Source organism: Dendrobates tinctorius, unplaced genomic scaffold (genome assembly GCF_039654945.1).
Source record: "Dendrobates tinctorius isolate UK_male_01 unplaced genomic scaffold, ASM3965494v1 ptg000036l, whole genome shotgun sequence".
In the NCBI taxonomy this organism is placed as follows: Eukaryota; Metazoa; Chordata; class Amphibia; order Anura; family Dendrobatidae; genus Dendrobates; species Dendrobates tinctorius.
Window position 1 is genome coordinate 26,361,258 of NW_027361704.1, and position 72,089 is coordinate 26,433,346.

The window sequence follows — 72,089 nt, forward strand, 5'->3', positions numbered from 1 at the left end:
TCCTTGCTGCCTAAAGCTATGCTTAGTCCTCTGTTCCTTATTATTCTGAAGTACTTGCCCGTATGGCAGGCAGCTTGAGCCTTTTTACAGGTGTCGCTCTGGGCTCTTTTTATGGCGGCTCCAGGTTCTGGTCTGCTGCTGTGCCTTCGAGTGTTTGCTGGGCCAGGAGACCTGCAATCCCCTGCACTCCGGAATTAGCTGCAGACTCCGGCGTCCAGCTTCTAGCGCTGTACTCTGGGGTGAGCTTGGTCACAGCTCCACTCCCCAGGTTCTCCTCCAACTTTCTTCTCTTCACTCAGACTCTGTCCTCTCAGTCCCAGACACTGACTGACTGACCCCTCCTCCAGGCCACAACTAATAGAGAAGCTCCCCTAAAACTGGGTTTAGAGCTCCCCCTTCTGGTTTGAAGACAGGAAAAGATTTAGATGTAAGTGTTATCTGGTCAGGGTACTCCTCCTTGCTTCCAGGCATGTCATCACCCCCCCATGAGGGAGGAAATGTCACTGTGGCAACAGGACTTCTTGGGTGCCACATTTCTCTTATTCATGCTCGTCTGGACTATTGTGACTCTCTAATAATCGGTCTCCCTCTTACCAAACTATCCTTTCCCCAATCTGTCTTGTATGCTGCAGCCAGGATCATATTCCTCACCAATCGTTACACTGATGCCTCTACCTTGTGCCAGTCATTACACTGGTTACCCATCCACTCCAGAATTCAGTATAAACTTATTACCTTCACCCACAAAGCACTCCATGGCTCAGCACCACCCTACATCTCCTCCCTTGTCTCAGTCTACTACCCTACCCGTGCCCTCTGCTCTGCTAATGACCTGAGGTTAACATCCTCAATAACCCGAACCTCCCACTCCTGTCTCCAAGACTTTTCATGTGCTGCACCAATTCTTTGGAATGCACTAACCAGGTTAATACAATTAATCCCCAATACCCACAGTTTTAAGCATGCCTTAAAAAAGCATTTCTTCAGACAGGCCTACCACCTCAACACAATAATCTGACTGTTAGGGTTCTAGGTAGAAACCCGAGAGTGGACCCTCTGGGTCGTGGCTCCAGAGCCCCCGAGGGCGAGCGGACCAGGTGATGACCACCCCCTATACAGGGAGTGTTAGGGGCAGGCCCAAGGGAGATGGAACCACGACAGCCGGAACCAAAGGGACGACCCGGGGTGAATACAGGAGAGCAGATCAGAGTGTGGGAGGGTGTACGAGGGATTGAGTGGATCCAAGGCAGGAGGAAACAGGCTGAGGAACCGACACAGGGAAACACAGGAGGACGAAATAGAGGAACAGGAGAGGGAGGTAGGCAATAGCAGGGAGACACGGGAACAGGCTTCCAGACGGGGAACAAGACAGAGAGCAGAGCGCAGCACAGGGGTTGCGCGGGGACCTGATAGCCGAGGGTGACGCTGCACAAGGATTGCAGGTGCCACGGACTATGACAGACAGGCATTTTACCTGTCCCAACGCCAAGCAGAAATACCCGGTGGGCGCCACCATGATGGGGCGGGGCCAATGGGTCACGTGCCCCCAGGATGCACAGCGGCTGAGGAAGGGCGAGCGCGCATGCGTGGACCTCTGACACGCCGAGACCCTGCAAAGCTAGACAGGGGACGGCGCGAGAGCGGAGAGGGAGGGCGCCGGCGGAGGGAGGACCCCAGGTGAGCGCTGGGGGGTGCAACAGTATCCCCTCTCTTACTCCCCTCCTTCTTAAGGCAGGACAAAAATTTTCTCATGATATAAGGGGCATTGATGTTTTCTCAGGGTTCCCATGACCTCTCCTCAGGACCGAACCCTTTCCAATCAATAAGAAAAAAGGTCCTACCCCTGATGGTCTTCTTTGCTAAGATGTCCTTGACATCAAAGATGTCTTCAGCGGTGCAAGGTTGAGGGGCGTGGGAAGAAGCTGGGTGAAAGCGAATAAATACTGTAGGTTTGAGGAGCGAGACGTGGAAGGTATTGGGAATTCGCAGAGAGGCAGGTAGCTTGAGTTTATAGGCCACATCATTGATGCGACTCAAAACCTCAAAGGGACCAATATAACGCGGGCCCAACTTATAAGAGGGGATTTTAAGTCGGACGAAACGCGAGGATAGCCAGACCTTATCGCCCGGCTGATAAGGAGGGGCGTCAAGGCGTTTCTTGTCGGTGTACCTCTTCATCCAATCGCTAGCTCTCTCAAGGGCCCCTTTTGTCTCCTCCCAAATTTTAGAGAATTCTGAGGACAAGGAGTCCGCCGCTGGCGCACCCGAGGCAGGGGAAAGGGGAATGCCCGGGTGCTGTCCAAAAACCACAAAAAAGGGGTACTTGGAAGAGGATTCGTTGGGGTGATTGTTATGTGGGAATTCAGCCAAAGGAAGCAGCGAGACCCAGTTGCTCTGGTGTGCATCAGAAAAATGCCGAAGATAAGAGGTTAACACCTGATTGATTCGCTCCACTTGGCCGTTGGACTGCGGGTGGTAGGCAGAAGAGAAATCCAGGGCTACCTCCATTGAGCCGCAGAGGGCTCTCCAGAAACGAGAGGTGAATTGAACACCACGGTCAGACACGATGTGCTGGGGAAAACCATGAAGTCGGAAAATATGATGCAAGAAGATCTTTGCCAACTCGGGCGCCGAAGGCAGGCCAGGCAGAGGGATAAAATGGGCCATCTTGGAGAAATGATCCACCACTACCAAAATGACAGTGCAGCCGGAGGATGGAGGTAGATGCTTGACAAAATCCATGGCGATATGGCTCCAAGGGACCGAAGGTATAGGCAACGGATGTAAGAGACCAGAGGATAGCTGACTTGGGACTTTATTTTGGGCGCAGGAGGGACACGAAGCGGTGAACTCCAAGACGTCCTGTCAGAGCGATGGCCACCAATAATGGCGGGAGATGAGGGACAGAGTCTTCTTGGCTCCAGCATGCCCGGCGACTTTAGAGGAGTGTCCCCAACGCAGAACTCTTACTTTGTCATGGTCCAATACCAAGTTCTTGCCAGGTGGTGGATTAACCAAACTTAGAGGAGCTAAAGTGACGATCTTCGCTGGATCGAGGATGTGAGCAGGACTCTCCTCTTCATCAGTAGGGAGGAATGACCTCGATAGCGCATCTGCTTTGGTATTTTTATTACCCGGCCGAAAGTGGAGCTCGAAATCGAAGCGTCCAAAGAATAAGGACCCTCTGGCTTGCAGAGGATTGAGCCTTTGAGCAGACTGAACGTAGGCCAAATTCTTGTAGTCGGTAAATATGGTGAAGGGATGGACGGCTCCTTTGAGAAGGTAACGCCATTCCTCCAAAGCCAGTTTTATCGCAAGTAGTTCCTTGTCCCCAATGGAATAACTGCGCTCGGCCGGGGAAAAGGCTTTGGAGAAAAATCCACATGTGACAGTCCGACCAGTGGAGGTTTTTTGCAGGAGAACTGCTCCTGCTCCAACAGGTGATGCATCGACCTCGAGAATAAAGGGCATCCGGACGGTGTAGGACAGGCGCTGTAGAGAATTCCTTCTTCAGAGCTTGAAAGGCATCCTCTGCCTCAGGAGGCCAGAGGTGGGGTTTTGCCCCTTTGCGTACGAGAGCAGAGATAGGCTTGGTTAAGGTGGAGAAGTGAGGAATAAATTGCCTATAATAATTAGCAAAGCCGAGGAAGCGTTGAATGGCTTTGAGTCCAAGGGGACGAGGCCAGTCCAGGACAGCGGACACTTTCTCAGGATCCATCCTCAGACCAGACCTGGAGATGATGTACCCTAGAAACGGCAGGGACGGTTGCTCGAAGACGCATTTCTCCAACTTGGCAAACAGGTGGTTCTCCCTTAGAAGTAGTAACACTTGCCGTACATCCCGCCGATGGGTAGAGAGATCCGGGGAGAAGACCAGGATGTCGTCTAGATAAACCACGACACAGGAATAGAGGAGGTCTCGAAAAATATCGTTGACGAGTTCCTGGAATACTGCAGGTGCGTTACAGAGGCCAAAAGGCATAACCAGGTACTCGTAGTGACCGTCACGAGTATTGAACGCGGTCTTCCACTCATCCCCAGCGCGAATTCGGACCAAGTTATAGACTCCTCGTAGATCAAGTTTGGTAAATATTTGTGCTCCTCTAAGGCGATCAAAGAGTTCGGGGAAGAGGGGCAATGGGTACTTGTTCTTTATCATGATGCTGTTTAAACCTCTGTAGTCGATGCACGGGCGGAGCGACCCGTCCTTCTTCTTGACAAAAAAGAAGCCTGCGCCCGCAGGAGAGGAAGATTTCCATATGAAACCCTTGGCCAGGTTCTCCTGAACGTACTCCGACATGGCTTGCGTCTCTGCCGGCGAGAGCGGATAAATCCTACCCCTCGGGGGAATGGCTCCAGGGACGAGATCGATGGGGCAATCGTAGGGTCGGTGCGGCGGGAGGTTCTCGGCCTCCTTCTTGCTGAAGACGTCCGAAAAAGAGCTGTAAACGATGGGCAACCCGGGGACCAGGGGAAGGGAACGGGAAGCACCCGCGGGACGCACCGGCAGCAGACACCCTGCTCCACAGGACTCTCCCCAGCGCAGGATATGGCCCTTATGCCAGTCTAAGGTAGGCTCGTGGGCCCGTAACCAGGGAAGACCAAGAAGAATAGTGTGCGAGATGCCCGCTAGAACATAAAAGGCGATCTTGTCTTTGTGCAAGGCCCCTACCTGGAGTTCTACCTCATGGGTGACCAGAGTAACTGCCTCTTGAAGAGGTTTACCATCCACCGAAGCGAGGATCCGTGGAGTCTCTAAAGTCTTAACCGGAACAGAAAATTTGAGAACCTCCTTAAGCCTAATAAAATTTCCTGCTGAACCGAAATCTACATAGGCTGCCAAAGAAAAACGTTTACCACCAACGTGCAACAAAACGGACAGAGTGAGGGGTAGAGAGGTATCACATACACCTAGGGAGGCCTCTCTTACCTGACCTAGGCGGAGGAGTTTTCCGGACGTTTCGGGCAGGCATGGACCAGATGTGAGTCGCTGCCACAGTAGAAACAGAGACCCTGGGTGCGCCTCTCCTCCCGACGTTGTCCCGATAGTTTAAGCCGGTCTACCTGCATGGGTTCTGGCATAGAAGCTGAAGTGGATATCCCGGACCGAGGGCAGGGAGGTCCATGGATGGCTGGGGAAGAACGCGGAAGCCTCCTCTCACGAGCCCGTTCCTGGAATCGTAGATCAATACGTGTGGCCAGTGAAATCAGTTCCTCTAAGGCGGTGGGTGTATCACGTCCAGCCAATTCGTCTTTAATACGACCCGCGAGACCTCGCCAGAAGGCCCCTACCAATGCCTCGTTGTTCCATCCCAAATCAGAGGATAGGGTCCGAAACCGGATGGCATATTGACCCACGGTTTGGGACCCTTGGTGGAGGCTGAATAAAAATTCCGTGGTAGAGGCCAGACGGCCCGGCTCGTCGAATACTCGACGAAACGTCTCGAAAAAGGTACTTAACTGGGAGACCACAGGATCATCCCGCTCCCAGAGAGGGTTAACCCATGCCAAAGCGTCTCCCTCGAGATGGGAGACAATAAAAGCCACCGTGGACCTCTCCGTCGGATATTGCTGGGGCAGGAGTTCAAAGTGGAGACGGCACTGGTTCAGGAAACCCCGACACAGCTTGGGGTCCCCGTTGTAACGAGGTGGCCTAGCCAGGCGGGGTGGTGGGTGAGGAGCCAAAGCTGGGACGGGAGATGCGGCGGCCGCCTGCAGGGAGTGCAAGCGGTCGTCAATAGAGGCCATATAACTAAGAATATGGGTCTGGGAATCTCTCTGCTGTGCCAGCTCTTTTTGCAGTCCAGCCAATTGAGAAGCATTCCCAGGGTCGGAGGTCTGGAGCGCAGAGAGACGGGAATCCATGGACTTCATGAAAGCCATGATAGGGGTTTGATTCTCCCGCAAAAAGAGCAGCTCCTTTTGAGCCGCAGCGGCTCCGGCGGGGTCCATGGCCTGTTTGTTCTGTTAGGGTTCTAGGTAGAAACCCGACAGTGGACCCTCTGGGTCGTGGCTCCAGAGCCCCCCGAGGGAGAGCGGACCAGGTGATGACCACCCCCTATACAGGGAGTGTTAGGGGCAGGCCCAAGGGAGATGGAACCACGACAGCCGGAACCAAAGGGATGACCCGGGGTGAATACAGGAGAGCAGATCAGAGTGTGGGAGGGTGTACGAGGGATTGAGTGGATCCAAGGCAGGAGGAAACAGGCTGAGCAACCGGCACAGGGAAACACAGGAGGACGAAATAGAGGAACAGGAAAGGGAGGAAGGCAATAGCAGGGAGACACAGGAACAGGCTTCCAGACGGGGAACAAGACAGAGAGTAGAGCGCAGCACAGGGGTTGCGCGGGGACCTGATAGCCGAGGGTGACGCTGCATAAGGATTGCAGGCGCCACGGACTATGACAAACCTGTCCCGACGACAAGCAGAAATACCCGGTGGGCGCCGCCATGATGGCACAGCGGCTGAGGAAGGGCGAGCGCGCATGCGTGGACCTCTGACACGCCGAGACCCTGCAAAGCCAGAAAGGGGACGGCGCGAGAGCGGAGAGGGAGGGCGCCGGCAGGGGGAGGACCCCAGGTGAGCACTGGGGGGTGCAACACTGTGTTGCCCCTTCAAATTTTTGCCATAACCAGGTTCCTCATATCATGTTCTCACATGCTTTATGCATTTGGTAGCCCTCTGTGTCTGTACTGTTACATACTTAGGCTGATAACTGGTTCATGCAGCATTACATGAACACCCGATTTCTTACGTTATGGCTGGTCCGAACAATGAAAGCAATTGTTACCACCCACCTTTCATGTCTCCCCTATTTCCTCATAGATTGTAAGCTTGAGAGCAGGGCCATCATTCCTCTTGGTATCTGTTTTGATCTATGTGTTTATTGTTATGCTGTAATGTCTATTGTCTGTATAAGTCCTCTCTATAATGTAAAGCGCTGCAGAATATGTTGGCGCTATAGAAATAAAATTATTATTATTATTACTATTATGAGGGGGCATGTAACAATGCTCTGAGTATGAGGGGACATGTGAAATTGCGTTATGTATGGGGACATGTAACAATAAAATGTGTATGAGGGGGTATACACAGGCATCAACATGAACACCTTTTAACATTTTTTTTTATGTCTGAGCATGTACTGTGTGGGACAGTGTTATATCGCTTATCTATTTACTATACATTATATAGGATGGCACCAAAATGTATGAGGATTCTGTCATGTAATGAAAGGGAACCTGAGAACATGATAATACTCCAGTCCACAGGCTGCATGTTGTAGAGCAGGGAAGCTGAGTAGATTGATATACAGATTTGTGAGTGTAATCTGTGTCCTCATCATTTAGTCCTCTGCTCTCTCTGGCATGTTTGGCATTCTTTATATGAGTGTACACTACCGTTCAAAAGTTTGGGGTCACTTAGAAATTTCCTTATTTTTGAAAGAAAAACACAGTTTTTTCCAATGAAGCCAACATTAAATGATTCAGAAATACACTATACATTGTTAATGAGGTAAATGACTATTCTAGCTGCAAAAGTCTGGTTTGTAATGCAATATGTTCATAGGTGTATAGAGGCCCATTTCCAACAACCATCACTCCAGTGTTCTTATGGTACTTTGTGTTTGCTGTGTAAAAAGGCCAATGGATGGTTAGAATACCCTTGAAAACCCTCGTGCAAGTATGTTAGCACAGCTAAAATCAGTTTGGCTGATTAGAGAAGCTATAAACCTGACCTTCCTTTGAGCTAGTTGAGAATCTGGAGCATTTCATTTGTTGGTTCCATTAAACTCTCAAAATGGCCAGAAAAAAGAACTTTCATGTGAAACTCGACAGTCTATTCTTGTTCTTAGAAATGAAGGCTATTCCATGTGAGAAATTGCCAAGAAACTGAAGATTTCCTACAACAGTGTGTACTACTCCCTTCAGAGGAGAGCACAAACAGGCTCTAACCAGAGTAGAAAGAGAAGTGGGAGGCCCCCCTGCACAACTGAGCAACAAGACAAGTACATTAGAGTCTGTAGTTTGAGAAATCGACGCCTCACAGGTCCTCAACTGGCAGCTTCTTTAAATAGTATATGAAAACCGCCAGTGTCAATGTCTACAGTGAAGACGTGACTCCTGGATGCTGGACTTCAGGGCAGAGTGGCAAAGAAAAAGCAATATCTGAGACTGGCTAATAAGAGGAAAAGATTAATATGGGCAAAAGAACACAGACATTGGACAGAGGAAGATTGGAAAAAAAGTGTTATGGACAGACAAATCCAACGAATCCAAGTTTGAGGTGTTTGGATCACACAGAAGAAAATTTGAGATGCAGAACAACTGAAAAGATGCTGGAAGAGTGCCTGACGCCATCTGTCAAACATGGTGGAGGTAATATGATGACCTGGGGTTGCTTTGGTGCTGGTAAAGTGGGAGATTTGTACAAGGTAAAAGGGATTTTGAATAAGGAAGGCTATTACTCCATTTTGCAATGCCATACCATACCCTGTGGACAGCGCTTGATTGATGCCAATTTCATCCTACAAGAGGACAATGACCCAAAGCACACCTCCAAATTATGCAAGAACTATTTAGGGAAGAAGCAGGCAGCTGGTATTCTATCTGTAATGGAGTGGCCAGCGCAGTCACCAGATCTCAAACCCCATTGAGCTGTTGTGGGAGCAGCTTGACCGTATGGTACGCAAAAAGTGCCCATCAAGCCAAACCAACTTGTAGGAGGGGCTTCTGGAAGCATGGGGTGAAATTTCTCCAGATTGCCTCAGTAAAGTAACTGCTAGAATGCCAAAGGTCTGCAGTGCTGGAATTGCTGCAAAGGGAGCTTTCTTTGATGAAAGCAAAGTTTGAAGGAGAAAATTATTATTTCAAATAAAAATCTTTTTTTTTAACCTTGTCAATGTCTGGACTAGATTTTATATTCATTTGGCAACTCATTTGATTAATAAAAGTATTAGTTTTCATGGAAAACACAAAATTTTCTGGGTGACCCCAAACTTTTGAACGGTAGTGTACATACAGAGATGGCTGTCATTCAGGGACTGTGGGGAGAAGACAGGAGCAGCTCATTCCTATTCCTGTCTCAGTCTCTTAGAACACAATGTGTATGGCAACCTATGTGGTGTACATTGGCACCGCAGATCCCATGATCAGTGGGTATGTGCCAACGTTGAGCCCTGCAGACACTGATGTGCTTCGGCTGTCAATCAGCTGTTCTCCCCTGTAGCCAGGGCTCCTATGGGGGGCTCTTATGGGGGGCCTGGTTACAGTGATAAAAATGAGCAAAAGTGTAAAAAAAGACAAAAAATAATTCTCATAACATTGATCACTTGAAGAACAAAGAATGTAACAAATACATACATAAAATGTGCAAAAATAAAGAAAAATAATAAAAGGAAAGTCCTTGGTGATAACAAAAAAAACCCTGCTATCTTTTTTGTTATAAAATGCATTTTATGACTTATCAGGAATCCTCTCACTGTAACCCCCCTCACCCCACCAGAGGAGCGTCCAGCAGATCATGTCATATAACTCGTGATCCCGCAGACCGTGTCATGTGACCCGTGATCCCGCGGACCATGTCGTGTGACTCGTGATCCTGCGGACCATGTCGTGTGACTTGTGATCCAGCGGACCAATTCGTGTGACTCGTGATCCCGCAGACCATGTTGTGTGACACGTGATACTGCAGACCATGTCGTGTGACTCGTGGTCCCGCGGACCATGTCGTGTGACTCGTGATACCGCGGACCATGTCGTGTGACTCGTGATCCCGCAGACCATGTCGTGTGACTCGTGATCCCGCAGACCATGTCGTGTGACACGTGATACCGCGGACCATGTCGTGTGACTCGTGATCCCGCAGACGATGTTGTGTGACACGTGATACTGCAGACCATGTCGTGTGACACGTGATACCGCGGACCATGTCGTGTGACTTGTGATCCCGTGGACCATGTCGTGTGACTTGTGATCCCGCGGACCATGTCGTGTGACTCGTGTTACTGCAGACCATGTCATGTGACTTGTGATCCCGCGGACCATGTCGTGTGACTCGTGGTCCCGCGGACCATGTCGTGTGACTCGTGGTCCCGCGGACCATGTCGTGTGACTCGTGATCCCGTGGACCATGTTGTGTGACTCGTGATCCCGCGGACCATGTCGTGTGACTCGTGATACCGCAGACCATGTCGTGTGACTTGTGATCCCGTGGACCATGTTGTGTGACTCGTGGTCCCGCGGACCATGTCATGTGACTCTTTATGCATTATGCATTTGGTAGCCCTCTGTGTCTGTACTGTTACATACTTAGGCTGATAACTGGTTCATGCAGCATTACATGAACACCCGATTTCTTACGTTATGGCTGGTCCGAACAATGAAAGCAATTGTTACCACCCACCTTTCATGTCTCCCCTTTTCCCTTATAGATTGTAAGCTTGCGAGCAGGGCCCTCATTCCCCTTGGTATCTGTTTTGATCTATGTGTTTATTGTTATGCTGTAATGTCTATTGTCTGTACAAGTCCTCTCTATAATGTAAAGCGCTGCAGAATATGTTGGCGCTATAGAAATAAAATTATTATTATTATTACTATTATGAGGGGGCATGTAACAATGCTCTGTGTATGAGGGGACATGTGAAATTGCGTTATGTATGGGGACATGTAACAATAAAATGTGTATGAGGGGGTGTATACAGGCATCAACATGAACACCTTTTAACATTTTTTTATGTCTGAGCATGTACTGTGTGGGACAGTGTTATATCGCTTATCTATTTGCTATACATTATATAGGATGGCACCAAAATGTATGAGGATTCTGTCATGTAATGCCGTGTGACTCGTGATACCGCGGACCATGTCGTGTGACTCGTGATCCCGCAGACCATGTTGTGTGACACGTGATACTGCAGACCATGTCGTGTGACTCGTGATACCGCGGACCATGTCGTGTGACTCGTGATCCCGCAGACCATGTTGTGTGACACGTGATACTGCAGACCATGTCGTGTGACTCGTGGTCCCGCGGACCATGTCGTGTGACTCGTGATACCGCGGACCATGTCGTGTGACTCGTGATCCCGCAGACCATGTCGTGTGACTCGTGATCCCGCAGACCATGTCGTGTGACACGTGATACCGCGGACCATGTCGTGTGACTCGTGATCCCGCAGACGATGTTGTGTGACACGTGATACTGCAGACCATGTCGTGTGACACGTGATACCGCGGACCATGTCGTGTGACTTGTGATCCCGTGGACCATGTCGTGTGACTCGTGATCCCGCGGACCATGTCGTGTGACTCGTGTTACTGCAGACCATGTCATGTGACTTGTGATCCCGCGGACCATGTCGTGTGACTCGTGGTCCCGCGGACCATGTCGTGTGACTCGTGGTCCCGCGGACCATGTCGTGTGACTCGTGATCCCGTGGACCATGTTGTGTGACTCGTGATCCCGCGGACCATGTCGTGTGACTCGTGATACCGCAGACCATGTCGTGTGACTTGTGATCCCGTGGACCATGTTGTGTGACTCGTGGTCCCGCGGACCATGTCATGTGACTCTTTATGCATTATGCATTTGGTAGCCCTCTGTGTCTGTACTGTTACATACTTAGGCTGATAACTGGTTCATGCAGCATTACATGAACACCCGATTTCTTACGTTATGGCTGGTCCGAACAATGAAAGCAATTGTTACCACCCACCTTTCATGTCTCCCCTTTTCCCTTATAGATTGTAAGCTTGCGAGCAGGGCCCTCATTCCCCTTGGTATCTGTTTTGATCTATGTGTTTATTGTTATGCTGTAATGTCTATTGTCTGTACAAGTCCTCTCTATAATGTAAAGCGCTGCAGAATATGTTGGCGCTATAGAAATAAAATTATTATTATTATTACTATTATGAGGGGGCATGTAACAATGCTCTGTGTATGAGGGGACATGTGAAATTGCGTTATGTATGGGGACATGTAACAATAAAATGTGTATGAGGGGGTGTATACAGGCATCAACATGAACACCTTTTAACATTTTTTTTATGTCTGAGCATGTACTGTGTGGGACAGTGTTATATCGCTTATCTATTTGCTATACACTATATAGGATGGCACCAAAATGTATGAGGATTCTGTCATGTAATGCCGTGTGACTCGTGATCCCGCAGACCATGTTGTGTGACTCGTGATACCGCGGACCATGTCGTGTGACTCGTGATCCCGCAGACCATGTTGTGTGACACGTGATACTGCAGACCATGTCGTGTGACTCGTGGTCCCGCGGACCATGTCGTGTGACTCGTGATACCGCGGACCATGTCGTGTGACTCGTGATCCCGCAGACCATGTTGTGTGACACGTGATACTGCAGACCATGTCGTGTGACTCGTGGTCCCGCGGACCATGTCGTGTGACTCGTGATACCGCGGACCATGTCGTGTGACTCGTGATCCCGCAGACCATGTCGTGTGACTCGTGATCCCGCAGACCATGTCGTGTGACACGTGATACCGCGGACCATGTCGTGTGACTCGTGATCCCGCAGACCATGTTGTGTGACACGTGATACTGCAGACCATGTCGTGTGACACATGATACCGCGGACCATGTCGTGTGACTCGTGATCCCGCAGACCATGTTGTGTGACACGTGATACTGCAGACCATGTCGTGTGACTCGTGATCCCGCAGACCATGTCGTGTGACTCGTGATACCGCGGAACCATGTCGTGTGACTCGTGATCCCGCAGACCATGTTGTGTGACACGTGATACTGCAGACCATGTCGTGTGACTCGTGGTCCCGCGGACCATGTCGTGTGACTCGTGATACCGCGGACCATGTCGTGTGACTCGTGATCCCGCAGACCATGTCGTGTGACTTGTGATCCCGCGGACCATGTCGTGTGACACGTGATACTGCAGACCATGTCGTGTGACTTGTGATCCCGCGGACCATGTCGTGTGACACGTGATCCCGCGGACCATAACATGTGACTCGTGATCCCGCGGACCATGTCGTGTGACATGTGATACCGCGGACCATGTCGTGTGACTCGTGATCCCGCAGACCATGTTGTGTGACACGTGATACTGCAGACCATGTCGTGTGACTCGTGGTCCCACGGACCATGTCGTGTGACTCGTGATACCGCGGACCATGTCGTGTGACTCGTGATCCCGCGGACCATGTCGGGTGACTCGTGATCCCGCAGACCATGTCGTGTGACTTGTGATCCCGCGGACCATGTCGTGTGACACGTGATACTGCAGACCATGTCGTGTGACTTGTGATCCCGCGGACCATGTCGTGTGACACGTGATCCCGCGGACCATAACATGTGACTCGTGATCCCGCGGACCATGTCGTGTGACATGTGATACCGCGGACCATGTCGTGTGACTCGTGATCCCGCAGACCATGTTGTGTGACACGTGATACTGCAGACCATGTCGTGTGACTCGTGGTCCCGCGGACCATGTCGTGTGACTCGTGATACCGCGGACCATGTCGTGTGACTCGTGATACTGCTGACCATGTCGTGTGACTCGTGATCCCGCAGACCATGTCGTGTGACTCGTGATCCCGCAGACCATGTCGTGTGACTCGTGATACCGCGGACCATGTTGTGTGACACGTGATACTGCAGACCATGTCGTGTGACTCGTGATCCCGCAGACCATGTCGTGTGACACGTGATCCCGCAGACCATGTAGTGTGACTCGTGATCCCGCAGACCATGTCGTGTGACTCGTGATCCCGCAGACCATGTCGTGTGACTCGTGATACCGCGGACCATGTTGTGTGACACGTGATACTGCGGACCATGTCGTGTGACTCGTGATCCCGCAGACCATGTCGTGTGACTCGTGATCCCGCAGACCATGTCGTGTGACACGTGATACCGCGGACCATGTTGTGTGACACGTGATACTGCGGACCATGTCGTGTGACATGTGATCCCGCGGACCATGTCGTGTGACACGTGATACCGCGGACCATGTTGTGTGACACGTGATACCGTGGACCATGTCGTGTGACACGTGATACCGCGGACCATGTTGTGTGACACGTGATACTGCAGACCATGTCGTGTGACATGTGATCCCGCGGACCATGTCGTGTGACACGTGATACCGCGGACCATGTTGTGTGACACGTGATACTGCAGACCATGTCGTGTGACATGTGATCCCGCGGACCATGTCGTGTGACTCGTGATCCCGCAGACCATGTTGTGTGACACGTGATACTGCAGACCATGTCGTGTGACTGGTGGTCCCGCGGACCATGTCGTGTGACATGTGATACCGTGGACCATGTCGTGTGACTCGTGATCCCGTGGACCATGTCGTGTGACTCGTGATCCCGTGGACCATGCAGTGTGACTCGTGATCCCGTGGACCATGTCGTGTGACTCGTGATCCCGTGGACCATGTCGTGTGACACGTGATCCCGCGGACCATAACATGTGACTCGTGATCCCGCGGACCATGTCGTGTGACGTGATACCGTGGACCATGTCGTGTGACGCGTGAACAGTGTAAACTAGTAAGAAAGACGTAATAGCTTTTTTTTTAAATATTTGTGTCCTAAATAAATGTAGTGAATTCAATGGTTGTTACAGAATAATGCAACTCATGGTGCACAGAGCCGCGCCTCTTGTGGCCACAGCAGGGACATAACAGCTATGGCTCCTAACAACCACGACGGGCTGGACAGTAAAGAGTTAACGCTGCTCCCGCTCAGCCCTCTGTGTCTCCAGATTCTGCCATTGTCAGCGACAATGCTCGGATTCCTGACGACAGTTGCCAGGCGAGAACCCAGCTGCTTCCCTGGATACTGGTTCGCGCCTCGCCTTCATTGGCTGGAATTCTTTACGTAATAGGCGTTCTGCCTCCTTATTGGCTGTCAACTGGACAGCACTCTGCCTTGGCGCATGCAGGGTAGGTTCCCAAAGACGCACAAGGAACGTGCCCCAGATTCATCTCCAATATCCGGTTTCGCCGCCATTTTCTTGGAGGCCAATATTGCTGTTTGTTACCCAGAAGCTCCCGTGTTCCTGGAGACATAGCCTACACCTGTGATTAAGCTCTAGCACACAGGACTTTGCTCGTTACAAGAGTCCCGCCTATTGCTGCCGCCTGGCTCGGGTGACGCAGCTCCCTAGGAGGCGGAGTAGTGTGGCCGGCAGGCAGCGGTGAGGCCTTGTGTCTGGTATCTGTGGACGAGCTTGAGCACGGTGAGTTCATGGCTGACGACAACATTCCTCCTAGTAACGTCGTGTGTGGAGAGTGGCCGAGGCCGCGCTCCTTCTCCGGGGCCGCGGCTCATGGACGCAGGCGGGCGGCGGGCCTGTGTCACCAAGCAGCCTGCTCTGGGAGACGGTACTAGCCAGCTCCTGCCCTTATAAGCCCCGGGCGGTGATGCCCCCTGTCAGCCGCCTGTAGCCCTGTGATAACCCTTTAAGCGCTGGGCCAGCTCTAACTTTCGCTCTTTCCTCCCCCCTCCCTGACTTTATTACTTTTCCGCCCCCATAGCTGTATAATGTCTTTTCTTGGCAAGTTATAATCTTAGGCTACTTTCACACATCAGGTTTTCGGCGTCAGGCGCGATCCGGCGTCGTGCCGGATCCGGCAAATGTTTTGTAAAACCTGATGTGCCGGATCTGGTTTTCTGCCGGATCCGTCTTGTTCTTGACAGACAAAACCGGATCCGTCTCATCCGGTTCATCCGTTTTTCTATCCGTTTTTCGACGGATTACGCCGGATCCGGTTTTTAAAATTGACCCTTGTGGCCTTCCGAACGGGATTGGCTACTGGAAAACTAGATATAGCATGTTCCTACAGCCCTTCTTTGACAGGTTGTAGAGAAGAAAGTGCAGGTTGGAGAGAAGAGCAAGTTACTGGCGAAGATGGATGTTGTCATTGGAAATATTACCACTAGAAGTTCTGTGACGGTTTCAGGGACAATTTTCCACTATACTTTATGTCACCTCAAGGCAGAGTACACTGGGATGACTGAGTGTGAAAGATTTGTGCCCTAAACTTGTGTACCTTCTGGACCAACAGTATATACCTTTGCCAACCAAAGTTGGCTATCTTGTCATGGTCTTACTATTTTTACCTTTAGGCCACAGGTGTGTACCTGGTTGTGTTTTATGCAAAGTATTTCACCTTTTAACAAAAGTTGTGTACATTGGTAGGAAATCACCAACAATAAACACAACTTTTTAAGTGAAATACTTTGCTTCAAACACAACCAGGAACACAACTGTGGCAAAAAGCTAAAATTTACCCACAGTTATATACCCAGTTTTGAATACCTTTTTACCTTTGAAATACCCTGTATTTAACCTTTTTTTAAAACATAGTTCGCCGCAGAAAGAAATGACAGACAACCATTGTGAAACTATAATTTAACTTTTATTTAAATTTTTTTTTTTTTGTAAAATGTTTTTAAAGTGCAAAAAACTTTTTTAATAAAGGTTTTAAACCCAATGGGCATTTTTATTACAAAAAACACACATTACAATTCTGTGTACTGTGGGGTGGAAATACTGCTGGAGGGGCTGCGGGACACTTCGACACTGGGTGTGTGGAGAGAGGACTGGGATCGTGGTGGGGAAGGAACAGTTAGAGGTGAAGGTGTGGAAAAAACTACAGAATGGGTGGACATGTGGGAAGCAGAAGAGGTGGTGGGTGGTGGAGTGGAGGGTTGGGCAGGGACTGTAGGAGCAGATGATGTTGATGGAAAGTTGTACGGGGAAGGAGTTTGGTACGGGGAAGGAGTTTGGTACGGGGAAGGAGTTTGGTACGGGGAAGGAGTTTGGTACGGGGAAGGAGTTTGGTACGGGGAAGGAGTTTGGTACGGGGAAGGAGTTTGGTACGGGGAAGGAGTTTGGTACGGGGAAGGAGTTTGGTACGGGGAAGGAGTTTGGTACGGGGAAGGAGTTTGGTACGGGGAAGGAGTTTGGTACGGGGAAGGAGTTTGGTACGGGGAAGGAGTTTGGTATGGGGAAGGAGTTTGGTACGGGGCAGGTTGCTGGAAGTGGGGAGATGACTGGTACTGGGGAGGTTGCTGGTACTGGGGAGGTTGCTGGTATGTAGTAGGAGGGGGAGGATGGAAAGTGGCTGGAGGGGGTGCAGGTGGAGGAACTACAGTGGTGGGAGGTGGAGGTTGGGAGGTAACCTGCTGTAGAGCACCGTGGCACGAATGCATTACATGCATCTGCTGGGTAGGAGATAGTGTTGCCATGCGCTCCACAACAGACCTGAAAAAGGTGTGGTTTGGCGAAGATCTTGCTTCTGAATGCATGGTTTGCAGAAGTGTCTTCACCTCCAGAATGCTGGAGTTGATCTGCTGAAAGCCTGCGGAGATTTGCTCTGACAAGACTTTGAGACAGTTCTGGAAAGATGCATTCAGATGCAATAACTCTTGCGCATAACTCTTTTCCTGACCCCTCTGCCGCTGCCGCCCAGTACCCGCAGGTGTGCTAGAGGCGGCAGGGGCAGAAGGGTGGGGTAAAGGGAAAGCGATCTCCTCACCAGCAGCTTCATGTAATGTAGGCGGCCACGATGCTCCTGTGCTGGTGGATGGGACAGATGGGTCGAATGTGTGGGAAGGCTGGGAAGGTGCAGATGTACCGGGGCGGTCGAAGTGTCCCTCGGTGCCGGTCTCCTCAGGGATCGCCTCAGAAGGGTCCAATCGTGCAGGCTCCCGAGTGCTGCTCACCGTGCTGTGGAATAAAGAGAAAAAAAAACAATTAAAATACTGACATGGTATGGCCCTGGCTGAAAAAAAAAAGTTACATCTAACATTTTTTTTCACATGTGGTGTGTAATATTTACCTTCTGGTGAGCATTGTTTCCCGGAGGAACGACAGGGCTTGTGCGTACTTGTACTTGCTCCTGCGTCCTCCAGATCCACTCGGGGCCCGCATCTCTTTATTGAACTCCTTCTTGAAACGATCCCTCACAGACCGCCACCGATTCACAATTCTGTTCCCTGAAACGAGAAAGGAGTGGTTAGTATACAACATCAGTGTTTCACAAACTCCAGTCCTCATGGTCCCCAGGGGTCATGTTTTCAGGATTTCCATAGTAAATAGAAATCCTGAACACATGATCCGTGGGGACCACGAGGACTGGAGTTCGGGAAACACTGGTTTACATCAAGCAACCGTTACTGTATATACTTACGCTCTTTAATCTGGGCCCGAGCTTCGAGGTCCTCCCAGCGGCCCACAAGGAGAGAACAGATTTCCTCCCAGAGTCGTCGGGTAATGATCAGGTCAGCGTGGCGGCGGTCAGCCATATTCCAGAGCGGCTCCCTTTCTCTGACGAGATCGATGAGGCGGTCCACATCAATCCCTCCATCCTCACCGTCAGTCGGGAGCACGCTGTGAAGGCTGTTAAAGAAAAAGACAAAAATAACATAATTAACCTCCACAAAAGAAATGAAATAAAAAGTGCAAAAAAACAAAGCAAAAATATTTATACTTACACGCTGGTGACCGCCGCGTTGCTGTCGCCGACGACCCTGGGAGGCACTGCGAGGACCTCTTGGCCGAGCACCAGATTGGGAAGACTAGAGAAGAAAACAAAAAATGTTATGTCTTTGGATGTAGGCATTTGTTTGCTGTGTGTGGTCTGCAGAACATTGTTTTCTATGTGTTGTGTGTAGTGTGATGTTGTGTTTCTGCGTTTGATGCAAAAAACTTACGAATTGTGAGCCCACTCCAGGTGTCTGTCCACCCCTTCCTTCTTCTTCTGGGAGCTCCTCTTCATCTTGTGATTCTTGTTTTGAAATAAAAGGCAATGAATAGACATATATTACAGAGATGATGGATTTTGGAAATAAAAACTTACCGTCAAACGCTGACGATGCGAGGGAGGGCTCCCAGAAGAAGATGTGCTGTCCTGTTGATGGCCAGACTCCATGGCTGTGGGTATTGCTGCTGCCAGTGATGCCATTTCTGCTGCTGCTGCTGCATCTCTTTGGCGGCTGTTGAATAAAGAGAAACAAAGGGCCAATGAATATCTTGATATTCCATGGCCCTAGTTTGGAGGAATGGGGGATTTGATAATTACCGTCTCTCATCTGCTTCTGGACTCCCCTCCCGTTCAGCATGCTGCTCCATTTGGGGTGGTGCTGATGGTGCTGCTGCTGCAGATGTCTGCTGCCTTCTCCTGCTCCTGGTTCTTGGCTTGGGTGGCATGTTGGGTGTGGCTGAGGGTCCCATTGTCTTGCTTTTATATATCTCCTGTGGGCAGAGCTACTGAGCATGCTCAGACCAAAAAAACCGGATCCGGCTTTCGCCGGATCCGGCGCATTGCGGCGCTCATAGGCTTTCATTGTGTGAAAAAGCCGGACGCGCCGGATCCGGGGGGAACGGCTTTTTCGCCGGAGACAAAAAACGTTACAGTAGACGTTTTTTCCAGACGCCGGATCGCGACACATTGCCGGATCCGGCGAAAACCGGATGAAACGCATGGCCATCAGGCGCGATCCGGCGCAAATGCAAGTCAATGGGGGGGAAACCGGATCCGGCATTGCATTTCGCCGGATCCGGTTTCTGTCAAAAGCGCCGGATCGCGCCTGACGGCGAAAACCTGATGTGTGAAAGAGGCCTTAGCTGACCCTGCAGTTTGCCACTGACTGTACTGGAAAGAGGGGGAGCAACATTCTGTAATCCCACTGTCCATAGCGTGCGGTAAGTGACCAGGTGGGCTGATTATGGAGATGCCAAATATGGGGTGCAAATGTCTGACTTTTTATTTGCTCTTCTACCCTCCCGGGGGTTTTCTCTTCATCCCTACTTGATCACATTGCCAGTATGTAGCAGAATTGCAGACTTGCTATGAGCGCAGACCACCGGGCGGCGCTCATAGCAATTCAGCATTGACTACCATAGAAGCCTGCAGGAGACCTCTGGTTGACATGCTGACCCATCGGTGACCTGCGATCACGTGACGGGAGTCAGGAATGGGCAGATTTCCGGATCTATTGCTGGACGCACGTGTTAAATGCCGCTGTTAGAGTTTGACAGCGGTATTTAACGGGTTACTAGCCGCGGGTGGATCGTGATTCCACCCAAGGCTGTTCTGGGCACATGTCAGCTGTTCAAAGCAACTGACGTGCTGGAAAAGATGTTGGCTCAGCGCCGGAGCCCATATCAAAGGGGGAGACACGACGTGCGCAGTACTAGTGTCGTGTAGTATCAGATGGAGCTAGCATTGGCCTCTGTTATTAGAGGCAGGCTCAGCTCTTGAGCCTACTACATAAATGTGCAGCCGGTGATATGCAATTATGTCGGGGTGCTTGAGGGGTAAACGCCTGAATTTGGAGGGTAGACCAGAAATCAAGCTTCTCATCATAAGAGCTTACAATCTATATATTGAGTGTCACTGTGGGGCCATGGGAACCAGTGAAAAGTGCCAGGTATAGTGCCCAGATGTAAATGGGTCAGGCACTGCCGCTTGTCCTACAAAATGCGCAAGTCATTTCAGATTAGTCTTCTGTTCCTGCGGCTGTTGGGGCATGCTGGGAGCTGTAGTTTCACTGTGGCGTGTCCTTGTAGAATCTCTGGCTCCCACACTAGGTAATTGGAGGCATGCTATATCTTTTGGGCTTCTGGATTTATTATAATTCTAAGTAAATCTCGTCACCTGACTACAGCACAACTCTTCATATACATTACATAGATCTGGTACACCTCCTATGAAAATCCATAGGAGTCTATATAAGCCTGATATTAAAATTAGCCGTGTAGCTAGAGGCCTAAAATATTCATTGTATTACTAGGCAGGAAAACTTTCTAAAGTTTCTAAACTTCCATTCTGAGATGATTTTTTTCTAATAAGTATACTGGAGATATAGATATATATTTTAGTAGAAAAATATTTACGTATGACCTTTGTGTTGTGAAATGTGCTGACAGAAAGGGGCTCATCTCTATAATATTTCTAAGGCCGGGGTCACACATGTGAGAAACTCGCACGAGTCTCGCATCTTAATACCCGGCACTCGGGAGAGGAGCGTTCAGCTGCATAGAAATACATGCAGCTGAATGCTCCGATCCGAGTGTCGGGTATTGATGTGCGAGACTTGTCCGAGTTTCTCGCAAGTCTGACCCCGGCCTAATACTGTTTCTGCACCAGGTTGCGGTCAGTCAGAGGATAATGGGTTGTTGGCTTGTGGGAATATTGGCTGCTACGACTGTAATCCATGCTTCAGCTGTATGCCACTATAGTTCTCCGTCGGCACCTGGATTTTGTTGCCACTTCTGCTGCAGGTGGCACCATGTTGTCCATATGTATGTGTATTCAGCACCTGCGGGGTGTATGTTACTTCTATGACAATGGCATACTCTGTAAACTCCAGACTGTTGGCCTGGGATCCTGTGTGGGCGTCAGTGTATTTCTTCCTCTTCTGATGTCATGTGTGGCCGACTATATAAAACAATCACCTTTGCCCCCTCCCTGCCTATCACTCGTTTCACAGCCTAAGGGCTGAGTCAGACGGGCCGTATAACTCGTTCGAGAATCGCGTCGCACTGCACGGACTGGCCCGCCACCTCTCCTGACCTGAGCATGACAGTATGATGGATTACTATTGCGATTCACAAGACATACAGCAGTCTGTCTCTGCCCTTAGTTGGCTATCCTTTGTTACTACACTTATCAGATAACATTCTTGCTTGCATCTTTTTTTATAAGAGGGAAAAACTATTAATTTTGCACTTTTTTTTTTTTTACCTTTTTATCACTTTCTCATTCAATGAAACCTAAACTGTAGAACCGATATGTCCCCTGTCATGGGATTGGGTACACGTGGGGCTGATTAAAGCTACATGCTCTAACATTCTGCCCTAATTCTTGTATAAAAAAAAAAAAAAAAAAAGGGTGGGGGGAGCAGATCTTCATTTTTTATTTTATACCCTTTTCTATATGACTAAGGAGCTGTAGCCTGTGAAGGAAGCTGGGCCTAAATTGGATTCCTGTCTGCCGTAATTGTTCCACAGTTTGCCGTAACTGTGTCCCTAGGCCAAAATAAGCCAACTACTACATGGTATAACCTCAGACTAGTCAATGTGTAACTAGACCTACTGCATGATCCACTGTGATGCATCTGAGAATCACAAGTTAGAGACCCTAAATCTGCCATATTTGTATCAATTTGACTAGATGATACACCAGGCATGTCATAGTAAATCTGACCCATTGTATGTTGTCGTTAAATGGAACCTGTCAGCAGTTTTGGCCGATATAAGATGTGGCCATCACCTTTCAGGGCTTATATACAGCATTCTATAATATTCTGTATAATCCCCCAACCCGACCTAAAAGAACTGAAAAAACTGTAATTAGACCTACCGGTAATTGTGTTTCCAGGAATCCATCCTGAGAGCACGCAGGAGGACGTCCTTCTTATCCACAGTGGGACAGGAAACCACGAGAGCTTAAAAGGACTCTCCCCCTACCACCCTTCAGTGATTTCTCAAAGTAACACATCTGGATGGATGCAAAAAATAGACTTTTTATTTAAAACAACATTCCTCATACACATGTTACATCGCAGTTGTGTGGAAAATATCATAGGGAGGGAACGAACAGTGCTGTCAGGATGGATTCCTGGAAACACAATCACGGGTAAATCTAATTATCGTTTTCCAGGTCACCACCTGACAGCACGCTGGAGTAGTACCAAAGGATATTGGTCCTAGGGTGGGACTACTGCGTGGGGTACTTTTCTCCCAAATGCCAACTGTGTAGATGCCACGTCTAATTTATAGTGCTTAGAAAAGGTACTGAGACTGGCCCAAGATGCCGCTTTGTAGATCTGTTCTGCTGAGGCTCCTCCCTTCTCCGCCCATGACGCGGCCATAGCCTTAGAGCACACTCAACTAGAGCCATGTGCCCACGGTGCGTGTTAAAACGCACACCAAAAACCGGACTCCTTCCCAGAAATCGCGCGTCTTTTTCCGCAATTTTCGCGTGCGATATTCAAGCACTTTCCAAGCGATTTGAAGCATCGCTTGGAAAGTGATTGACAGGTTGGTCACACTCGTCAAACATAGTGTTTGACAAGTGTGACCAGGTTTTTACTATTGAGGCCACCTATGTGGCATCAATAGTAAAAGATAGAATGTTAAAATGCTAAAAAAAAAAATAAAAAAAAATCGGTGTATATTTACCTTCCGGCGTCCCGCGCTGCATTCCCGGGCCACAGCGTTCCCAGTAATGCCTTGCGAGACCTGTGATGACGTAGTCTCGCGTTGCTATAGCGATCTCGCGAGACCACGTCATCACTGGACCGTGCCGCAAGGCATTACTGGGAACGCTTAGGCCGGGAATGCAGCGCGGGATGCCGGAAGGTAAATATACCCCGATTATTCTTTTTTTTTACAGGGGTATGGGACCCAGGGCCTGGAGGACAGTTTCCTCTCCTCCACACCGTGGGTACCAACCGCACATGAGACGCTTAACTTCCCGCATGGTGGGCATAGCCATATGCGGGAAGTAAGCGATTCTCATGCATTCCTATGGGTGCGGAATCGCGGCAACTCTTTGCGATTCCGCACAAAATAATGAGCATGCTGCGATTTTTTTTTTTTTTTTTTTTTTTTTTTTTTCCGCGATGCGATTCCGCCGTGGAAAAAAGCGCAGCATTAGCACAGCATGTGCGGAATGCCATAGGAATGCATGGGGGGCGTTCTGTACACTATTTTTAAACGTTTTCGCGTCGAAAATCGCGGCAAAAACGCTTAAAAATCGCTACGTGGGCACACAGCCTAAGGCTCCCTGGGGGACTCTGAACCTGTGCCCTATAGACTAGGCTAATTATGAATCTAATCCACCTTGATATTGTGGGTTTTGATGCCTTCTTCCCTTTATTCTGACCTCTGTATTGGACAAAGAGATTATTATCCCGTCTCCAAGGCCTGGTTGCGTCCAGGTACCTGAGTACTGTCTCCCTGACATCTAGGTTATGGTAAGCACCTTCCTTCTTATTTTTGGGAAACTGACAGAATGAAGGGAGCACTACCTCCTGATTCATATTTGAGTCTGCGATAACCTTGGGGAGAAAGGTCGAGTCTTAGGACTAACCGATCGTCAAACACCTGTAAGTAAGGATCTTGGATAGATAGGGCCTGAAGTTCCCCTAGTCTCTTTGCTGACGTAATTGCTACCAGGAAAGCTGTTTTGAGTGAGAGATTACCGATCTCTATCTCTGCCCCTAGCTGGTATGGGTGTCTACATGGTGCATTCGTGACTAGGTTAAGGTCCCAAGGAGGGATGGTCTTCCTTATTAAGGGTTTAAGCCTCTGCACAGCCCTGGAGAAACAGGCTATCCAAGGGTGCGATAATAGGGTTGTATCGTAGAACACACTTAAGGCTGCAGTCTGTACTCTCGGAGTTCTGGGTCTAAGGTGCTTTCTGAACCCTGCCTGTAAGAAGTCAAGGATCTTTGGGATGTCAGGTTGGTCAGTCTCGACTGTCGCCTCTCCACAAAAACTGCAGAATCTTTTCCAGATTTTGTTATATTATATATTGCTGCGGTCACTGGTTTTCTACTTGCTTGTAGGGTAGATATAACTTCGTCCGATAGACCCCTTGCTCTTAGCCTGGATCCTGAGCGGCAGGTCCTAACTGGAGTGCTTCTGGCCTCTGGTGCAAGACCGGACCTTGGTGGAGGACGTCTTCCCTTCTTGGCAGGAGAATGGGCTCCTCCTGTCATATCTTCCTGAACAGGGGGAACCAACTTCTTCTTGGCCAGAAGGGCACCACTAGTATGACTCTGGCTCTGTCTTCGTAAGTTTTCCTGAGAGTTCGTGGAATGAGAGCGAGAGGCGGGAAGGTGTGTAACAGGCCTCTGCTCCAAGATTGTGACAGAGCGTCGATTCCTGCCGGATTTCCCAGAGGGTTCAGAGAGTAGAAGGTCTTGACCTTTGCGTTCTGTTTGACCTCGAATAGGTCTATCTCCGGTTTTCCCCACCGGTCGCATAGGCTGTTGAACACTTCGTCGTTGAGTTCCCATTCCGTTGCGACTATCCTCCTCACGATGAAGTCTCCGACCTGGTTTCTGGTACCCTCCAGATGTACTGCTGAGATTGAGAGGACCTCTCTGCCCATCTGAAGATTTGTTCTGCTAGGCGTTGTAGCGCTGGTGACGGAGAAAGGCTACTGTCGTGGTTTTGTCTGACAATACCTTGACGTGTCTGTTCCTTACCAGGGACCGGGTGGCGAGTAGTACCTTCCAGACCGCATGCAGTTCTCTGAAGTTGGAGGACTCGTTGCTGTCCTCCTGACTCCATTGTCCCTGGTAGTGTCTTCCCTTGATGTGTCCGCCCCAACCTTGTTGACTCGCATCCGTTGTCACTACAACTTCTGATGACTGGATCCACGAGACACCGGCTTGTAAATTTCTCGGAATGGTCCACCACAGCAGAGACTTCCTGACTCGGGGAGATAACTACATTTTCTTGTCTAGCGAGTTCTGCCTCCTGTCCCAGGACGCTAGGACTGCCCGTTGTAAATCTCGAGAGTGAAATTGGCTCCACCTGACACAGGGAATGCAAGAGGTCATCAGGCCCAGGATCCTCATCGCGTCCCTGATTGATACCTGGTTCTTTGAGAACTGACGAATCCTCTTCGGCATGCTGGCTTGCTTTTCCTCTGGTAGATAAGACATTCTTCTTTCCGAGTCTAGCATGACACTCAAAAATTTTATTCTGGGCTTGGGTATCAGATCTGATTTTAACCAATTTATGATCCAACCCAACTTCTGCAGTGTGGAGATTGAAGACTGACAGTCGACTCTGAGCTGGGCTACTGAATCTGCTACGATTAAGAAGTCGTCTAGGTAAGGGACTACCGTGATGTTTCGACCTCTTAGGTAGGCCACTACCTCCACCATTAATTTTGTGAAGACTCTTGGGGCTGACGCTAGACGAAAGGGGAGGCAGCGAAACGGATAGTGGTATATCCTGCCATCCCTTTCGATCACAAATCTGAGATTTTTGATGGTCTGGGTAGATGGGGACTTGGTAATACGCACTCTTTAAATCTAAAGGGGGTTTTACACTAAGCGATATCGCTAGCAATATCGCTAAAACGTCACCGGTTTTGTGACGTTATAGCGAAATTGCTAGCGATATTGCTAGCGATATCGCTATGTGTGATACTTACCAACGACCGGCTCCCCCGCTGTCCATCGCTGATCGCGCGAGAATGTCCGGCTCCATTTCTCGTCGTCTTCCTGCTGGGGCTTCCTGCTGTGACGACGAGCGACGTGTGGAGGCGGGCGGGAGGACGCCAGGATCGCTGTGTTTGAAAGGTGAGTATCGTGCGCTGCGTCGCTGCTGCATCGCTGTGAGGTCTTTCTGTGTGAAAGCTCACTAGCGATCATTTAGCGATGCACCAGCGATCCTGACCGGGTCGGATCGCTGGTGCATCGCTAAATGTAAAACGGCCTTAAAGTGCACATTACCACCGCCTTTCCCAGAAGAGGAATCGTGGATCTTATCGATTCCATCTTGAACCGTTTGTATGTTACCCACTTGTTTAGAGGTTTGAGATTTATCGTCCTGGATTCCCCAGATGGTTTTCTTTATCGAGAAGAGGCTCGAGTAGTGTCCTCTCCCCTCTTCTCGGGCGGGTACTGGAACGATTGCAGACGTCTCCAGGAGGCCCTGGATATCCAACCACTTAGGGGAAGCTGAACTGAGTCGAGAGCTGGTTACTAGAAATCTGTTCGGGGGAGGGAGTCTAACTCTATCCTGTATCCCTGAGAGATGACCTGTAGCACCCAGGGGCTGGTGGTAACCTCCTGCCATTCCCTCAGGAACCTGAGCAATTGCCCTCCTACTCTGGTGGCCTCACTTCCTTCGGGAGCTTGACCCTGAGCCGGAGAAGATGGTATCCCTATTTCTACTTCTGCTCTCATCCCCCCCCCCCCCTTTGGGTTGCTCCATCGACCCGATTTCCCCTTCCCTCTGTAGTCCGTTTTCTGGTTGTAATGGGGTCTACGAAAGGGCTGATACCTTTTCCGTTTCTCTTCAGGGAACCCCTTCTTCTCGTCTGAAGCTTTCTCTAAAATATCATCGAAAAGGGAATTGAGCACAGCTTATTCTTTGACTGCATGTCACCCGACCAACTCTTAAGCCAGATGGCCCTTCTGGCTGTGTTGGACAGGGACTGACTTCTGGCCGTGAATTTGACGGACTCTGCCGAGGCGTCAGCTAAAAACCCTGTAGCTATCTTTAGTAAGGGGAGGGATTTTAGGATGGTTTCTCTCGGAGTTCTATCTGATAGGTGCTCCTCCAAATCATCTATCCATAGATGCATGGAGCGTGCTACTAATGTTGCAGCTATATTAGTTCTTATGACTGCTGCTGAACTCTCCCAGGCCCTGTTTAAGAGCCTGTCCACCTTCCGATCCAAGGGCTCCTTTAAGTTAGAGGAGTCCTCGAAAAGAATCGCCGTCTTTTTTGATATTTTCGCTACTGGGATGTCTATCTTGGGGATCTCCTCCCAGACCTTGACCTCCTCTGGGTCAAACGGCAGCTGAAGTCTCTGGGAATAGTCAGTCTTTTCTCTGCTTCCTCCCATTCGTCTAATATCGCCCGTATGTGGGTGTTTACTGGGAAGACATTCGAGGTCTGGGAGTTCATTTTCTGGTCTACCAGTTGAGTTCTCCTTCCAGGCTCCCTCTGGTGGTAAAAGGAGGTAGGCTGATTTAATCAGAGATCTGCCACCTGATAATGAGGATGATGATTGTACCTCAGGAATCTCAGATTGGATTTAAGACAGCCGACGCCCTACTCTGGTGCTGGTGATTCCTTCTGCTTGTCAGGTCTTGGTTCTCGGCTCTGTTCCAGTCAGCTCAAGCTAAGTTTTTCTGCTAATGTTCACACTTGATTTTGTTGTTCTATTCAGTTTTGTGTGGTCAGCCAGCCCCGGCTGGGGCTGTGCTGAATTTCCACTCTTATCTGTATTTGCCAATTTTCTTTTTGTCCCTTATTAGATTGGCCTCTTTTTGCTCTGTCTCAGAATATTTCAGAGTGCTGATATAGTGGGAGAAGTCTAGTGACTTCAGGGTTAATTTTGTTATCAGAAGTGTTGGACATTTTTCTTTTTTTAGGGTTTTGGGCAGATTACAGACAGTGTCTTTCCTTTCCTCTCCTTTCTAGTTAGTTTGGGCCCCATCGTTTGCTCAGCCTATTTTCCTGCTTGTGTTTGTTTTCATCTTGTTTCACCATCAATACATGTGTGGGGGCTGTCTATTTCTTTGGGGTCTGCTCTGGGGCAGTTTTCCCCTTTTCTTGCTTTAGGCTTACTTAGTCCTCCGGCCGTGACGAGGCGTTTAGGTTCATTGTAGGTACGCTCCACGGCTGCTGCTAGTTGTGTGGTTAGGATCAGGAATCTGCATAGTTACCAACCTCTCTGGTTTTTCTGGGCTTAGCATGTTTAGGTTTTTTCCTCCTCGGTGACCCATTCATAACAGAATCACCAGCCATACCGTAGATTCTAGGGTACTCAAAAGCAGGAAAAAGTTATGAGAAAAATTCTGACACTTTTTTTTTTTTTTTTTTTTTTTTTAAGTATTTTTTCCTCTTTCTCTGGGGCCATAGGAGGAATTTTTTTTTTTTTTTTCCTAATGGAGATTAAGCAATTGTCTGATCGTGTGGAGCAACTTTCTGCTGAAGTGCAGGGAATTTCCACCTACCTCATTCAGTCACATGCTGCTGAACCTAAGTTCCCTACTCCTGATGTGTTTTCTGGGGATCGGTCTAAATTTCTGAATTTTAGGAATAATTGTAAATTATTTCTTGCCTTGAAGCCTAACTCATCGGGGAGCTCTGCGCAGCAGGTTAAAATTGTCATCTCCTTGCTGCGCGGCGATCCCCAGGATTGGGCTTTTTCTCTGACACCTGAAAATCCTATTCTGACTAATGTGGATGCATTTTTTCAGGCCTTGGGGTTGTTGTATGATGAGCCTAATGCTGTTGATAAAGCTGAGAGAACCCTGTTGGCATTAAACCAGGGTCAGGATTCTGCAGAGTAAGGCTGAGTTCACACGTGGCGTTTTTCGCGTTTCCTACCGCGCGACTTTGCCATGAAAACACAAAAAATAAGCATCCCATGCATTCCTATGGGATTCCGCAATGCTGTGCTAATGCTGCGGTTTTTATCGCGGCGGAATCGCTTCGCGGTAAACGCAGCATGCTCATTAATTTTGCGGAATCACGTCAATCCCGCACCCATAGGAATGCATTGTTCTGCTTACTTTCCGCATGTGGCTGTGCTCACCATGCGAAAAGTAAGCAGAACATTTGCGGATGGTACCCACGGTCCGGAGGAGACTATCCTCCGGGCTTTGGGTACCATATCCCTGTAAAAAATAGAATTTAAAATAAAAAATATTGTTGTTCTCACCTTCCGACGTCCCGTGCAGCCTTCCCGCCTCTCTCCACACTCCCGGTCCCAGTAAGCCTTTGCGAAAATGCCCGCGATGACGTCCGTTCTGGCGGGATCGCAAAGTCTCATGGTCATTCGCGCGACGTCGTGATCCCGCGGGACGTTGGAAGGTAAGAATAACCCTTTTTTTTTTTTTTTTTTTTTTTTTTTTTTTATACTACTGATGCTGCATAGGCGGGATCAGTAGTAAAAAGTTGGTCACACTTGTCAAACACTATGTTTGACGAGTGTGACCAACCTGTCAATCAGTTCTCCAAGCGATACTACAGATCGCTTGCAAAATGCTAGTTTTTCCACGGGAATTTAAAATGCGATTTTCCCGCGGAATGGAATTCCGGAACTCTCGCGGTAATTTCCGCGAGAGTTCCGCTACGTGTGAACCCAGCCTTATACTGTCAAAAACTCCGAAAGTGGGCGGTCCTTACTACATGGAATGATTGTGCCTTGGCAGCTCTCTTTCGGAGGGGTTATCAGAGACCGTAAAAGATGTTATGGTGGGATTTCCTGTTCCCTCTGGTCTGGATGATTCTATGTCATTAGCCATTCAAGTTGATCGGCGTTTACGTGAACGTAAAACTACACGGGAGGCGCTGCCACCTTTTGAACAAACGTCTGAACTTATGCAATGTGATGGGGTTTTGTCTAGGGCGCAATGTCAGGAGTTTAGAAGGCGTAATAAGCTGTGTTTTTTCTGTGGAGATGCCTCTCATACTATTTCTGTCTGCCCTAAACGAGAGAATCGTTTTGCACACACATTTGCTGTGGGCAGTGTACTTCCTAAGTTCCTTTTGGCAATTACTCTGATCTGCTCCTTATCGTTTTCCACTAAGGCTTTTGTGGATTCAGGAGCAGCATTGAATCTGATGGATTTGGACTTTGCTAATCGTTGTGGTTTTTCCATGACGCCTCTGCGGACGCCTATTCCTTTGAGGGGTATTGATGCTACTCCTTTGGCGGAGAATAAACCTCAGTTTTGGACCCAGGTGATAATGCGAGTTACCCTAGACCACCAAGAAAATTGTAGATTTTTGGTGCTGCATAATTTGCATGATACTATTGTTCTGGGTTTTCCCTGGTTGCAAACTCATCCAGTTTTGGATTGGAAATCTGGGTCTGTGGTGAGTTGGGGTTGTCAGTGTGTTCTTAGAGATGCTCCTGTTTTCTCCATCTCTCCTCAGTCTCATGATATTCCTGATTATCTGGCCGATTTTTCTGATGTATTTAGTGAGAGTAAGTCTGGATCTTTTGCCTCCTCATAGGAGTTATGACTGTGCAATTGAGTTGATGCCTGGGTGTAAATTTCCCAAGGGTTGGCATTTCAACTTATCAGTACCCGAACATGATGCTATGCGATCCTATATTAAGGAGTCGTTGGAGAAGGGTCATATTAAACAATCCTCGTCACCTTTAGGTGCTTCCTTTTTTTTTTTTTTTTTTGTGGCCAAGAAAGATGGTTCTTTAAGACCGTGTATTGATTATCGTTCCCTTAACAAGATGACGGTTAAATATCAGTACCCGTTACCTCTGATGTCTGATTTATTCTCCAGAGTTAAGAGTGCCTGCTGGTTTACTAAGCTTGACCTCAGGGGGGCGTATAATCTTATTCGCATCAAGCACGGGGATGAATGGAAGACGGCGTTTAATACTCCGGAGGGACATTTTGAGTACCTGGTGATGCCTTTTGGGCTCACTAATGCCCCTTCTGTCTTCCAGTCCTTTTATGAATGATATTTTCCGGGACTTTGTTGATAAGTTTTTGATCATCTATCTGGATGATATTTTGATCTTTTCTAGTGCTTGGGATTTTCATGTGGAACACGTCCGGACTGTGCTCCAGATTTTGAGGGAGAATTCCCTGTTTAAGGGATCGAAATGCCTCTTTGGTGTACAGAGGATTTCATTTTTGGGATTTATCTTGTCTCCATCGACTATTAAAATGGACCCGGCCAAGGTACAGGCCATATATGATTGGGTTCAGCCTACTTCTTTGAAGGCCCTCCAGAAGTTTTTGGGTTTTGCTAATTTCTATCGTAAATTTATAGGTAATTTTTCTGGTATTGTCAAACCACTGACTGATCTGACCAAGAAGGGTGCTGATGTGCTGAATTGGTCTCCTGAGGCTGTCTCAGCATTTCAGGAGCTTAAGCGGAGATTTGCTTAAGCGGAGATTTACTTCAGCTCCGGTTTTACGGCAACCTGATGTCTCACTTCCATTTCAGGTGGAGGTAGATGCTTCGGAGACTGGTGCAGGAGCTGTTTTGTCCCAAAAAGACCCTGTGCCGCCTTTTCTCGAAAGTTCTCCCCATCTGAACGTAACTATGACGTGGGGAATCGGGAATTGTTGGCCATGAAATGGGCATTTGAGGAGTGGAGACATTGGTTGGAGGGAGCTAGACATCAAGTTGTGGTCCTCACTGATCACAAGAATTTGATTTATCTGGAGTCGGCCAAACACTTGAATCCTAGACAGGCTAGATGGGTTTTGTTTTTCACGCGTTTTAATTTTGTGGTCTCTTTTCTTCCGGGCACTAAGAATGTTAAGGCAGACTCTCTTTCTAGGAGTTTCTTTGCCAATTCTCTTAATGTGACCGAGCCTACTACCATCCTAGGTGAGGGGGTAGTTCTTTCTGCCATTTCGCCCGATTTGAGACGCGCCCTGTAGGAATTTCAGGAGGATAAACCTGAGCACAGGCCCTATGGGAAAATTGTATGTTCCTGACCAGTGGAGAAAGAGTGATGTCTGAAATTCATTGCTCTGCATTGGCTGGTCATCCAGGTATTTTTGGTACCAGAGATTTGGTGAGTCGGTCGTTTTGGTGGCCTGCCTTATCTCGTGATGTCAGGAATTTTGTGCAGTCCTGTGGGACTTGTTCTCGGTCTAAACCTGTTCTCGTTCTAGTGGGTTGCTGATGCCCCTGCCGGTGCCCAAGAGGCCATGTACCCATATCGCAATGGATTTTATTTCTGATCTTCCTGTCTCTCGGAGAATGACTGTTATCTGGGTGATTTGTGATAGATTTTCGAAGATGGTCCTTCTTGTACCACTCCCAAAGTTGCCATCTTCCGCTCAGTTGGTGCCCTTGTTTTTACAACAGGTGGTTCGGTTACATGGCATTCCTGAGAACATTGTGTCTGACAGAGGAGTTCAGTTTGTTTCCAGATTCTGGAAAGCCTTTTGTTCCAGTCTGTGAATTCAGTTATCTTTCTCCGCGTTTCATCCCCAGACCAATGGACAGACTGAGAGAACAAACCAGACCTTGGAGTCTTATTTTAAGATGTTTTATATCTGCTGATCAGGATGATTGGGTCTCATTTTTGCCCTTGGCCGAATTTGCGCTGAACAATAGAGCTAGTTCTGCCACTTTTGATGTCACCCTTTTTCTTTTGATGTCACCCTTTTTCTGTAATTTTGGGTTTCATCCTCGACTCTCTTCAGGGCAAGTGGAATCTTTGTCCTGCCCAGGTGTGGACCCACTGGTTGAGAGAATGCAGCAGATATGGGACCAAGTGGTGGATAAGTTGTCACTCTCTCAGGAAAAGGCCCAGCGTTTTTCCAACCGGCATAGGACCATTGGTCCCCAGTTTAAAGTGGGTGATATGGTTTGGTTGTTGTCTAAGAATATTCCTATGAAGGTTGCATCTCCAAAATTTAAGCCAAGATTTATTGGACCATATAAGATTTTGGAGATTCTTTAATCCTATTTCTTTTCGATTGGCTCTTCCAGTTACGTTCAAGATCCATAACGTATTTCACAAATCTCTGTTGAAGAGGTTTGTTGAGCCAGTGGTTCCTATGGCAGCACCTCCTGACCCTGTGTTGGTTGAAGGCAATGTGGAATATGAGGTAGAGAAAATATTGGATTCTCATTTGGTTAGACGGAGACTCCAGTATTTGGTCAAATGGAAGGGTTATGGCCAGGAGGATAATTCTTGGGTCTCTGCTTCTGATATTCATGCCAATAGATTGGTTCGTGCTTGTCACCGGGCCCATCCTGATCAGCCTGGTGGCGTGGATGAGGGTTCGGTGACCCCTCCTCAAGGGGGGGGGTACTGTTGTGAGTTCATTTTCTGTTCTACCAGTTGTGAGTTCTTCTTCCAGGCTCCCTCTGGTGGTAACAGGAGGTAGTGAGGCTGATTTAATCAGAGATCTGCCACCTGATAATGAGGATGACGATTGGACCTCAGGAATCTCAGATTGGATTTAAGACAATCGACGCCCTACTCTGGTGCTGGTGATTCCTTCTGCTTGTCAGGTCTTGGTTCTCAGCTCTGTTCCAGTCAGCTCAAGCTAAGTTTTTCTGCTAATGTTCACACTTGATTTTGTTGTTCTATTCAGTTTTGTGTGGTCAGCCAGCCCCGCCTGGGGCTGTGCTGAATTTCCACTCTTATTTATTTGTTTTTGCCAATTTGCTTTTTGTCCCTTATTAGATTGGCCTCTTTTTGCTCTCTCAGAATATTTCAGAGTGCTGATATAGTGGGAGAAGTCTAGTGACTTCAGGGTTAATTTTGTTATCAGAAGTGTTGGACATTTTTTTTGTAGTGTTTTGGGCAGATTGCAGACAGAGTCTTTCCTTTACTCTCCTTTCTAGTTAGTTTGGGCCCCATCGTTTGCTCAGTCTATTTTCCTGCCTGTGTTTGTGTTTTCATCTTGTTTCACCGTCAATACATGTGTGGGGGCTGTCTATTCCTTTGGGGTCTGCTCTGGGGCAGTTAGTTTTCCCCTTTTCTTGCTTTAGGCTTATTTATTCCTCCGGCCGTGATGATGCTTCTAGGATCATCTTGGGTATGCTCCACGGCTGCTGCTAGTTGTGTGGTTAAGATCAGGGATCTGCAATCTACATAGTTACCAACCTCTCTGGTTTTTCTGGGCTTAGCATGTTTAGGTGTTTTCCTCCTCGGTGACCCATTCATAACAGCAGCCCCCCAAACATCTTGTCCTGTACTGAGAGAGTTGCCGGGGGCTCCTCGATCTGCATAGTCTGCCGTACTGCTCCCAATAGCTCGTCTGTATCCCCGGACGAAAAGAGATTTCTTTCCCTTTTCTGGGTGCTCTCTGATCTCTTCCTCTTCCACCTCTGATTCGGACAGAATCTCATCAGAAGAGGTGTCCGATTCTCTCTGCCTCTTTCTGGATACCTGGGGGTTCATCTGTGGGGTCTGGGGAACGACAGGGCCTGACACCGAAGCTTGCACCTCTTCCCTTTTAATTGCTGTCATGTTAGACAGTGTAGCTTGTTCTTCCCCCACTATGCGTCTTGTACATGCATCACAGAGGGCTTTCTGCCAGGTGTCCTTTAGCTTCTTAGAGCAAATCGGACACTTCTTATCTTTCCTCCTGGGCTCCTTTCTCTCTGAGGTGGAGGTTCCCCCCTGGAACCTCTAAAATACGTGTTCTGTGGGGATCTGCCTTTCTGGGGCCCTGCAGTGACCTTCTTTGAGGTTACCCATGTGACCCTGGCTCTCTGGCCCCGTCTGTCTTCGCCTGATCCTCCATATTTGGCTAGGGAAGACTGCTGTGGGCTGTTCCTGCTGACCGCGCTTCCTGCTGCATGCCGCGTTGCCCGATCCGCTCCGGCTGGAGAAGACGCCGCTCTCCGTCCTGATCCGGTCCTATACAGGCCGTGGCCCGACCCGGAAGTGACGCGCCCCGCCTGTGATGATGTGACCGGAAGTGATGCGGCCACGCTCCTCTCCTCTGCCGGGAGTGATGTGCCGCGTCTGGCTGTGGGGGATGCCCTGCGGCGATCTATTCCCGGGACCCGCTTGTGGGGCCAGTGGACTCCATAGAGGCGGCCCGGGCTCAGGGACATCGGCGGTGGTGTCCGGGGTCGAGAGCCCCTGAATGGAGGAAGCGACCCCCATCTCCCAGGAGCAGCGCTGCACTGGGTGTGCTGAGGGACCCTCTGCTGGGTGTCAGCTGCAGAATTCTTGAGGTAGTAAGGGAAAGGCTGGGTCCCCCCGATCCTAACCATCTGCCCAGAACGGTCGTATCTTCTCTCGCCGTTCCTATCCGTAGGGGGAGGGTCCTTTTAAGCTCTCGTGGTTTCCTGTCCCACTGTGGATAAGGATGTCCTCCTGCGTGCTGTCAGGCGGTGACCTGGAAATAAGTTTTATTATACTCGCCTGCGGGCGCCTGGTCTAATGGGTGTCGCTGGTCTTGGTTCGTAACCTCCCATCTTATGATCGCCTCCCTCCTGCTTTCTTCTTGTGGATGACGCGACCCTGCATCCACATGGGCTCCCCGGCTTAGCGCTCCTGCGCAGGAGTGCTTCTCTGCCCTGTTAAGGGTAGAGCAAAGTACAGCAGTGCGCAGGCACCTGGGTGCTGGAAAAAGTCAGAGCCTGGGCACCTGCGCACTGCAGTACTTTGCTCTGTTGTCAACAGGGCAGAGAAGTACACCTACGCAGGAGCGCAATGCCGGGGAGCCATGTGGATGTTTCAGGGTCGCGTCATCCACAAGAAGAAAGCGGAAGAGCGGCGACCATAAGACGACGGGAGGCACAGAACCACCTTGCAGGTGAGTATAATAAAACTTATTTTTTAGTTCTTCCAGGGCGGGTTGAGGGCTTATATACAATATTATAGAATGCTGTATATAATCCCTGAAAGGTGAAGGCCATATCTTATAGCGGCCAAAACAGTAGACAGGTTCACTTTAAAGGGCTTGATTTTCCAGCAGGACAAAAATAGAAAGCGGTGCTCGCCACTGATGCATGAAAAATAAATATTGGATTCATGGTCATATGATATAACATCGATATGAGACTACAGCTGTTTTGTGTGTTCTCTCTTTATCTGACCATGGATGAAGTCAGATTACACCTGAACCAGCTGTAGCCTCGTGTCCTTAATATTCTATGCTTTGACCATGCATGAAAAATACGTATTTTAGTCATCACTGGGGTGTGCCGCTTTTTTACTTTTTTCCCGTTGGGTAAAAGAGTTGGTTTTGTATCCAAGTCTAGTGCTTTCATGTCTGACAAAAAGCCTCGGACTATGTGGAAGATATTGCCAATGTGTGTAAGAGCAGTGCCAGTGTTTTCTATTGAAATAGTTTGAGGGCTTGTCCACTACATAGCAATACCCCTTTTGAAAGGCACAGGGTTGTGCAAAAAAACCTTCACTGCATTTTATTTATTTTTTTTTTTTTAATGCTCCGACAAAATGTGAAGTCTGCATCTTAATGGTTGTCGCAGTCTTGTGATGATCATGCTGGATATTGTCAGGAGAATGGGGGGGGAGACAGTGTGGAGGAGTGCATGTATTGTCCAATTATTGATGCCAGAACTAATCCCATAGATTTCTGCACCTGTTATTGGGCTGGACTAGTAATAGGGCTGAACCAGAAGGTGTCCAGTTTATTTCTGCTTTTCGGTTCTTATGTACGGAATAAGTCATGTTCTCATAGAAATCTCTTGCATCAATGGATGATGTGATATTGCGGGGTAATAGTTGTACATCGGGAAAACGGAAATGTCACAGCAGATTTATTTTTGAAGAGGTTGTGCGGTCCTCCTATGTCCAGACCTTGTGGGCCGCATAAGATTAGGTGTGTTGCAGCTTTGGTCCATGTGGACTAGAGTATCTAAAACGCTGATTTATTCACGCAAACCTTTTTTTTTAGTTTTTGATTCATCTCTTACTACGTAGGATAGAAGCAGAGTAGTAGTAATTGCTTTCAGTTCCAGGAAACCATAACTTGTGACTCTTATTCCACAGATGCCTTCAATAAAATTGCAGAGCTCTGATGGTGAGATCTTCGAAGTCGATGTAGAAATTGCAAAGCAATCTGTTACCATCAAGACCATGCTGGAAGGTGAGTTCATAGCCTGTCATGCTAGCTTATCTTTACTCATCTGGTGTATCTGTAAGGCCTGTTTCACACTTCCGTTTTTGTGTCCGCCAAACGGATCCGTTTCCGTTTTTTTGACGGAAACTGATGCAGACGGATCCGTTTTTAAAAAAACGGATCCGTTTTTTTGACGGATCCGCGGTAACCACTAATGTAAGTCTATGGGACAAAAAAACGGATCCTGCAAAAAAATGGCGGATCCGTTTTTTTACGGAAACCAACGGATTTTGACGGATTTGAAAAAACGGAAGTGTGAAACAGGCCTAAGGCTGTGACCACCCCCTGATGAAGGCAGACGCCGAAACGCGCGTCAGGGTCGGGTGCATCCTAGGAATCCTCCACCGCATACACCAGGTAATTATGGGGCATTGTTTTGATTTATCCAGCTGGAATTTTTTGGCGCTATGTATTTTAGTGAAGCGTCTTTAGTGGTCATTGCACCTTATATCTTTTAGGCTTGCATTTGCTTCTCTATTATTGATTGTTCACTTATGGCATATATTCATATTCTGGCGATTTATTAGCCTATATTTTTGCTTCACAGCATATATATTTTTTATTTTATATATCTTTTTAATTTATGGTATTATACTTATTTGTTAGGTGCCTTTAAAACGGCTGTTGTGGCTTTATCCTACATGCTGGCACACATATATAGATATTTTTGTAATTTCTTTTTTCACATGACTATGCACTTTGTACTTTATGAATATATTACCGTGTATTATTTTATATACCTGGTTAATATGTATTACATTGTATTTTCAACTATATATTTCTTCTTTGTAGTATTTATCCTGTAACACTGGTACAATTTTATTATGCATTATTTTGGCACTCATGAATTATCATACATTTTTTCATTGTGGTGTTTATTGGATTCCTAGTTTTTTGGCCCTTTTATTTGGTATTTGTCCACCATTCATTTTGTATATTAATTTTGTGAATAAAATATTAATTTTATTTGTAATATTGGACGTTTGTTGTTCGGATTTTTTTTCTCTGTTATGACCTTTGTTCCGATGTGTCCTTTTTCTTATTTGGTCCAATTGTGCATCTTATTTTGATAATCATTGATTATATTCTACTGTATATATATTCTACTGAGATTGCACAGGTGCCTTGAATTTTTGTTGTACTTTCTTCAGATCTGGGCATGGATGATGAAGGGGATGATGATCCCGTGCCGCTTCCTAATGTTAATGCAGCAATTCTCAAAAAGGTAAATGTAGATTAGTCTTCAGTTACTATTGCGTTTGCTGGAGACTCATCTTTGCAGTGGGCCTTTAGTGTCTGTGTGGGCCATTTTTGAGACCTTTATTATATGATGTGTGTAGCCATGTGGTGATATTGATCCACACCATGATGATGATACCACTTACCACTTACTACCATGATACAACCTGACGGGTGTAAAACACAGGTACATTATATCCGATCCACTAGATCTCTGCTCACAAGAAAGGCTAGACTTGCATATATATCCAATTGTAAAGAAAATCTGCATACTGCACGAGATGTTCTTTTCCAGGATGTTTCTATCTGATAAAGAATAGTTCCCTCTACTTACTATGCACATGGAAAAGGTCTGCTGACACTTGCCACCCCAGCGAAACCATAAGGACATTTTTCACCGGTCAGGTGAATACAGCACTGCAAATATCTTTACACTTGGAGGAGCATCACTTTTTGCACATGGTTGCAGGAATGTAGATAGACAGGTTTTTTTTTTTTTTTAATAGAAGGCACCAAAATCACTGGTGTCTAATATATAAATTTTCTTATACTACTTGGTGTCTTAATTTCATTCCGCTCTTTGGTCGTATGCTTTCTGCTCGCTTTGATGCTGACCAATCATAAAAAGGCAATGTCCAAAGGCCCACAGTTTTGACCTATACTTTTAAATAACTGAAACGCCCATTGAAGTTAGGAACTGTGCCAACATGTGGTCACACAAGGCTTTCTCACGTGACCACTCTGACAACGCCTCCTTCCCTCTTGGCAACACAAACACTTATTTTAGATATTTTTTTATGAAAATTTCCGTGGTGTACTTAGAATATTTCCGCAGTACATTGTATGGTAAACTAATGGTATCTTTCAAAACTACAATTCATCCATCTTTCAACAAGCACTCATTTGGCTATGTCGACAGAAATATTAAGTTCTGGCTCTCGGAATAAGGCAGAGGGGAATGGGATGGGGGATGAAGTGCAAAAAACTAAAGTATTAGCTCAGGCTAATCAGCAATCACACAATCTCTAGAATATTGTGTGTCTCCTCACATTTTTCGCTGTCTGGGACCTTTGCTTTCTATGATCACACTTCGATATCTCCATGATCCACTCAGAGATTGTGTCCTGTGAGCTGTGCCAATGCTTCTTCGTGATGAGGGATTCTCACACTGTTCTGTTTGTACAGATCAGTGCCTCCAGCTGAGCTTCTGTGGATCACTTTGTGCCACCACCATGTTCAATGCCAGACGTCCATGTGATGGGGATGACTTGGAGGAGTAACCAAAACCCAGTCATAGAACACATTCTGGGTATTTAACACATGGATCAGCACATGGACTGCTATAAGTTGGAAATGGCCCCACTGTGTAGGCTGCAATGACTAAAATAAGACCTGCCATTGCTGGATTTTTATTTCCACTTTTCCACTAGTTTTTATTGATGATGCTCCTTGTCTGATGGGAAAGTATATCTTGTTGTAAGAGGGAATGCTGTGGTTTTTTTTTTTTTTTCTTTTAATTAGCTCAGCAATTTATACGCTTCCTTTTCACTTTGAATCGCTCATTTTTCTACTGTTTTGCAGGTTATCCAATGGTGCACCCACCACAAAGATGACCCTCCCCCACCCGAGGATGATGAGAATAAGGAGAAGAGGACAGATGATATTCCTGTATGGGACCAGGAATTTCTTAAAGTAGACCAAGGAACTCTATTTGAACTTATCCTGGTGAGTAATCTTTGCTTGCATTTTTGAAATAAAGAATGCCATGTCTTCGATGCCAACTATGATGAAAGAAGGCAACCTAGACAGTAATTAAAGGGGTTCTCTGCTTTTGATGACCCCTGCTTATTAAAAGGGTCCCATGTTAATAAATAAATCAGTGTCCCCCATTGGGAGCCCCTTCTCTCATCTGAAAGCTGTGGGGAAATTTTGTAAAAAGTGACTTCTGCAAATTCCAGAATGAGGATCTCTTTCTAGATGCGCTTACTGGGCAAGAGCTTAAAATCCAGAACAGTCCTCCCTCGTTTATGTACCGAGGTCGTGTAGCAGAAGAATTGGGTAAAGATTTTGACATATAACTTTTCTGAGTTACTTTTATTTTTTTTCCAGGCTGCCAACTATTTGGATATTAAAGGACTGCTTGATGTAACATGCAAAACCGTGGCAAACATGATTAAAGGCAAAACGCCAGAAGAAATTCGGAAGACCTTTAATATTAAAAACGACTTTACTGAAGAGGAAGAGGCACAGGTAACTTTTTTTTTTTTTTTTTAAATATACTGAGAGATTATAGCTAGACATTGTGATGCCCCCAACCAATAAAGCCTTCTCACAGAGCCAGAAAAAGAACCGCGTAAAGACTTAGTTTTCAATGGATTTATTCCTAGGTTTAAAGCTTTAACCCCTTTCCTATATTAGACATACTATTCCGTCCATGTGACCTGGGACCTAAGTCCCAAGGACTGAATAGTACATCATAGCGATCAGGGGCGCCCCCCCCCCCCCCCCCCGTGGGGAGCGCCGCTGATCGCGGCCGGGTGTCAGCTTCTTATCACAGCTGACACCCGGCACTACGTGTCAGGGGTGGTAATGGACCGCCTCCGGCACGTTAACCCCTGGCACACCGCGATCAAACATGATTGCAGTGTACCGGGGGCATAGGAGAGAAGCGTGCAGGGAGGGGGGCTCCCTCCGTGCTTCCCTGAGACCCCCGGAGCAGCGGATCCAATATGGCGGCGGGGACCTGCAGGGAGCCGGCTTCCTCACTGCCTGCAGAGCGCAGGCATGGGGAAGCCTGTGCAGCGCCTTTGTCAGATCGCTCATCTGTCACAGCGATCTGTGATGTGTCAGATCAGCGATCTGTCACATGGCAGTGATATCCCCCCTGGGACAGTGTAATAAAGTTTAAAAAAATGTAAAAATAAACGACCCGCCCTATAAAACTGTCCCACTAGTTAACCCCTTTATTGAACCCCTTAAAAAATAAAAATAAAGGATTTTTTGCTTTGTTTTTTTATCATACCGCCGAACAAAAAGTGCAATATGCGAGATCAAAAAGACTGATATAAATAACCATGGTACCACTGAAAGTCATCTTGTCCCGCAAAAAACGAGCCACCACACGGCGTCATCAGCGAAAAAATAAAGTTATAGCTCGCAGAATAAAGCGATGCAAAAATAATTATTTTTTTTTATATAAAATTGTTTTCATTGCATAAAAGCGCCCAAACATAAGACATAAATGACGTATCGCTGTAATCGTACTGACCCGAGGAATAAAACCACTTTATCAATTTTACCTCACGCGGAACTGTGTAACTGCACCCCCCAAAAGAAATTCATGAAATGCTGGTTTTTGTTCATTCTGCGTCCCAAAATTCGGAATAAAAAGCGATCAAAAGATGTCATGTGCCCGAACATGATACCAATAAAAGCGTCAACTCGTCCCTCAAAAAATAAGACCTCACATGACTCGGTGGGTCAAAATATGGAAAAATTATAGCGCTCAAAATGTGGTGATGCAAAAACTTTTTACAATAAAAAGCGTCTTTTAACGTGCGACAGCTGCAAAGTATAAAAACCACCATAAATAGTAAATCAACCACCCCATTATCAGCCCCTTAGTTAGGGAAAAATAATAAAATATAAAAATGTATTTAGTTCCATTTTTCGGCTGGGGTTGTGTTGGAGTTAGGGCTGGAGTTAGAATTGGATGGGTTTCCACTGTTTAGGCACATCAGGGTCTTTCCAAACGTGACATGGCGTCCAACCTCAATTCTAGCTAAAAAAAAAGACAAATGGCGCTGCTTCCCTTTCGAGCTCTGTCATGCACCCAAATAGTGGTTTACCCCCCACATATGGGGTATCAGTGTACTCAGGACAAATTGCACAATAACTTTTGAGGTCCTGTTACCCTTGGGAAAATAAAAATTGGGGGTGAAAAGATCATTAATTTGGAAAAAATTATTTTTTAATTGTATGGCTGTACATTATAAACTTCTGTGAAGCCCTTGGGGGTTCAAAGTGCTCACTACATATCTAGATAAGTTCCTTGGGGGTGGTCTAGTTTCCAAAATGGGGTCACTTGTGGGGGAGTTTCCACTGTTTATGCACATCAGGAGCTCTCCAAACGTGACATGGTATCCGATCTGAATTCCACCCAATTTTTCAGTGAAAGTCAAACGGCGCTCCTTCCCTTCCGAGCTCCGCCATGTGCCCAAACAGTGGTTGTCCCCCCCCACATATCAGGTATCAGCATACTCAGGACAAATTGCACAATAACTTTTCCAGTCCAATTTCTACCGTTACCCTTGGTAAAATAAAAAAAATTATACCTGAAGTAATTTTTTTTGTGAAAAAAAGTTTAAATGTCCATTTATTTATTTATTTTTTTTAAACATTTAAAAAATTCCTGTGAAGCACCTGAAGGGTTAATGAACTTCTTGAATGTGGTTTTGAGCACCTTGAGGAGTGCAGTTTTTAGAAATTGGGTATTTTACCCCTCAAAGTGACTTCAAATGTGATGTGGTCCCTAAAAATAAAATGGTGTTGTAAAAATAAGATTCTCAGCACAGGAACTTTTTGTTTGTTTTAAACAAAACTTACTGTGGAACTCGTTGTTCTAAAATGTTTTGAATAAAATCATCTTTAAAATTAACTTTTGTTCTTGGGAAAACCCCTTTAAGGGAAACACTGATGTTTGAGGCCATAGGAGCAGCATGTACTTGTGTTGGTGCTGAGGGTCCATTGCATTAAAGATTGACATCTACTGATGTATTGCTGATAAAGGGTTGTTCCAAGACTTTACTATTTAGGAACGGTCCGTACCGGATTAAAGAACATTGGGCTCCCAGAACCTCTACTGATCACATGACTAAGGGGGGGATGGTGCACAGAGCGCCATACACTGTGTAGTGGCTGTAAATGGTACTGCAGCAATCTCAATATGTTGGCAATTGTAAGTCTCATGATAGTCTGGTCAGATGTGAGCCCCCTAAAAGAAAACACTAACTTTTGTAATTGCCTCCCATGAACATTGTAAGCCATTACGCTATTTCTCTGTTTTAGGTACGCAAAGAGAACCAGTGGTGTGAAGAGAAATGAACCGCTGTGCCTCTCGCCACTATAACACTGTAAGAATCGTTCCAAATAGTTGCACTGCTCTGTTTATAATAGACAATTCAGCAGCTTCTCATATTAGCAGCAGGGCGTTTTGCTGCATGTTGTGTCCTATATACATTATTTTTTTTTTTTTTTTGAGTAACAATTCCTCTCTTCAAACTGTGCTTTTACCATTTGTAATCTTTTGTGACTTCCTATAAACTATAATGACTCTGATCTGTGTGCTGTGAAGACAGAAGATGCGATGTTCTCCTCGCCAAGAGATTGTGGACTGCTCCACTATATGCGGCCATGATGTAAGCGTTAGAGCAGGTCCGAGTTGCATGATGGCACAGCAGGAAACACAACAGCGGATCTTCATTAGACCACATATCACCAGATGTATATGGAGTTTGCAGAAGTGCTGCTGTTTTCTTTCATTTTTAGTAAATGCGCTTACACATTGGTCTTCTCATCAGTTGTCAGTTTATTTATTTAATTTTTGCTGGTGCTTTTGGGAAAATACCAGTTTGGACTGACTTCTTTGCTTGTTAAGAGTGGAAATTATAATCCTGGTAATAGGTATTCCTATATTAAACTTGATGGTATATCGCTAGGCTGTGGTGCTGCGGCCCCTACACTGACCATGCACTGGGCCCACCTGGCTGTGCAGGGAACTGCAGCACCTAGCCAATCAAGTGATGATGCTGGCTGCAGTTTCCTGCAGATTCAGGTGCATGTGGGGCCCTTATGCACACAAACCTTTGCCAAGAACGCAGCACTAGATCCCCTTCATTCTCTGGATCGGTGACCCACTGACAAGATATGGGAATACTGTCTAAAGAAATGTTCTGCTATGCTGGTATATCACAAAGTTTCCCATAGACTGCAATTTCAAGACAAATGCTAATGTTTGTTTTGTTGGAAGATTATGAATTGGCTAGAAAAGCTTAAGTGACGTGCTCAGTTACTTAATTTACTCTTGTTAAGCTGAAAATGACATGCTGATCACGCTCTGCACCTCCACCTAACAGATCTGTGCAACTTTCCCCCCTCTAGCTTTCTATATATGCATATGTTGTGTTGTGTTAAGTGTTCATTATACTTTTTAATCTGTATTAAAGAGCAGGTTTAAACTTTCCTAATAAATCAAATTTAAAGGATGTTGTTGTCAAATGCTTTACCTAATGTGTGTGGTTTTTTACTAAAAATTCCGTGATGGCGAACCTTTTTAGAGACCGTGCCCAAACTGCAACCTGAAACCCTCGTATTTATTGCAAAGAGACAACACGGGAATTTAACCTGAATACTGAGGTTTTAGTTTAGAAAAGTACTAATAATTATCCATAAGTGTTTATGTCACGATATTCTTGGCCAAAAACAATTGATATGAGACACAGTAAGTGAATGTGATAAAAGGGATTATCAAAAATGTGCATGCTCAATTGTACATATCCCATCTATCAGAAAAACTGGAAACGGGCACAAAAATTTAAAATAACCAATAAATTTCGTTCAACTTCACAATTGTGTCCCACTTGTTGATTTTTCACCAAAAATTTACATTTGGTATCTTTATGTTTGAAGCACGATATGTGGGAAAAGGTTGAAAAGTTCCAGGGGGCCGAATACTTTCGCAGAGCACTGTATTTTAAGATAATTTTCTTAATCGTTAAATTGTGCACTACGTGGTGTAGAAAAAGTGACACATGATGAAGATTTCACGTCATCTTTTTTTCTCCCATATAATAAGCTGTCTCTAGATTTCCTCGTTACTTTTTCAAATGCAAGTTTGAGCTTTTGTTTGTGGTAACCTCTACCTCTGAGTCTGTTGCTAATGACTCTACTCTCTACAGTAAAGGAAGCAGTTGCTGGGACAGATTCTTCTGGCACGTGTGACTTCTAGGGGAATAGCCTCAATGGTGTGTCTGGGATGGCAGACACACTGCTGGAAAGGAGGAGTCGTGTTACCTGAAGTTTTTTTTTTTTTTTTTTTTTTTTCCACGATACCGTGTTTCGACCTTATTATTTGACGGTGTACCTGTTAACATGATGCCTAAAAAGGAAACTGAAGTATTAGGTTCTTCAGCTATGAATCGTAGATTGAAATTGTTAGTATTTATATATTGGAGGAAACGTGGAATGACTGATACGTCCCCTGTCCATACTATAAGGAGGTCATCCACATAGCGTCCAAACCATGCTATATGGGGAAAAAAGGATGATTGTGAATAAAGATGAAATGTTCCTCTCACCATGTCATAGACAAAATGGCTAACGAAGGGGAAAATTTTGAGCCCATAGGGGTACCCTCTTTTTGAACAAAGAACTTTAAATTGAACATGAAATAATTGTGACTCAATAGATAATCTAGGGCTATCATAATAAATTGTTTTAAGTTGGATGAATATGAGCTATAACGATCCAAATGATATTATATAAATATTTTTGCTAGTGAATGTGGAATACAAGTTCACAACATCACATGTAAGAAAATTACTTCAGATTTTGTATTAGTCTAGCCTGATGAGACCTGAGTAGTCTCGAAAGCTTGCAATGTGTTACTATCTTTTCAGTTAGCCATTAAAAGGTATCAACTACTGAGGACTCTCAATGTAAGAAAATGAGGACTTTTGTTCCGAGAGAATTTTTCAAAAACTTCAAGAACTGAGGAGGTATCTCTAACTCTAGTTTCACACTAGTGCTTTTGAACGCAGCGACGGCCTGCGCACGGCTGCTGCTAAGCCCCGCCCCTGCCACGCCTCCGCAGGTAGCTCCGCCTACCAGCACATGCGCTGCATGCGTCCCCTATCTTTATCACTGGGGGCGCAGGCCGTGCGCAGTATGCGTTTGGCTGCGCATGCGTCCTTTTGACGGTGCGCCGACCTGCGCCAAACGCAACCTGCTGCAGTTTGGTTGCGCCGGCGCGCTGCCAAACGCATACTGCGCACGGCCTGCGCCCCCAGTGATAAAGATAAGGGACGCATGCAGCGTCATGCGCCGGTAGGCGGAGCTACCGGCGGAGGCGGGGTTTAGCGGCGGCCGTGCGCAGGCCGTCGCGCTCAAAAGCGCTAGTGTGGAACTAGCCTAAGAAACCCAGGAACTCTGGACATTAGGAGCTGCAGATATTCATCCAACCATTGGCTCAAATTCTCATTTAATGAATCAATGCCTTTCATTGATGTTAGAGGGGGCAATACACCGTATTAAGAAATGGGATATGTAAACTTTTGACCAGGGTCATTTGGATGTGTTGGGATGTCATGATTTAACCCCTTAACGACCGCCAATACACTTTTTAACGGCAGTCGTTAAGGGTACTTAAACCTCTGCGCCGATAATTAACGGCGCTGTGGAAAAAGTGTATAGCGCCCCCCTGAGTCGGATTTTCTCCAGGGTCTCGCCTGCTGGGGGTAGCCTAGACCACAGAGAACATGATTCAGGTCGGTTTTGCGATCGCCGTTAACTGTATACTGGCGACCGCAATAAAAACAAAGTCCAATGTGCCATTTAATTTCTCCTCTGATGTGATCGCACATCCGAGGAGAGAACGTACTGGAATGCCACAGGAAAACAAAGTTCACATTATTCTTTTGGTACTGCCATACTGTTAGCCTATGCATTGAATGAAAGGCCTGCCTTGGCAGAAAGTTACACAGACCCAAAATAACCCTTTGAAACGAAGTTTCTGGATGGCCACAGGAAAACCATGTTCACATTATTCTATTGATACTGCCATACTGTTAGCCTATATAGTGAATGCAAGGCCTGCCCTGCACCAAATTCACATGCACCCCAATAAGCCTTTGACCCTATGTACTGGATGGCCACAGAAAAGCCAAGTTCATATTATTCATTTGGTTCTTCCATACTGTTAGCCTATGCATTGAATGCAAGGCCTGCCCTGCACCAAAGTTACATGCACCCCAAGAAGCCTTTGAACCCACGTACTGGATGGCCACAGGAAAACCAAGTTGACAGTTCTTTTTGTACTGCCATAGTGTAAGCCTGTGCATTGAATGCAAGGCCTGCCCTGCACTAAATTCACACGCACCACAATAATCCTTCAAACCGACGTACTGGTTGGCCACATGAAACAAAAGTTCCCATTATTATTTTTTTTAATATCGTAAAGTTTGCCCATGCAGCGAATGCAAGGCCTTCCCCAAATTTGCACGTACCCCATTCCCCCTTGGAAGAAACATGGAGGAGGGCCACATAAAGAATTTTTCCCATTACAAAGGAGCTGGTCTCCTATACTTGGAATGCCCATACAAACATTTCTCCCTGGGGGGTACAAGTATGTAAACTTTTTTTTTTTTTAACGGGCATCATAAACACCCTGCAAAACAGTAACGTGGTTTCCTACAGTTGCTACTAGGAAGGTGCAGGTTTTTAGCAAAAATATGGTGGACGAGTCATTGGATTAAGTGATCAGGAAAAGGGGCATGGTGACGGCAGGAATGGGAACGTACAGGATTAATAACAGCAGTGGCTATGGGAGGTATGAGATCCAGGATACAGCCTACAATCATTAGTCATTTAGCCACCATCAATTATCAGAATGGATTTATTCGGACTCCCATGACAGCACCACGAGAGAGGGGATCCGCCCCATAGGAACAGGAAACCTACAGATACAAAAGGGCGGTACCTCTCCCACGCATCAGTTGGTTTCCTGTTCCTGAGGGGACGGGATCCTACAGAAGAATGAGATCCCAGGCCGTCAAGCCGACACCGGTAGCGAGGGGGTCTCCTACCTCGGCTTGGTTCGGATTTTCTGGAAGACGCCACGGTGGCCCAGGATGGGTATCACGGCGGTGGCGTGGACAGCAGGGAGCGGCGTCCGGAGGATGGCCGTCTCCGGAATTAAGCCGCCGCCGGTAAGTATTTTCCCCCCCGGGATTCTCGGCTCCGGCGGCGCAGATAGGTTGCCAGCGCTGTGCAGAGGGCTGCGACCGGGCGCTGCTCCGGAGCTCCCGGGCGTCCCGCGGAGCTTCCGGCGTTTCCGGGGTAGCGGTGACGTCAGGGGGCGGGCGGAGGAGGCGCTTCCGGGTCAGCGCGCTACTGCGCATGCGCGGCGATCCCAAGATGGCGGCGCCCATCGGAAACACCGGTGGGGCGCCAGCTGGGGTAGGGAGATCCATTAAGGGGGGGAGGGGCGCGGCATGGAAACTGCTGACCGGAGGAGGGGTATTTAGGCGGGACCCGGGCAGGGTACCTTGCCTTGGCCACATTACTACATGCAGCAGTGTGCAGCAGCAGTGGTGATGGAAAGCGATCGAGAGCAGCAGCGACAGAAGCAAGGGCAGCAGCGGCAGACATCACTGCCGCCCCTGGATGACCTTCGGCAGGTCAAACAGAAAAAGAAAGGGTCCCGTGACAGTAATGCGGGACGAAGTGACCAGTCCACTCGTAAAAGCTCCTCCAGGCAGACAGGAGCATCGGCTGAAAGAAATCCCCCTCGTTCTCCGGTACTTGATTGTGGCACTGGTAAGTGATCTTCGTGAAAGTTCACTCAGTGACGGGACCCCCCTTCTGTGTTTTTCTTTTTCTAGGGAAAAAAAGCTACAAATAAAAATAAACATAGGGAATGCGCACTCTGTGCATGCCCATTACCAGACGCGTGCCTCAAAAGATTGTGCCCCCCCTGTATTCAGCAGACGGTGGCAGAAGAGTCGCCTGCAGTAGCGGCGAGTTTGAGAGACATTGTCAGGGTAGAAATGAGGGAAACCCTAAAGTCCTTGTCTCAGCCGCAAAGTCTAAGGGGCGAGGTCCCGGCGGAGTCTGATTCCTCAGCAGAGTGGAGAAAAAGCAGAGACTCCCAGGCTTCATCTCCCTCGTCCTCTTCAGGAGAAGAGGACTCGGGGCGATTTTGTCTGCCTCTTGACCGGGTAGACAAGCTGGTCAAAGCAGTCAGAGGGACAATGGAGGTAGAGGAGCCTAAGCCCCATTTATCCATGCAGGATGTCATGTTCGGTGGGCTGGAACAGAGGAAGCGGAGAGTCTTTCCGTTAAACCAAAAAATACAGGATCTGATCCACAGAGAGTGGAAAAGACCGGACAAAAGAGGGTCGCTACCACCAGCCCTCAAAAGGAGATACCCCTTCGACGATCCGGCATTAAGTTCTTGGGACAGAGCCCCCAAATTAGACGCTGCCATTGCGAAGGCATCAAAAAAATCCTCGCTCCCCTTTGAGGACATGGGATCCCTTAAAGATCCCTTAGACAGGAAAGCTGATACCTTCCTGAAAAACACCTGGGAGATGGCGGCCGGGTCCTTAAGACCAGCAGTGGCTTCAATGTGCACGGCCAGGTCCATGATGGTCTGGTTGGACCAGTTGGAGTCACAACTAAAGCAGGGTACATCAAGACAAACAATTCTTGGGGCCCTACCGACCATCCAAGAGGGAGCAGCTTTCCTAGCAGATGCCTCAGCGGATGCAATGAGAATGGCCGCCAGAGCAGCAGGTCTCTCTAACGCAACTCGCAGAGCCCTGTGGCTAAAGTGCTGGCAGGGAGACATCCAGTCCAGAGCAAAGCTCTGTGCGATTCCATGTGAGGGCGAATGCTTATTTGGAACTGTCCTAGACGAGCTGCTTGAAAAGGCGGGGGACGACAAGAAAAAGTTCCCAAACCTTTCATCAGCGTCCTACCGTCGCCCATTTGGTAGAAGGAGATTTGGCCAGGGGAGAAGGCGCAACTCTTCACCTGTTAGAGATCGACCCAGATGGGAAGACAGAAGGAGACGAGGTACGGGCTATATGTTTACACGCTCGTCAAGAGATCAAAAGAAATCAAATCAATGACTAGCGGTTCCCGTAGGGGGTAGACTGTCATCCTTCTTCCCGGCATGGTCGCAGATTACAAATAGTGACTGGGCGCGCAAGGTAATATCCACCGGGCTTAGGTTGGAATTTACCCAGATCCCGCGGGACACCTTTAAACTGACCCCCTTAAGATCTTCTCATCTTGAACAAGCGGCTTTAGAAGCGGAAGTCTTGAGCCTATGTCAGAAAAATGTTCTGGTAGAGGTCCCAGAGGCTGAAAGAGGAAGAGGGTTCTACTCTCCCCTGTTTCTAATCCAGAAACCTGATAACACATTCAGAACGATTATAAACCTTCGTTCCCTTAACGAATTTTTGATTAATCATAAATTCAAAATGGAGTCCATTAATACAACAATAAAAATATTGTTTAAAGGTTGTTTTATGGCAGTCATAGATTTGAAAGACGCGTACTATCACGTACCTATCCATACAGACTTCCAGCAGTTCCTGAGGGTGGCAGTTTCAGTAGAGGGCACAGTACGTCATTTTCAGTATAGAGCCCTTCCCTTTGGTCTCTCAGCAGCACCCAGGGTTTTTACAAAATTAGTGGCCGAAGTTATGGCTCACTTACGAGAGGTTGACGTCTTAATCATTCCATATTTAGACGATTTCTTGATTGTAGGAAAATCGAAGGGTCATTGTAAATCCCAGATAGAAAAGGCTAGATCCAGGTTAGAAAACCTAGGATGGATTTTAAACTACGAGAAATCCCGACTCCAGCCCTTAAAAATACAGAAATTTTTAGGATTGATACTAAATTCAGACACTCAGCGGTGCCTGCTACCACTAGATAAATTACAAAAGATACAGGAGCAGGTTCTTCGGGCAATGGATAACCCATCTATGACCCTCAGACAGGCCATGTCCCTGTTAGGTTCTCTAACTTCATGCATCCCAGCAGTAAGGTGGGCACAGTTCCATACCAGAACCCTTCAAAACGACGTCTTGATTAATAGCAGGGCCCTTGGAGGCTCCTTACAAGGTCGGATGTGTCTAAGCCCCTCAACTGTTACATCACTAAGATGGTGGCTTCAGAGCGAGAACCTAGCGTCAGGGGTGCCCTGGATAGCACAGATAACCCGTATTATAACCACAGACGCTAGTTCCTTTGGTTGGGGAGCCCATATGGGGGACATAGTGGTACAGGGCCAGTGGGATTCTAATTCTGAAATCTCATCCAACCAGAGAGAACTATTGGCGATAGAGCGAGCAGTCAAGAAACTCATTATCTACCTGCAGGGCCATCATGTGAGGATACACTCGGACAACCAGGTAGCGGTAGCATATGTCAACCACCAAGGTGGAACCCTCTCCAGCGCTCTGATGCAGATAACAGAACGGCTCCTCCAGATAGCAGAGAGAAATTGTCTATCTTTGACCGCGCTCCACATCAGCGGAAAGGACAATGTAAGAGCAGACTTTTTAAGCCGCAAGGCTCTAAGACAAGGAGAATGGGCTTTGAACAAAGACATTTACCGCCAGATTGTCCGCAGATGGGGCCAGCCAGAGGTAGACCTCTTTGCCACCAGAGAAAACAGAAAAGAAAGATTGTTCTGCTCTCTGAACCCCAGGGAAAATCCCCTGGCGGTGGATGCCCTACTGATAAGATGGGACTTTTCTCTGGCATACGCCTTCCCACCATTGAATCTTCTTCCCCTGGTAGTCAGGAAGATCAGAGAGGATCAGGCAAGAGTCATACTGATTGCCCCCTTTTGGCCCAGGAGGACCTGGTTCGCGTGGTTGAGGACCATGTCGGTAGGCGATCCCTGGGTACTACCGAACCTTCCGGATCTCCTCTACCAGGGGCCAGTCAGCCACCCACAAGTAGCGAGACTTCATTTGACGGCGTGGTGTTTGAAAGGTCACTATTAAAAAATAGAGGGTTCTCCAAGAACTTAATTGACACCCTCCTAAGAAGCAGAAAATTAACCACCACTAATATTTATGCTAGGACCTGGAAACGCTTCCTATCCACCTTTCACTTTGACATCAGAGATGGAATTCCCACGAAACATATTCTGGAATTTCTCCAGAAAGGTTTCGAATTGGGTCTCTCCACAAGTACGCTAAAAGTACAGGTTTCAGCCTTAGGGGCCCTGTTTGCAGCTGATATTGCAAAAGATTATTGGGTAGCAAGGTTCATCAGAGCAGCGGCCAGATCGAGACCATTACACAAAGACAGATGCGTACCGTGGGACTTAAACTTAGTCCTTACAGCCATGACAGAAAGTCCGTTTGAACCTTTAGATTCCGCCTCACTAAAGATTATATCCCTTAAAACAGCATTCCTGGTAGCAATAACATCCGCACGTAGGGTGAGCGACATACAGGCACTCTCCAGATTGCCTCCTTACACAGAGTTCTTACAGGATAGAGTGATCCTAAGGCCAGATCCAGCATACCTTCCCAAGGTAGCAACACAAATCCACAGGACACAGGAGATAGTTCTGCCTTCCTTCCTCCCTAATCCAACCAACCCTAAAGAGCAGAAACTTCAGGCATTAGATATTAGGCGGTGCTTACTGACATATTTAGCAGCCACGGATCCTTGGAAGAAGGAGAACGCATTATTCCTATCCTTCCAAGGTTCCAGAAAAGGATACAGAGTATCAAAACGCACATTAGCAAGGTGGATTAGGGAGGCTATCTCTCTTGCCTACACAGCAGGTGGCGGTCCGGCTCCACAGAACCTGAGGGCACATTCCACTCGGGCCATGGCATCATCCTGGGCAGAGAGATCTGGAGTATCAATTGATCAGATATGTAAGGCGGCCACCTGGTCTTCTCCTTCCACCTTTTTTAACCACTATCGGTTAGACATGGGTGCCTCCTCAGACCTCACCTTCGGGCTAAGGGTGCTGCAGGCTGTAGTCCCTCCCTAAATTAGTTTACATCTCTGTAATTCTCTCGTGGTGCTGTCATGGGAGTCCGAATAAAGTATTAAGTTACGTACCGGTAACGGTATTTTTCGGAAGCCCATGACAGCACCCTTAGTTCCCTCCCTTGTTCACATATAGGGGTGCACTCCTTAGAAGTTTGTTCATAGAATCACCTTATGTGGGAGATGGTATGAAATAATTCTGTTAAATATGGTAGATAGGTTGTATATATCATATGTTGTGTACTAACCATGGTAGCCTCTCAAGCTCTGTAATCCAACTGATGCGTGGGAGAGGTACCGCCCTTTTGTATCTGTAGGTTTCCTGTTCCTATGGGGCGGATCCCCTCTCTCGTGGTGCTGTCATGGGCTTCCGAAAAATACCGTTACCGGTACGTAACTTAATACTTTCATGCCCGTCAGAAGATCGGTGAAACAGATGCACTTCTGAAGCTGTGCATAAAAGATGCCCGTAAGAAATATGTATCCAAAGACGCACGTGTCCGTATAAAGGGCAAAGTGCAACATGCTCGTGAGATGCTGAATTATTCAAAGCCGTTCAGTGTTGGAGGAAAACCAAATAAGCTGATGGATGCTCGTGAAAAACTAAGTTTAAAGAGGAGTGCACCAGCCGTAACTATCAACACACCCATGGCATAAGCTTCTTTATCTTCTCTCATACATATTACCAAGAATATCCAAATGTCACAGCCGATAAATATTTGTTCCAGTGTAACAAATGTACAGTGTGGGTAAAACATTGGGTAGATGATGCCACTGTTACCTGTACAATGTGGGGGAAACATTGGGTAGATGATGTTACTGTTTGCTATTGGGCCTTATTGAGTTATGAATGTTTTGAATTTTCTCCAATAGTAAAGGAGTTCCAAACTCATCCTTTTAGAGTCTTGTTTGGGCTGATTAGAGAAGCAGAAAAACAGTAACCGTGGCATCATCTACTCAATGTTTCCCCCACACTGTACAGGTAACAGTGGCACCATCTACCCAATGTTTCCCCCGCACTGTACAGGTAACAGTGGCATCATACGTTGGTAATTGACAAATATCAAAGCACAATTAGTTTCAGCAGCACAATACAACGCACAGTCTATCTTCTATAGGAATTTACCACCAAATAAAATAATAGCAAGCAGTCAGTCTGATTTAAACATCCTCAAGGACCATTTATACATAGAAATACAGCGCACCTCTATACTTATAACACTGCCCTTATCACGAAGGGTAAATTATATCCCATCATTAAACCGGAATTAATTGGGGCCCCCAGTTTATTCTCTCCCTATTCCAATAATTCTTCTTGGTGAGTTGTAGGATAATTCACAATATGATATTTGAATTATTAAAATAAACGTCATACTTTAATCAATTCTATTCTGTCCCCATAATCCATCATAGGATGCAACAGTTAGGGTGCTTTTACAATGTTATGTGTCATTTACGAGTGACTACACCTACTAGAAGATGGACACTCAGACAGAGTCGACATCGTCTTAGTGTCCACCTCCAGTAGGCATATACGCCCAAAAATTATGCACGTTCGCTCTGTCGGCACCATCATAGTCTATGGCAGAGGTGTATCTAGGCTTTCTGGCACCGGGGCAAGAATTCAGTTCGGCGCCCCCCCCCCCCCCCCCCCCAAGCACACATTCGATTTGCACACTTAGTCATGTACTGATGAGCTGCTCTTCCTAATGCTCTCAATGTTCAGTGAAAAACTGAGAGAAGCAGGAAAAGAAGCTCGTCACAGGACCATAAGTATGACAATCGCATATGAGTGAAGTGTCCATGTGATGACTACTGGAACCTGAAGAGCTGAATCCTGACATTGCAGGCTCCTGAATTCTCACAACAAATGCACACTTTTAGGATTCTCCCTTATCGGTGGCAAGAGTACACGGTCATATGTCAGCACAAGCATGTGATTTATATAGTTCTGACCACATTTCGACTAGACGTGCCCGGGCTCGCTCTGTTCATTTTGATTGAGTGAGGCCACACATGTCTAGTCAGCATGTGACTGCATGTATGTAAATTACCGGTACAAGAGAATCCTAACAGCGTTCAGTGAGCACTGAGAGAATTCAGAAGTCTGAAGTCACATAGAATGACTGCAGACTCATCACAAACCTGGACAACCCCTTTAATGTTCCTAACATAAATAAAAACATGAGAATTAGTAAGTTTCACAAATAATATTTACATCCAGTTACCTTATAGATGACGTCATCTCTGGAGTCGTTCTTCATTTCTTCTTGTCCAGACCCCATGATGAGTTTTCTCAGCTACAGCCGTCTCTGCAGACTTCCATCATCTCTGGTCTTCTACAGCAAATCTCCACACGATGCCCTTAAAGATAGAAGTGTCATTATAATGCTCCTAAATAAAAATATCTGCAGTACACTGAGCCCCTTAATAAATAATTGCCCCTCACTATATTGTCTACACAAAATATGACCCCACACTATCGCTCTTTTGGTACATGCTCTTCACACTGACCTCTCCTTTCCAGACTGGGATACCTTTTCACACTGTCCTCTCACACTGTGTCCTCCCTATAAGGTTCAGTCTCTATATTGTACCTCTTCATCACACTTCCCCCTTGGTATACTGTCCCCTCCTGGCTGTACCCATACATTGTCCCCCCATGCTATGCCCCCACTACTCAGTCTCTATTCTGTGCCCACTCTTCTCCCCCCCATACGGTCACCTCACACTATTCCCCTCCCTCCTCTAACATCCCCCTGTTCACCATACTGTCTCCTTATATATTTACCCCCTTACTCTCTATACTGTCTGCTCACACATACCCCTGACTCCCCATACTGTGTCTGCACACATCCTATCACCCTCACTACTGTGTCCACATACATATTTCCCATTGCTACTCATACTGTGTCCACATACATTTACCTGTTAGCTCCCCATACTGTCTCCACCCATCCCCCCCACTCACCATACTGTGTCTGCACCCATCCCCCATACTGTTTGCTCATACATGCCCTCATACATACGCTTCATTTTGTGTCCTCAAATCTCCCCCACACATTAAATCCCCCATCCTCCTAATCCCCCACACATTAAATCCCCCATCCCCACTCCAAATCCCCCCACACATTAAGTATCCCCATCCCCACTCCAAATCCCCCCACACATTAAGTACCCCCCATCCCCACTCCAAATCTCCCCACACATTAAGTACCCCCATCCCCACTCCAAATCCCCCCACACATAACATACCCCCCATGCCCACTCCAAATCCCCCACACATAAAGTATCCCCCCATCCCTACTCCCCCCACATATTATATACCCCCTCCCTCAATCTTTGGTGGTTTCTTCAGATCCAGGGTGGAGCACACTTACCACCGATGCTTCTGGGTGGCGGCGAGACGTCAGCAGCGTGGTCACATGACCTGATCACACTGCTGGCGTCGCTCTGACCCAGTGGTCAGAGCTTCAATTGTACTGGCGTCTGTATAGATGCCAGTACAATTGATCCCTGGGAGCCGGCGCTCTGCAGCTTCTCTGTGTTGGCTGTCAGCTTTACAGCCAGCCCAGAGAACGGCCAACTCCCAGTCCGCGGGGCGACAGAAGGCAGCCACCGGGGAAAACACTGCGGATCGCTTCATTAGGCAGCCCGACTGCGCCCCCCTGCCGACTGCCCGGGGCACATGCCCCGGCTGCCCCCCCCAGATACGCCTCTGGTCTATGGCCCCAACGGCGCATACGTCCAAATCCCATTTTGCAGGGGGGTTCGAACGTAAGCCCCGTAAGGACCAAAGAACTGGTGCCAGAATGCAATCTTTAAGCACCCATAGGTAACCCAAGAACCGTGACGTACGTTTTATGATGATGCGCTGCTCAAAGTCACCTGACTGCTGCACTCAGTGACAGGGTGCAGTGGTCCGTTGCCTAGTGGAATGCTGCTTCCTGTCTGTACGACCTTCGCTGGGTCCAGGTGGGTCCCAGCAGGTGGTTATTACTATGCTTGTTAGTTTTTATATATTTCATCCCTTATTCAAAGTTTTATTGTGACCTCGCAACTACTTTAATATCAATTTATTTTTTAGCAACTTTATTTGTACATGTCAAAAGTGTATAAATTGTCCTGACTTCCAGAGGTGCAAAATGTTGAAGAAAAAAAACAAAATGTGGAATTGGAAGGGTTAAAGGGCATATCGGTGCTACAAAATCCATTTCTGTAGACTCTATTAAGGAATTCTGAGTTAATAGAGGGTGTTCACTATGGCCAATAGAAGATGATCCTGAAGAGCAGGTGCACAGAGCGTCTCCATTCCTGGAGGATATCCTGACCTCTTCTGCATTATCCCAAAAAAAAAACATCCAAACATATCATATTTTCCCTGTACTGACACTGTTGGGAAGTTGGACACTTACTGCCAGGGTTTGCCAAAAATTACAGCCGTTTTCTTTGGGGCTCAACCAAAAAAAACCTTTAAGGGGAATTAATTTCATATGCCAACATTAATATTAAGCCAAAGGTGGAGTAAGTCATGCCTCATTTATTAAAAGAACCAGCCTCCAAACAGTTGTTAGAGTGGGGCAATGGGGTGAACAGTGGCACATTATCGCGCAACTTTGTCAAACGATATAGTTTGTAACTTTTTCTCACCTGTTTACAGGTGTATAATTACTAATAAATGTCCCCAGTGTGATCAACTTATAGTCACTGGACTTTTTCTAACAAGTAGATTGTCCAAAATGGTGAACCCATATAGTGTACAGCAAAGAGGAGGATAGAGATACATCACTAAGGCAATAGCTGTATGTCAACCTCCAAGATGAGGAGGTGGCCTGGCTAACCTCAGGCGTAAGGAGGTGGCCTGGGTAACCTCAGGGAAGAGGAGGTGGCCTGGGTAACCTCTGGGGTGGGAAGGTGGCCTGGGCATCCTCAGGGGTGAGGAGGTGGCCTGGGTATCCTCAGGTGTGAGGAAGTGGCCTGGGTATCCTCAGGGGTGAGGAGGTGGCCTGGATAAGCTCAGCGACAACTGCAGATCACACAAGACAATGAAGACCTGCAGTATGAACCATGCAGGGCTTAGACACATTGTTGCACAGGCCGTTCTATGTAGAAGGCAAATGTGAGCTAGCCATGTTGATCGTTTGATAATTGTTATTTTATGGGGGCTACTACGATGGGACTTTTGTTATGTGTTTATTTACTCATAATTAGTGATGAGCGAGTATACTCGTTACTTGAGATTTCCCGAGCATTCTCGGGTGATCTCCCGAGTATTTGGAAGTGGTCGGAGATTTAGTTTCTGTCACCGTAGCTGCATGATTTGTGGCTGCTAGACAGCCTGAATACATGTGGGGATTTCCTAACAAACAGGCAATCCCCACATGTATTCAGGCTGTCTAGCAGCCACAAATCATGCAGCTATGGTGACAGAAACTAAATCTCCAAGCACTTCCAAATACTCGGTAGATCACCCGAGCATGCTCAGGAAATCTCAAGTAATGAGTATACTCGCTCATCACTACTCAGAATATTTACTTATTCTCTTTTGTCTATTAAGTTTATTATGTAGTAGTATCCTAGTAGGACAGTCTACAATGATGCCAGAAGGACAGTCAGCCATAGAAAAAAAGTTACACTTGGAGAAAAGTAATGCTGCAGGTCAATATTCAGATCGGATCTTCCACTTTTACCATCTTCTAAATGTTTCTTCAAAGAAAGATGTAACTTTCAAGGGAATTCCATCTGATGTAACCTGTTGACATGCCACATAGGCATATCGCTTTCCACCAATGTCATATTGAGCTCTTTACAATGGTTGCGCTCATTGACACCTACATGAACATACAGACATCTGTTTTCATGGATTAAAGAAGCGCTCTTCCCATCAAAGTGTTTATCTTAATACATAGCAATCATATTATATAGCATGTGTACTTACAATTGCTCATTTTGCCTTTCTCCCCTGTTAATTCTTCTCTTATCTCTGCTCTATGTAAGCAGGTTCTCTCTTGTCCCTGCATTTATCATTCCTATCTTTATCTGCTGACCCAGCTTCCCGCTCCTTCCCTCTCTGAATTCGGAATTGCAACCAGCTGCTAAAAGCGCAGATCATTTAGAAATGATAAAAGGTCTATAGGTATAAATGTATGTGGGACTCTAGAAGGGCCTGTGCAGAGAAGGGGACATTACTATACAGATTTTGGTCCTGAAGGCTAGTATGTGGCAAAATGCGTGGGTATGATACGTGTCATGGATGTGGTATGTGTTTGGAGTCAGTTTGGTTTTGGATCTGGTCTGTGGACTACGTATTTTTCGGACCATAAGACGCACTTTTTTCCCCCAAAATTTTTGGGGAAAGTGGGGGGTGCGTCTTATGGTCGCAATATACTCACACTGGTGCGGGTGCGGCGTGGCTCTGTTGTGTGGTGGTGGCAGCTGCGGGCTGTGCTCCGGTGCAGGGGCAGCGGCTCTCTGTTCTCTGTGGGGCAGAGGCTCCGCCGGCATTTTTTTTCACAGCCCGGAGGCCCCCCGCACATCCGTAGCTGCCATGTTGCGGTGGCCTCCCGGAACATGGCCACCGCAACATGGCAGCTACGGATGTGCGGGGGCCTCCGGTGTTATGAATGAGTCACCGAGGAGGAAAAAACAAAAAGCAAGCTAAGCCCAGAAAACCAGAGAGGTTGGTAACTAGCAGATTGCAGACCCCTGATCCTATCCACAACTAGCAGTAGCCATGGAGCGTGCCTACGGTGGTCCTAGACGCCTCGTCACGGCCGGAGAACTAAATAAGCCTAAAAGAAAAGGAAAATCTAAACTGCCCCAGAGCAGACCCCAAAGCAATAGACAGCCCCCAACATGTATTGTCGGGAAAAAGATGAAAACACAGACACAGGTAGAAAGATAGGCTGAGCAAACGATGGGGCCCTCGCTAACTAGAAAGGACAGGAAAGAAAAACTGCTGTCTGCAATCACGCAAAAAAAAAACCCTGCCAAAAAGAATGTCCAACACGTCTGATAGAAAAAGGCCCTGAAGTCGCTAGACTTCAATTCACTATATCAGCACTCCGGTATATTCTGAAGACAGAGCAAAAGAGATCAACTGATCAGAGACAAAATGGGGATTCAGCCCAGTCCAAGCCAGGGCTGGCTGAACACAAAAACTAAGTAAACCAGACAGAAACTCATATGAACAATAGCAGAGAAAACTTAGCTTTAGGAAGGCAGGAACCAAACTGGAAACAAGGAGCCACGGTCAGGAAAAATCACCAGCAAGAAACTAGGGAGTCGGCTGCCTTAAATCCAATCAGAAATTCCTGATGTCCAATCGCATTCCTCTTCCTCAGGTGGCCGGTCTCTGCCATTTAGATCAGCTTCATTACCTCCCTTCACCCAACAGAGGGAGTCCAGATAGAGAACTCACTACTCCTCTGTCAGCACAGCCAGCTCCATAACCCTCACCAGAAGCCAGAGGCAAACCCGAAAATGAGCTCACAACAGTACCCCCCCCTTGAGGAGGGGTCACCGAACCCTCATCCACGCCACCGGACCGACCAGGATGGGCCCGATGAAAAGCACGAACCAATCTATCGGCATGAATATCAGAGGCAGAGACCCAAGAACTGGCCTCCGGCCATAACCCTTCCACTTGACCAAATACTAGAGTCTCCGTCTAGCCAGACGAGAATCCAGTATTTTCTCTACCTCATATTCCACATTACCTTTAACCAATACAGGGTCAGGAGGTGCAGCCATAGGAACTACTGGCTCAACATATCTCTTCAACAGCGACTTATGAAACACGTTATGGATCTTAAACGTAACAGGAAGAGCCAATCGAAAAGAAACCGGATTAAGAATCTCCAAAATCTTGTAAGGTCCAATAAATCTTGGCTTGAACTTTGGAGAAGCCACCTTCATAGAGATATTCCTTGATGACAACCAAACCATATCACCCACTTTAAACCGGGGACCAATGATCCTATGCCGGTTAGAAAACCCCTGGGCCTTTTCCTGGGAGAGAGACAACTTATCCACTACTTGGTCCCAAATCTGCTGCATTCTCTCTACCACAGTGTCAACACCTGGGCAGGCTGAAGATTCCACTTGCCCTGAAGAAAATCGAGGATGAAACCCAAAGTTACAGAAAAAGGGCGACATCAAGGTGGCAGAACTAGGTCTATTATTTAAAGCGAATTCGGCCAAGGGCAAAAATGAAACCCAATCATCCTGATCAGCAGATATATAACATCTCAAATAGGACTCCAAAGTCTGGTTTGTTCTCTCCGTCTGCCCATTAGTCTGAGGGTGAAACGCAGAGGAGAAGGACAACTGAATTCCCAGCTTGGAACAAAAGGCTTTCCAGAATCTGGAAACAAACTGAACTCCTCTGTCCAATACAATGTTCTCAGGAATCCCATACAACCGAACCACCTGTTGCAAAAACAAGGGTGCCAACTCTGAGGAAGATGGCAACTTTGGGAGTGGTACAAGATAGACCATCTTAGAGAATCTATCACAAATCACCCAGATAACAGTCATTCTCTGAGAGACAGGAAGATCAGAAATAAAATCCATTGAAATATGGGTCCATGGCCTCTTAGGCACCGGCAAGGGCATCAACAGCCCACTAGAGCGAGAACAGGGGTCAGACCAGGAAAAAGTCCCACAGGACTGCACAAAATTCCTGACATCATGAGATAAGGCGGGCCACCAAAAAGACCGACTCACCAAATCTCTGGCACCAAAAATACCTGGATGACCAGCCAATGCGGAGCAATGAACTTCAGACATCACTCTCTTCCTCCACTGGATAGGAACATACAATTTTCCCATAGGACAACGCTCAGGTTTGTCCTCCTGGAATTCTTCCAGAGCGCGTCTCAAATCGGGCGAGATGGCAGAAAGAACTACCCTCTCACCTAGGATGGTAGTAGGCTTGGTTACAATAGGAGAATCAGCAAAGAAACTCCTAGAAAGGGCGTCTGCCTTAACATTCTTAGTGTCTGGAAGAAAGGAGATCACAAAATCAAAACGCGTAAAAAACAAGGCCCACCTAGCCTGGCTAGGATTCAAGCGTTTGGCCGACTCAAGGTAAATCAAATTCTTGTGGTCAGTGAGGACCACAACTTGATGTCTAGCTCCCTCCAACCAATGTCTCCACTCCTCAAATGCCCATTTCATGGCTAACAATTCCCGATTCCCCACATCATAGTTGCGTTCAGATGGGGAGAACTTTTGGGAAAAGAAGGCACAGGGATTCATTTTAGACGTCACCGGATCTTTTTGGGACAAAACAGCTCCTGCACCAATCTATGAAGCGTCTTCCTCCAACTGAATAGGAAGTGAGACATCAGGTTGCCGCAAAACCGGAGCAGAAGTGAACCTCCGCTTCAGCTCCTGAAAGGCCGAAACAGCCTCTGAAGACCAATTCAGCACATCAGCACCCTTCTTAGTTAAATCAGTCAGTGGTTTAGCAATACCAGAAATATTAGCTATAAATTTATGATAAAAATTAGCAAAACCCAAAAACGTCTGGAGTGCCTTCAAAGAAGTGGGTTGAACCCAATCATAAATGGCCTGTACCTTGGCCGGGTCCATTTCAATAGTTGACGGAGACAAAATAAATCCCAAAAATGAAATCCTCTGTACACCAAAAAGGCACTTCGATCCCTTAACATACAAGTAATTCTCCCTCAAAATCCGGAACACAGTCCGAACATGTTCCACATGAGAATCCCAATCCCTGGAAAAGATCAAAATATCATCCAGATAGATGATGAAAAACTTATCCACAAAGTCCCAGAAAATATCATTCATGAAGGATTGGATAAGACAGAAGGGGCATTTGTGAGCCCAAACGGCATCACCAGGTACTCAAAATGTCCCTCCGGAGTATTAAACGCCGTCTTCCATTCATCCCCGTGCTTGATGCGAATAAGATTATACGCCCCCCTGAGGTCAAGCTTAGTAAACCACCAAGCACCTTTAACTCTGGATAATAAATCAGAAATCAGGGGTAACAGATACTGAAATTTAACCATAATTTTGTTGAGGGAACGATAGTCAATACAAGGCCTTAATTAACCATCCTTCTTGGCCACGAAAAAAAAAACAGCACCTAAGGGAGAAGAGGATGGTCTAATATGACCCTTCTCCAACGACTCCTTAATATAAGATCGCATAGCCTCATGTTAGGGTACAGATAAATTGAAAGTCGACCCTTGGGAAATTTACACCCAGGTCTCAACTCAATTGCACAGTCATAACTCCTATGAGGAGGCAAAGACGCAGACTTGCTCTCACTAAATACATCATAAAAATCAGCCAAATAGTCAGGAACATCATGCGACTGGGGAGAGGTGGAGAAAACAGGAGTGTCACCAAGAGCACACCGACAACTCCAACTCACCACAGACACAGATTTCCAATCCAGAACCGGATTATGGATTTGCAACCAGGGAAAACCCAGAACAATGGTATCATGCAAATTATGCGACACCAAAAATCTGAAATTTTCTTGGTGGTCTGGGGCGACCCGCATTATCACCTGGGTCCAAAACTGAGGTTTATTCTTCGCCAAAGGAGTAGCATCAATACCCCTCAAAGGATTAGGCATCCACAGAGGTGTCATATGAAAACCACAACGTTTAGCAAAATCCAAGTCCATTAGATTCAAGCCGCTCCTGAATCCACAAAAACCTTTGCGGAAAATGTGGATAAGGAGCAGATCAGAATAATTGCCAAAAGAAACTTAGGTTGTACACCACCCACAGCAAATGTGTGCAAAACGTTTCTCTCGTTTAGGGCAGACAGAAATAACATGAGAGGCATCTCCACAGAAAAAACACAGCTTATTACGCCTTCTAAACTCCTGACGTTGCGCCCTAGACAAAACTTCATCACATTGCATAGGTTCAGACATTTGTTCAAAATGTGGCAGCGCCTCCCATGTAGTCTTGCGTTCACGTAAACGCCGATCAACTTGAATGACTAATGACATAGAATCGTCAAGACCAGAGGGAACAGGAAATCCCACCATAGTATCTTTTAAAGTCCCAGACAAACCCTTCCGAAAGAGAGCTGCAAATGCATTATCATTCCATGTAGTAAGTACCGCCCACTTTCGGAATTTCTGACAGTATAACTCTGCAGGATCCTGACCCTGGTTCAATGCCAATAGGTCTCTCTCAGCTTGATAAATAGCATTAGGTTCATCATATAACAACCCCAAGGCTTGAAAAAATGCATCCACATTAGTCAAAACAGGATCTTCAGGTGTCAAAGAAAACGCCCAATCCTGGGGATCGCCACGCAGCAAGGAGATGACAATTTTAACCTGCTGCGCAGAGCTCCCCGGTGAGTTAGGCTTCAAGGCAAGAAATAATTTACAATTATTCTTAAAATTCAAAAATTTAGACCGATCCCCAGAAAACACATCAGGAGCAGGGATCCTTGGTTCAACAGCATGTGAATGAGTGAGATAGGCAGAAATTCCCCGCACTTCAGCAGCGAGCTGCTCCACATGATCAGACAATTGCTTAATCTCCATCAAGGAGAAAAAGAAAAAAAAAAAGAATCCTCCTTCAGCCCCAGAGAAAAAGGGAGAAAATATACATATAAAAAAAAAAAATTCTGACACTTTTTTTTTTTTTTTTTTTTTACAATTCTCTCCTGCTTTTGAGTACCCTAGAATCTGCGGTATGGCTGGTGATTCTATTATGAATGAGTCACCGAGGAGGAAAAACAAAAAGCAAGCTAAGCCCAGAAAACCGGAGAGGTTGGTAACTAGTGGATTGCAGACTCCTGATCTTATCCACAACAACTAGCAGTAGCCGTGGAGCATGCCTACGGTGGTCCTAGATGCCTCGTTATGGCCGGAGAACTAAATAAGCCTAAAGAAAGGGAAAATCTAAACTGCCCCAGAGCAGACCCCAAAGCAATAGACAGCCCCCAACATGTGTTGTCGGTGAAACAAGATGAAAACACAGACACAGGTAGAAAGATAGGCTGAGCAAACGATGGGGCCCTCGCTAACTAGAAAGGACAGGAAAGAAAAACTGCTGTCTGCAATCACGCAAAAAAAAAACCCTGCCAAAAAGAATGTCCAACACGTCTGATAGAAAAAGGCCCTGAAGTCGCTAGACTTCAAATCACTATATCAGCACTCCGGTATATTCTGAAGACAGAGCAAAAGAGATCAACTGATCAGAGACAAAATGGGGATTCAGCCCAGTCCAAGCCAGGGCTGGCTGAACACAAAAACTAAGTAAACCAGACAGAAACTCATATGAACAATAGCAGAGAAAACTTAGCTTTAGGAAGGCAGGAACCAAACTGGAAACCAGGAGCCACAGTCAGGAAAAATCACCAGCAAGAAACTAGGGAGTCGGCTGCCTTAAATCCAATCAGAAACTCCTGATGTCCAATCACAGTCCTCTTCCTCAGGTGGCCGGTCTCTGCCATTTAGATCAGCTTCATTACCTCCCTTCACCAACAGAGGGAGTCCAGATAGAGAACTCACTACTCCTTTGTCAGCACAGCCAGCTCCATAACCCTCACCAGAAGCCAGAGGTAAACCCGAAAATGAGCTCACAACACCTAAGCTTTGAAGTTCTGTTCTGGGCCTTATCTCACTATCATACTAAAAGGCCTTGCTATTCAGCATTGGAACACTAAATCCTGCTTTCTTCAATATGCTTACAGGCCCTGGGGGGGTAGGAGCAGTTAACTCCTTCATCACACCTCCCTGCTTTAGAGGGCGCTAGGGGGTATCACATTCCTGTGTTCTACCCATGCGCCCTTCCGCACCCTCTCCTTGCCAGGACAACCCATCAGCGTTACCATGGTACCTGCCTCTTTTGTGGCGAATGGTGAAGTGATACTGTTGGAGAGCGAGGCTCCAGCGTAACAACCTCCCATTCGTCCCAGAGACCGTGTGTAACCAGCTGAGGGGGTTGTGGTCTGTTTCCATGGTGAATTGGCGTCCGTACAAGTATGGCTGCAGACGCTGCAGGGCCCACACAATTGCCAGACATTCCTTCTCCATCGTGGAATAGGTCACTTCCCTCAGCAGGAGCTTCCGGCTCAGGTACAGAACGGGGTGTTCATGGCCCGTAGTGTCGACCTGGCTGAGCACAGCACCGAGGCCGAAGTCGCTGGAGTCGGTCTGCACTACGAACGGCCGCGTGAAGTCGACTGCCTGTAGTACAGGAGAGCTAGAAAGGGTGGTCTTGAGTGCCTGGAAAGCTGTCTCGCATGCGACTGTCCAGTCGACTGCGATGGGCAGCCTCTTCTTAGTGACGTCCGTCAGGGGCTTGGCCAGGGCACTATAGTGTGGAACAAACCTATAGTACCCGGCAGTCCCCAAGAAGGACATCACCTGCTTCTTGCTCCTGAGGGTGGGCCAGGATGCGATGGCATCCACCTTCCCGGGCTCTGGCTTCAGAGCTCACCCACCTACCCGGTGTCCCAGGTAGTGGACCTCACTAATACCCACCTGGCATTTTTCCGGCTTAATGGTTAAGCCTGCTCGCTGGATCCACCCGAGCACCTGCGCCAGGTGCTCTAGGTGATCTGCATTCTTCATGCCGAATGGCATCACCGCGGACTCGTACAGTCCAAATGGGGTGATAAAGGCAGAGCGTTCCCGTTCCCCAGGGGTCAGGGGAATCTGCCAATACCCCCTGCTCAGATCCATGATGGTCAGGTACTTAGCCCCGGCCAGCTGATCGAGCAGGTCATCGATGCGCAGCATTGGGTACGCATCGGTGACCGTCACAGCGTTGAGCCCCCGGTAGTCCACGCAGAACCGCGTAGTTCGGTCCTTTTTAGGGACGAGGACTACAGGCGAAGCCCACGCAGTGTTGGACACTTGGATCACCCCCAGCTTCAGCATCTCGTCTATCTCTTGGCGCATGTGCTGCTGCACCTCAAGAGAGACCCGATATGCTGAACGCCGGATCGGGGGGTGATTGCCGGTGTCCACGTCATGGACGGCAGTCTCAGTCCTTCCGGGCAGGCTGCTGAACAGCTCCCAAAAGGGGTGTAGGGTGACCCCCAGCTGGGAACATTGGTCCTCCGAGAGCTGGTGGCCAACCCCCACATCCTCGATGGATCCACCCGCCTTGGCTTGGGTGAGCAGATCCAGGAGGGTTTCTACCTCTCCTTCCTCGAGAAGGTTGCACACTGGGTGGGCACAAGCCTCCCACTCATGATGGGCCTTCATCATGTTCGCGTGGAAGGCCTTCCTCCTTCCACGGGCGTGGTCCAGGGTGACCAGATAGGTGACAGCGTTGAGCCGCTGGTGCACGAGGTATGGACCCTTGCAGGCCGCCTGAAGCTTGTTTTGAGGTATGGGGACCAGTACCCACACCTTTTGACCCACCTCGTAGGTCCGCTCACAAGCATTCCGGTCATACCACCGCTTCCGGTCAGCCTGGGCTTGGGCCATATTGTCATGCACCAGCCGTGTCAAGGCCATCATTCTTTCCCGGAAGCGCACGACATACTCAATGACCAACACTCCAGGGGTGTCCAAATCCCCTTCCCATGCTTCCTTCACCAGAGCAAGGGGCCCCCGTACACGTCGCCCGTACAGGAGCTCAAAGGGGGAGAACCCCGTTGAGGCCTGTGGGACCTCCCAGTAGGCAAACAGCAGGTGTGGGAGATACCGCTCCCAGTCTCTCCCGTGGGAGTCGACCAACATCTTCAGCATCTGCTTTAAGGTACCATTGAACCGCTCACACAGGCCATTGTTCTGTGGGTGGTACGGGCTGGCTACCAGATGTTGCACCTGCACCTGCTTACAGAGAGACTCCATCAGCTGTGAAATGAACTGGGTCCCTCGGTCGGTGAGCATTTCCTGGGGAAACCCCACTCTGAAGAAAATCTCCAGTAAGGCTGTGGCCACTTTGTCGGCCCGAATGGACGACAAAGCTACCGCTTCTGGGTACCGGGTGGCATAGTCCACTACCATTAGTATGAAGCATTTCCCGGAGCGGCTGGAAGTGGACAGAGGTCCAATGAGATCCACAGCCACCCTCGAGAAAGGCTCTTCAATGATGGGCAGAGTTACCAGTGGAGCTTTGGGGCGCCGCCCCGCCTTCCCCACCCTCTGACAGGTGTCACACGAACGGCAGTAGCAATCACCTCGGTCCTCATTCCCGGCCAGTAGAAATACTGAGCTAGCCTGGCCCTGGTTTTGGTGATCCCTAGGTGTCCGACCACAGGAATCTCGTGTGTGATCCGCAACAATTCTGCCCTGAACGGATAGGGTACCACTAACTGTCGGTCCCTGGGCCACGCCTCCGGTGAACCTGGCTGGACCGTTACCCGGTACAGCCGTCCCTGGTCCCAGACCACTCGCTCGCGGTCGGACTCCAAGGGAGGCTGTGCCGCCTGCTCCTTGAGAGCTTTCAGGCTAGCGTCAGCTTCCAATGCTGCCTGATATCCCTGACTCGATGTGGCAAGAATTGACAAAACGCCCACATCCTCTGTCAGCTCCCCGGGATCTGTCTCCTGGCTGCTGTCTGACTTGGCAGCCAATTAGTCGGAGAGGGGGAAACCGTCGGACCTCCGCGAGGCTCCTTGGGCTCCAGCGCTCCTACTCCTGGTAACAGCGGCCACGCCCGCTGAGACCACAGGTAGCACCTGCTTCCCCTCGGCCCCCGACCAAGTCGCCGGGTCAGACAGACTTCCCTGGCCTCCTGACATCCCGGAAGCGGGGAACTCCTGCCCTGGGGTCTTACCTAGTGGCTCCTCTCCCGGGACGCCCCCACCCCCTTGGCCTGTTCCTCTTTCTGCAGAGTCCCTAGACTCAGCAGGCTGGATTCACTTAGGGGTCCTACACTGCCCATAGCAGCCCCTCCCTCCACCTCTGAGCTCTCCCCTGCAGTCTTCTCACCTGTCCTCGCTGTGAGCCCTGTGTGTGTAGTGTCAGTGCATGGCTTACCATCAGGTTTCACTCCCTCCTCCAGTTGAGTCATGACATTCTTGGGGAGCTGGACTTGGGGGTTCAGTGGCCACATACTGAGACACTAGCCACCCCAAATCGGTCCCAAGAAACACATTGGCAGGAATATTTGGCGTTACTCTCACCTCCACTGTTGGAGGTACATTCAACACTACTCTGATCATTAGCAGTCACAGTAGAGTCATGACATTCTTGGGGAGTCGGACTTGGGGGTTCAGTGGCCACATACTGAGACACTAGCCACCCCAGATCGGTACCAAGCAACACATTGGCAGGAATATTTGGCGTTACTCCCACCTCCCACATTCCCCTCCCGGTGCCCCAGTCCAAAAACACCATGGCGACGGGCAGCGCCGATTCAACACCTCCAATTCCGGAGATGGAAAGGGTCTTCCCAGGCACCAAGTCTTGAGGGGACACCACCTCAGGACGTACAAGGGTTCGTTCAGCGCCTGTGTCCCGCAGTCCCATGACCGCTGAGCGGCCAATGGTGACGGGTTGGTAATTGTCCTCCCACCACCCCCTCCCACACACAAAACAGTGGACGGTTTCTGGGACAGGGATGGGGCCTTATGGCGCTGGGGACACGCAGCCTTAAAGTGTCCCGGCTGGTTGCAATGATGACGTCTGGGTTCTGCTCCTGGCCTGGAGAGGGAAGCAGGGGGGTACACTCCTTGAACTCTGGGGGCTGGGAGGACAGGGGCAGGATTGGGCTTACCCCCTCTCCAGGTGCTGCTGGCAGGCTTCTTTGGCTCAGAGGCCCTGTTGTTGGCATACTCGTCTGCCAGAGCGGCTGTAGCAGAAGCCCCCTTTGGTTTCCGGTCACGGAGGAACTGCTGGAGGTCCTCTGGGCAGTTCCACAAGAACTGCTCCATGACGAACAGTTCCTGGACCTCCTGGCGGGTGGTGAGCTCTAGACACGAGGTCCAGTGCTCCGCAGCTCTCAGCAGTGCCTGCATGTGGTCAGTCCAGGTGTCCTTTGAACCCCGCTGCAGGCTCTGGAACTTCCTGCGATACGACTCTGGGGTGAGGTTGTAGTGCTGGATCAGGGCCCGCTTGATGCTGTTGTAGTCCTGTTCCTCCCTGGCAGGTAAGTCCCCCAAAACTTCCAGGGACTTACCCCTCAAATGGGGGGTCAGGTACCTTGCCCACTGATCCAGGGCCAGATGGTGTTGGAGGCAGGTTCTCTCAAAGGCCAGCAGAAAGGAATCCAGGTCTTCATCCTTTTCAAGCAGGGGGAAGTCCTCCTCCCGGACCTTGGAAGCCTTGGTCCCCGGTGGGGCTGGAGCGTCCAGCGGGAGCCCGTGCTGAGCCATCTCCAGTCGGTGCCAGCGCTCTGCAGCTTCACGGTGTTCTGCAGCCTGCAGCACACGTTCGGCATACTCACGCTCTGCCACCGCTTGCTCACGCTCCGCTGCTTTCTCTGCCGCCACCAGGAGTCTGTCATGGGCGGCGTCGTTACCAGCCTCGAGCTGTGCCATAGCCGCTTGGAAAAGGGCCTCTGATCTGGCTGGGGGGGGCAGGTGGTGGCCAGTCCACTGCGGGACTGAGCACGGGGGTCTGGCTCCTTGGGGAGCCCTGGCTGAGCTCCCTCTCGCCTTCATTGGTATTGTCCACCACCTCCTCATAGACCATAGCATTGGCCTTCCCCTTTGCCTTACTCCTGGTGCCTTCTGCCATCTTTGGAACCTCTGGTTACTGACACAGCTGCAACCCTGACCTCGCACACAACTTATTATATTTGCACTCTGACCATCTAGTGCTGGGCTGATCTTAGGACTCCAGCAGTGAAAGTTACCGCTGGTAGTCTTTAGTGTCTGGGAGTAGGGGTCCCACGCACACTATTACTCTGATCCCACTGCTGCCACCAATGTGGAGGACACAAGACAGGACCCGTTCCTCCCACGTCACCAATGTGACGTAACTACACAGGCACAGCTCTCCGGCGCCCCCTTGGTCTCTCAGGTCAGTAAGGGAACTGCACCTAGAGCAAATGGCCGCCGGGGAGGCTGTCCTGTTACCCGCTGGGTATTCTAAGATTCGTGATCAGAGTAAAAGCATCAGCCCAAGATTAATTTTATAGTTTAATTGCCTTAAGGGCGCACTAGATAATTACAGAAATATACAGAAAGCTATACAATGGAATTACAGTGGATTTGCAGTCAGAGTAAAATATAACAATAAGGGTACAAGACTTAGAGATATTAAGTTGGAGGTCAATTTACCAGATTGTAGGGTGCATGTGGGTGCCGGGAGCTCTGCAGTCCACAAGTACAAGAATCTTAGTTGCCGGACAGACCCCCAAAGCACTGGCCGCTGCTCCCCTTGGCAGGTCTGTCCCCAGTTCCTTCTTAGATCACCATCGTCTGGTTCTTCTGTGTGAGTGTCTGTCTCTGCCATGGGCTGCTAGTTCTTAAACACGTTAGGTTCCTCCCCCTGTGTCAGAGGGTGGGCTAATAATCTCCACCCTTTAGCTCTCTGCAGAACTTATTCCCAATATCTAAGAAAGGGGGTAACTTTCAACAGCATGATCGGATCAGGACATGAGAGCTACTAGTGAATGCGGTTTGTTTTGCCTGTCGTGTGGAGAGCAAACATGGCCCCATTGGGTCGCTGTGGAGGGCCAATCTATGTATCTCAGGTCCCAGAACCCTCACCGACTCAGGAGTCACACTGCCAGATGCGCAATTTCCTCAGGGTCACTGGGATATTTTTCATGAGTCCATAACTC

At 47.9% G+C, this 72,089-nt stretch overlaps 1 protein-coding gene across 1 annotated transcript; it reads left to right on the forward strand.

The window, feature by feature from the left end:
* Positions 1-15,080: 15,080 nt before the first annotated feature.
* Positions 15,081-44,840, forward strand: SKP1 (S-phase kinase associated protein 1). The gene is made up of 6 exons (XM_073573765.1): positions 15,081-15,247; positions 37,209-37,305; positions 38,490-38,563; positions 40,159-40,302; positions 40,687-40,827; positions 43,645-44,840. Exons 2-6 carry the CDS (start codon positions 37,209-37,211, stop codon positions 43,678-43,680), a joined length of 492 nt encoding a protein of 163 aa, XP_073429866.1. The 5' UTR covers positions 15,081-15,247; the 3' UTR covers positions 43,681-44,840.
* Positions 44,841-72,089: the final 27,249 nt, after the last annotated feature.

What these genes read in the sequence shown, in the direction of transcription:
- SKP1 (XM_073573765.1), top strand. Translation starts at nt 37,209, where the DNA reads ATGCCTTCAATAAAATTGCAGAGCTCTGATGGTGAGATCTTCGAAGTC. An exon ending in ATGCAGCAATTCTCAAAAAG is followed by an intron (nt 38,564 to 40,158) that starts GTAAATGTAGAT and finishes ACTGTTTTGCAG; the next exon opens with GTTATCCAATGGTGCACCCA. An exon ending in CTCTATTTGAACTTATCCTG is followed by an intron (nt 40,303 to 40,686) that starts GTGAGTAATCTT and finishes TTTTTTTTCCAG; the next exon opens with GCTGCCAACTATTTGGATAT.